The sequence below is a fragment of the Lolium rigidum genome, chromosome 6 (genome assembly GCF_022539505.1).
Source record: "Lolium rigidum isolate FL_2022 chromosome 6, APGP_CSIRO_Lrig_0.1, whole genome shotgun sequence".
NCBI lineage: Eukaryota > Viridiplantae > Streptophyta > Magnoliopsida > Poales > Poaceae > Lolium > Lolium rigidum.
Genome location: NC_061513.1, coordinates 53681219 through 53753307, shown reverse-complemented (window position 1 = coordinate 53753307; position 72089 = coordinate 53681219). Strand labels below are relative to the sequence as shown.

At 44.2% G+C, this 72089-nt stretch overlaps 1 protein-coding gene and 4 long non-coding RNA genes across 7 annotated transcripts; 3 read left to right on the top strand and 2 right to left on the bottom strand.

Annotated features, from left to right (window-relative positions):
• The first annotated feature begins 20331 nt into the window (after nt 1-20331).
• Nucleotides 20332-21602, top strand: LOC124668155. 2 transcript variants are annotated; one of them, XR_006991568.1, is made up of 4 exons: nt 20332-20417; nt 20548-20620; nt 20746-20912; nt 21553-21602. It is a non-coding gene; the product is annotated as an uncharacterized LOC124668155 (long non-coding RNA). The 2 variants fall into 2 exon arrangements; XR_006991567.1 differs by having other exon boundaries at nt 20357-20620.
• Nucleotides 21603-24922: 3320 nt separating this feature from the next.
• On the top strand, nt 24923-26198 carry LOC124668148. Of its 2 annotated transcripts, XR_006991566.1 has the most exons (4): nt 24923-25013; nt 25144-25216; nt 25342-25508; nt 26149-26198. It is a non-coding gene; the product is annotated as an uncharacterized LOC124668148 (long non-coding RNA). The 2 variants fall into 2 exon arrangements; XR_006991565.1 differs by having other exon boundaries at nt 24952-25216.
• A 23944-nt stretch (nt 26199-50142) lies between these two features.
• On the top strand, nt 50143-50735 carry LOC124668431. The gene is made up of 3 exons (XR_006991692.1): nt 50143-50274; nt 50354-50473; nt 50570-50735. It is a non-coding gene; the product is annotated as an uncharacterized LOC124668431 (long non-coding RNA).
• A 1305-nt stretch (nt 50736-52040) lies between these two features.
• On the bottom strand, nt 52041-52847 carry LOC124666558. The gene is made up of 2 exons (XM_047203898.1): nt 52788-52847; nt 52041-52708 (listed from the first exon to the last, which is right to left on the bottom strand). The coding sequence occupies exons 1-2, from the start codon at nt 52796-52798 to the stop codon at nt 52255-52257; spliced, it is 465 nt and encodes a 154-aa protein (XP_047059854.1). The 5' UTR covers nt 52799-52847; the 3' UTR covers nt 52041-52254.
• A 21-nt stretch (nt 52848-52868) lies between these two features.
• LOC124666557 lies at nt 52869-54768 on the bottom strand. The gene is made up of 6 exons (XR_006990930.1): nt 54524-54768; nt 54282-54341; nt 53951-54170; nt 53539-53631; nt 53324-53448; nt 52869-53058 (listed from the first exon to the last, which is right to left on the bottom strand). It is a non-coding gene; the product is annotated as an uncharacterized LOC124666557 (long non-coding RNA).
• Between the last annotated feature and the right edge of the window lie 17321 nt (nt 54769-72089).

Here is a 72089-nt window from a genome sequence, read left to right as displayed (position 1 = left end):
CTAGTGGACACTCTCAACATTGATCACATAACAGAATAGATAAATGCATACTCTACACTTTTGTTGGATGATGAACACATTGCGTAGGATTACACGAACCCTCAATGCCGGAGTTAACAAGCTCCACAATAATGCTCATGTTTTAGTAACCTTAAGTGTAAGATAGATCAACAGACTAAACCAAGTACTAGCATAGCATGCACACTCGTCACCTTCATGCATATGTAGGAGGAATAGATCACATCAATATTATCATAGCAATAGTTAACTTCATAATCTACAAGAGATCATAATCATAGCATAAACCAAGTACTAACACGGTGCACGCACCGTCACCTTTGCACACATGCAGGAGGAATAAACTACTTTAATAACACATCACTAGAGTAGCACATGGATAGTAGTGATACAAAACTCATATGAATCTCAATCATGTAAAGCAGCTCATGAGATTATTGTATTGAGGTACATGGGAGAGAGATGAACCACATAGCTACAGCGAAACCCTCAGCCTCGGGGGTGGATTACTCCCTCCTCATCATGGAGGCAGCGATGGCGGTGAAGATGGCGGTGAAGACGGCGGTGGAGATGGCTCCGGGGCAATTCCCCGTCCCGGCAGGGTGCCGAAACAGAGTTCCGTCCCCGAATTGGAGTTTCGCGATGGCGGCGGCGCCCCGGAGTCTTTCCGGAGTTTCGTCAATTGGTATCGGGTTTTCTGATCCAGGGGGCTTTATATAGGCGAAGAGGCGGCGCAGAGGGCTGACAGGGGGGCCACACCATAGGCGGCGCGGCCCCCTCCGGCCGCGCCAGCCTAGGGTTTGGTGGCCCCGTGGCCCCCCTCCGGTCCTTCCCGGTGTTCTGGATGCTTCGATGAAAATAGGAACTTTGGCGTTGATTTCGTCCGATTCCGAGAATATTTCGTTACTAGGATTTCTGAAACCAAAAACAGCAGAAAACGAGAACCGGCACTTCGGCATCTTGTTAATAGGTTAGTTCCAGAAAATGCACGAATATGACATAAAGTGTGCATAAAACATGTAGATAACATCAATAATGTGGCATGGAACACAAGAAATTATCGATACGTTGGAGACGTATCACCTACCTACTACATGGTATTTCTCCGCCATTCCAAAGTAAATTGCTTGAGTGCTACCTTTAAAATTTCCATTCTTTACCTTTGCAATATATAGCTCATGGGACAAATAGCTTAAAAACTATTGTGGTATTGAATATGTACTTATGCACTTTATCTCTTATTAAGTTGCTTGTTGTGCGATAACCATGTTCTCGGGGACGCCATCAACTACTCTTTGTTGAATATCATGTGAGTTGCTATGCATGTTCGTCTTGTCCGAAGTAAGGGAGATTTACCACTCATTTAATGGTTAGAGCATGCATAATGTTAGAGAAGAACATTGGGCCGCTAACTAAAGCCATGATCCATGGTGGAAGTTTCAGTTTTGGACATATATCCTCAATCTCATATGAGAACATTAATTGTTGCTACATGCTTATGCATTAAAGAGGAGTCCATTATCTGTTGTCTATGTTGTCCCGGTATGGATGTCTAAGTTGAGAATAATCAAAAGCGAGAAATCCAAATGCGAGCTTTCTCCTTAGACCTTTGTACAGGCGGCATAGAGGTACCCCTTTGTGACACTTGGTTAAAACATGTGTATTGCGATGATAATCCCGGTAATCCGAGCTAATTAGGACAAGGTGCGGGCACTATTAGTATACTATGCATGAGGCTTGCAACTTGTAAGATATAATTTACATGATACATATGCTTTATTACTACCGTTGACAAAATTGTTTCTTGTTTTCAAAACCAAAGCTCTAGCACAAATATAGCAATCAATGCTTCCTCTCGCGAAGGGCCTTTCTTTTACTTTTATGTTGAGTCAGTTCACCTATCTCTCTCCACCTCAAGAAGCAAACACTTGTGTGAACTTTGCATTGATTCCTACATACTTGCATATTGCACTTGTTATATTACTTTAGATTGACAATATCCATGAGATATACATGTTATAAGTTGAAAACAACCGCTGAAACTTAATCTTCCTTTGTGTTGCTTCAATACCTTTACTTTGATTTATTGCTTTATGAGTTAACTCTTATGCAAGACTTATTGATGCTTGTCTTGAAAGTACTATTCATGAAAAGTCTTTGCTTTATGATTCATTTGTTTACTCATGTCATTACCATTGTTTTGATCGCTGCATTCATTACATATGCTTACAATAGTATGATCAAGGTTATGATGGCATGTCACTCCGGAAATTATCTTCGTTATCGTTTACTCCGCTCGGGACGAGCAGAACTAAGCTTGGGGATGCCGATACGTCTCCGACGTATCGATAATTTCTTATGTTCCATGCCACATTATTGATGATATCTACATGTTTTATGCATACTTTATGTCATATTTATGCATTTTCCGGCACTAACCTATTAACGAGATGCCGAAGAGCCGCTTGTCTGTTCTCGTCGTTTTTGGTTTCGTAAATCCTAGTAAGGAAATATTCTCGGAATTGGACGAAATCAACGCCCAGGGGCCTATTTTTACACGAAGCTTCCAGAAGACCGAAGAGAAGACGAAGTGGGGCCACGAGGCGCCGCCACAACAGGGCGGCGCGGCCCAGGTCCTGGCCGCGCGGCCCTGGCGTGTGGGGCCCTCGTGTGGCCCCCTGACCTGCCCTTCCGCCTACATATAGTTTCCGTCGCGAAACCCCCAGTACCGAGAGCCACGATACGGAAAACCTTCCAGAGACGCCGCCGCCAATCCCATCTCGGGGGATTCAGGAGATCGCCTCCGGCACCTCGCCGGAGAGGGGAATCATCTCCCGGAGGACTCTTCACCGCCATGGTCGCCTCCGGAGTGATGAGTGAGTAGTTCACCCCTGGACTATGGGTCCATAGCAGTAGCTAGATGGTCGTCTTCTCCTCATGTGCTTCATTGTCGGATCTTGTGAGCTGCCTAACATGATCAAGATCATCTATCCGTAATGCTATATGTTGTGTTTGTTGGGATCCGATGGATAGAGAATACTATGTTATGTTGATTATCAATCTATTACCTATGTGTTGTTTATGATCTTGCATGCTCTCCGTTATTAGTAGAGGCTCGGCCAAGTTTTTACTCTTAACTCCAAGAGGGAGTATTTATGCTCGATAGTGGGTTCATGCCTCCATTAAATCTGGGACGATGTGACGAGAAAGTTCTAAGGTTTTGGATGTGTTGTTGCCACTAGGGATAAAACATTGATGCTATGTCCGAGGATGTAGTTATTGATTACATTACGCACCATACTTAATGCAATTGTCTCGTTGTTTACAACTTAATACCGGAAGGGGTTCGGATGATAACCTGAAGGTGGACTTTATAGGCATAGATGCATGCTGGATAGCGGTCTATGTACTTTGTCGTAATGCCCAATTAAATCTCACTATACTCATCATATCATGTATGTGCATGGTCATGCCCTCTCTATTTGTCAATTGCCCAACCGTAATTTGTTCACCCAACATGCTATTTATCTTATGGGAGAGACACCTCTAGTGAACTGTGGACTTCGGTCTATTCTTTTACATTGAATACAATCTACTGCAATACTTGTTCTACTGTTTTCTGCAAACAATCATCATCCACACTATACATCTAATCCTTTGTTACAGCAAGCCGATGAGATTGACAACCTCACTGTTTAGTTGGGGCAAAGTACTTTGGTTGTGTTGTGCGAGTTCCACGTTGGCGCCGGAATCCCTGGTGTTGCGCCGCACTACATCCCGCTGCCATCAACCTTCAACGTGCTTCTTGACTCCTACTGGTTCGATAAACCTTGGTTTCTTACTGAGGGAAACTTGCTGTTGTACGCATCACACCTTCCACTTGGGGTTCCCAACGGGCGTGTGCTTTACGCGTCATCAGTGACATAGGCTGTAAGTTAATTTTCTTGCCCTTGAACTCCAAGTGATATGTATTGGCACGGCCATTGTGTTGCACAGAACGGTCATAGAGCCATGGCCGACCCAATAGTAGGTGACACACCGTCATAGGAACCACATCAAAATCAATGGAATCCTTATACGGCCCAATCTCAAACTCAACACGCGCCATGTGGTTTACCTTCATCTCACCATTGTCGCTCAACCACTAAATATAGTATGGATGCGGGTGCGGTAGATACTTCAACTTCAGCATGGTACACAACTCCTTGCTTGCTAAATTGCGGCAACTCCCGCCATCAATAATGACCTTGCAAGCCTTGTCAGGACCAACTAAAGCCTTTGTTTGGAACAAATTGCAGCGCTCAGTAGATGCACTTGGCAACACAATAAGAGCACGCTGAGACACAACAATAGTGCGATCTTCAGACGGATAAGCATCTACACCATCACTGTCATATTCATCATCTTCTGGAGCATATGGATCAACATCATCTCCAGTCTCATACTCATTGTCCTCATTGATAATCATGACCTTGCGGTTAGGAAAATCTCTCTTGAAGTGACCCTTGCCACCACCTGTATGACAATTCATATCACGGTTGCGCGCAGTAGACATGCTAGAACCACTCGTACTTGCAGCAGGTTCGGGCTTCTTTGTGTTGGACACATCGGAGACCGGTTTGCTAGACGGAGTAGAATAAGGTGCGGAGTGCGACGATGGCGCCGACGCCGTAGATGGGGGCGCCCTAGGCGTGTAGCGCCCAGCTCCCATAGCGCGACCTTTAACTTGAGCTTCTTCAACCAAATGTGATTCAGCTTCTCTTGCATGATGTAGCAACTCATTCATAGTGGTGTAACTGTGATGACGAACAATGCCTTTGATATCAAATTTCAAACCATGTAGAAAACGATTCATTGTCATCTCAAGTGACTCACGGACACGGCCACGCTGCATAAGCATCTCCATCTCCATGAAATAAGTATCAACAGTCTTCACACCTTGTCTCAATAGGGTCAACTTATCATATATAGATTGCAAATAATTAGTGGGCACGAAACGAGCTTGCATAAGAGCCTTCATCTCTCGCCATGTACGAACTGGCAGCTCGTGATCTTCTTGACGAGTGCGTGTCACTCCATCCCACCAACGCAATGCATAACCATTAAATTCTTAGGAAGCAAGCTTGACCTTCCTATCTTCAGTATAAGTATGTAAGCGCCATAACTTCTCAATCTTCAGCTCCCAAGTGAGGTATTCTTCAACATCAACACCTCCTTCAAATTTGGGTATTGAGAACTTTGGCTTACCCGATCCGTCTTCTTCCTCAAACCCACGACCTTGACATCCGAGTTCAACAAACCCACGACCATGGTTACCACGCCCAGCACCACGACCAACACCAGGTGCTTCATCTTGAAGCTCAGCATCTTCATCCTCATGGTGTTGTTGTTGGGTCAAATTATCAACAGCGAGTGTCAAAGCTTGAATATTGCGCTGAATATCCGTCATTTGATCTTCCATAGCATTGACGGTCGCATTAGTAGTATCCAACTTTTTGGAAACCCCATCAATGGTCTCCTTTAGTTCTTCGTCCTGAACGCGGAATTCACGTCGCATCTCATTACGAAGAGCCTCATACTCCCTCCATGTCATCACATAGGCGGCATCCTTGTTTTTCTGGTTAACAATTTTCTCATCACTAGAAGACATGGTTAGTAGGTTAGTGCACTAAACCAAATATATATGGTGGTACTCTCACAACTCACTCAAAACTGATAAGAAAAGGAAATCTTACCGCTTCAAAGTGAATTAGTATTGCTTACCACCTGTAGTGATGACTAGTGCACGGATGTAGCGAAGCGAATATCAAGGGTATAAGAACAATCATACGACAAAGCAGGGTATATGTGGGGCTACCTATTTGCACCGATAACAAGCTCTAGCGCTGACCGTAGACAACCAATGATACTCACACAAGGCGATAAATGTGGCAATACAACTATATGGATGGAAGGTTGCAATACACTCGAGAGACGCTAGCAAAGCTCAACTGGACATGCACAATATTGCTCAACCACAGGTGCAGTAAAGAAAACTTAGGCCTTCACTTGATTCTACTAGCACTTCATTTTTTCTTTTTTGGAATTTTCTTTTTATACGCAGCTATGTAGCTCTTTTTGTTTCTTTTCGATTTTATCTTTTCTTTTTTTGATTTTTTTATGACTCAACTCCTTGATAACACGACCAACAGATAATGCAAAGCACCAAAACCCTAATGAGCAGCCTGTCGAGCGGTAAAACTAGTCTCTTCTGGGGAAGTTCCTAGTCACTTATATCGAAAGACCATGTCTATGGTTGGGAACTAGCAAACTGTATGATATGTGTACTCGGAGCAACAAAAACTGACTCTAAATGAAATGGAAACACAAACCCTAACAATACTAGATGGAAGAAAAAGATACGCAAAAACAACTACGAAAAGCAACTAAACTCGAAATTAGTGCAATCTAAGGCTATGGCAAACCCTAACCCTAATATTTTGGCTTTTTCTGGATAGGAAAACACTCACAACTCAACTATGGGGTGGATTGTGGATGGCTTACTGAGGAAACACTAAAATCTGATACCAAGATGATAAGGGGTGGCCCGATCTTCTCAGTAAGCAACGGTGGTGATGATGATCACGGGATGAACACAGCGGAGATAACTTAATGATGAAGTGGATGATAACTTGTATGACGCAACGAGATCTCTCGATTGGTCCCTGTCGCCAATGTAATAGCTCTCAACCCTGCAAGATATTCGCAACTCCACACACTTGTGCACGTAGCCGCCGACCACGAAGCGGTAAGTTACAACCGTCCAATTCCCAATGGAACAACATATCACACAAGACTTTTAGAGATTACACGAAATCAAGGCAATATGGTGTAGGGATTCAATAGAGTTGCAAAGCAATCAACTATGAACTAGGGTTTATCTTAAACGTGGTCTAAACCTAATTTGGGGGCGTCCTGGGCACTTATATAGGGGTTTAAGACGGCCTTAGGTCGAAAAGATACATAGGAAACTTACCCAGATCAGATCTGGTCGAGGCAGACTCGGAGTCGGCCGGTCATACGGCCAGTCGACCGGGCCTGGGACCGGGCCATCCGGTTTCAACCAGGTCTGGCGCCGGGTGGGAACCGGGGTAAGCGTCCGGGCTTACTGGACAGTGCCCGGCTGGCACAAGCGTGGCGTCCGGTCGGCGCCGGGCCGGACCGGTCTGGCGTCCGGTTGGACCGGGCCTGGGATCGGGCGTGCCGGCGTGGTGGCCGGTCTGGCCGGGCCTAGCGCCGGCCTGGATTTCTTCTTCTCCCCTCGCGCATGCCTCCCTCTCCTCCCTCGCGCTTCCATGGGATGTCTTCTTGTCCAGCTTCATGGCCACCTCCATGTCCAGCTTCACGTCCAGCTTCTTGTCCAGCTGTTCCTCCCCTCCTCGTGCGATGCTTGCTCCTTCCTCATACCTGATCATACATAAGTAATAGGACTTAGGCAGTATAAAGTTCTCATCGATCAAAGTATCACTTAGGAACAAGTTCACCTGTTGTTTGAGTAGTTTCGCACGAGCTCGTGTCATTGATCCAATCCTGACTTCATTGAACTTGAGCTTCACAACAGCATCGTCTTCATCTTGCAGTGACGGAGGTAGTAGTATAGTAGGGATGTCCTTATCATTAAGATTCGTGATTTCCTTTTCAGTTGTTCCATACGACGAGCTAGTAGCTGTAGGCCTGCCTAGCAACGGAATCACGTGAACCAGCTGACAGGAAAGAAGGAAGAAAAGGCACTAGCGTGGGAATTAAATTAGCGATCTGCATGCTTGCTGGCTGACCATACTAACCACGACGCGAGGTAGCTGCATGTGTACAAGCTTTTCCATCATTTTCTACAACATAAAATGTCGCACTTTCGATTTTCATTTTAAAATGTTTTTTCGTTTTAATTTTGTGCATAACCAACTATACATAAGATGTGCTGTTATATGGAGCAAACATGATAGTATCATGTTGTTGATTTTTTTTAACCTTGGCTTCCTTCCGACATTTTTTTTAATGTTATAATTAGTTTATTTTCACTCTACTAAAGTCCTTGTCGAGATTGTGCATAAAAGGAGCATCGTCGATAATTTTTAGGACTTTGTTATTCATAAAATTATATTCTTTATTAGTTTTGCAAATTCTAGGTTGAACCAAAATTTAAGCTAGAGCTTGGTTAACTCCTTGTGATTTTGTGTTAGCCGGGGAGTTGCAAGAGATTTTCTGAATATTGCTTTTCAGTTGTCAGTGTGGTTGTGACTGAGTAGTTGCAACTGAGTTTTTGTTCACTTGCAAGTGCGGCTGCAACTGCAACTGAGACTTAATTTTCACTTGCAATTGTGGTTGTAACTAAGATAGTTTTCCCGGTTGCAACGGGGGTTGCAACTGAGTTTTTCTCCAGTTGCAAGTGCGGCTGCAACCGAGACTTGTTTTTCACTTGCAATTGGGCAGTAACTAAGATGGTTTTCCTGGTTGCAACCGGGGTTGCAACCAAGTTTTTCTGTAGTTGCAAGTGCGGCTGCAACTGAGACTTGCTTTTTCACTTGCAATTGGGGTCGTAAATAAGATAGTTTTCCCGGTTGCAACTGGGGTTGCAACTGAGTTTTTCTCCGGTTGCAAGTGTGGTTGAAACTAAGACTTGTTTTTCACTTGTACATGGGGTCGTAACTAAGATAGTTTTCCCGATTGCAATCGGGATTGCAACTGAGTTTTTCTCCAGTTGCAAGTGCAGATGCAACTAAGACTTGTTTTTCACTTGTAATTGGGTTCGTAACTAAGCTAACTTTTCCGGTTGCAACCGGGGTTGCAACCGAGTTTTTCTCCAATTGCAAGTGCGGTTGCAACTGAGACTTGTTTTTCACTTGCAATTGGGGTTGTAACTAAGATAGTTTTTCCCGTTGCAATGGGGTTGCAACTAAGTTTTTCTCCAGTTGCAAGTGCGGTTGCAACCGAGATTTTTTTTCACTTGCAACTAGGGTTGTACATGAGATAGTTTCTCGGTTGCAACCGGGGTTGCAAATCTGATTTTTTAAGTTTGAATTCAGAATTTTCCCAGTTGTAAGTAGGGTTGTCATTGGGAGTGTTTTCCCGATTGCAACTGTAGTTACAACTAGGATTTTTCCAGTTGCAACTGTGGTTGCAATTGAGATTTTTCAGTTGCAAGTAGGGTTGCTACTAAGAGAACTTCTCTGGTGTTGAAACTGATATTTTTTCCAGTTGCAGGTAGAGTTATGACTGAGATTTTTTTTCTAGTTAGAAGTGGGATCGCAACCAAGATTCTATCTAGTTGCAAATGAGGTTTCAACTGAGTTTTTCTAGTGGCAACTGAGATATTTTTAGTTGTTTTAGTTGCAATTGGGATTGCAATTGCGCCTTTATTTTTAGGTCACAAGTGTCGTTGCAACTGAGATTATATCTAGTTAAAATTGCAAGGTTGCAACTGGAATTTTTAGTCAAAATTGAGGTTGTAACTGAGTATTTTTCTAATTACAGTTGGTTGGAAAAAATATTGTTGATCGTTTAATATGCTCGTGATTCTTCCTAAAGAAGTTTCATGTGGATTTTAACTGACATCTGGTTACATAAAGTAGTCCCTCCGTTCTAAATTAGTTGGGCATCTAGATACGTAGGAGTAATTTCAAACGCAAAAAAGTTTTGATTTTAATTTTTTTTGCGAAAAGTAATTTTGATTTTCTATTGTGTGTATATCATGTATTTGATGGTAGTCCATGCTCCCCGTCAAAGATAGTGGAAATAGTAAAAGGTAAAGACAATAGACGTCACCGCTCTACTACTAATGTGCATTCTTTATACTGGTGGTTGGGGCGCCCCTTGGGGCGCCTCCTCGCTGGTCCTCAGCACCCAAATCCATCTCAATATAGGTACTTCTAATGCAAAAGTGGCCCATATAAGGTTCACTCAGTAAAAAATGAAGGCAACTGACAACAACCAAACGTAGTAAAACAATACGCATGATCATTTCCACTCATCTGCAGTTCCATTTTCTCCACAATAAGGTGTTAAAAAATCCAAAACCAGTGAATATCATTATTTGGCAATGAACTCAGGTGGAAAACTTGATAGCTTGCATAGGATGTGTATACAACGCTCGAAATTGCTTATTCGGAAACATAACTGAAATGAAGAAATACCAAAGAGAAAGAGAACGAAACACACAATACTTCACGACAACATTATCACGAGTTGCAGACAAACATTCTTCGAGTACCATGTATTGGACTGAAATAAAGAAATACCAAAGAGAAAAGGAACGAAACACACAATACTTCACAACAACATTATCGCAAGTTGCAGACAAACATTCTTCGAGTACCAGGTATTGGAGGGCAGAAGCCAAAATGGCTATGAATGCTACTACTACTACATACTTCAAGTAGCAGGTCCATGTTGCGTTAACCGTGCCCTGACCAGCAGAGTCCCCAACTTATTGTCAATAGGTCTACATGTTTCTCCACTCGGGTAAAACATGGATAAACATTGCAAACATAGCAATCAAAGCAGTAGCAAGTACATATTTACCAGAATGTTAGCATAGTTGAAGTATGAATATTTGGAAGAAGGGGCACAAAAAAAAAACAAGCCGCAACAGCGCAAAAAAATACCAGCAATGCAAGAGTATGCATCAAGAATAGTGCAGTTCTTTACCACAAGGATCCAAGTTTGCATATGGGTTGCAAGTCAGAGTTACACTCATACCATGCGCTGCAACATCTTCCATTGTTAGCTAGTTACATTCAGAAAGTCAGATGGGTGGAGATACAACTATACAAATATAATGTTTGAAAGGGGAATGGTACATAAGTCATCCAAAAAAACAACTTAAGCAATACAGCTACAGAAAAGAAAAAAAGTCATTTATGAGGCCAAATAAAGAGTCAAGATCATGTAGATTGTACAAAATCACCAGTTGCAAGGCTTTAAAAAAATATTACAGAACCCAGAGAGATTGAATGGTAATTAAACCTAGCAAATATAATGAAGGGATTTGACAATCTTTTATGTTGTCCGTGCATCACCTATATCTGAAACAAAGACATTACAAGTTAAGACATCAACAATGGAAAGGAAAAGACACTACAATGTTGTTTGCCAAAGAATTTAGAACTCACCATTTCCTCGTTATAACAAGATCATTGTAATCATGTGCACAAAGATAGTCTACCGGTATGGGGCTAATATAGACTATCATTAAGTAAATAAAGAGTGCATACCACATAGCAACAGCCAGAACATTTTAACGTGGACAGATGGCAAATAATAAGCTGTGAGCTTCCTTTTGATGTGTGTAATCTATACCAACATAAAAAAAAGTGATGTTCTAATCATTAAGTAGTTGAGATAGTTGATGTCTACGGGTGCTTCTATTCTTGTAGACAGTGTTGGGCCTCCAAGAGCAGAGGTTTGCAGAACAGCAGCAAGTTTCCCTTAAGTGCATCACCCAAGGTTTATCGAACTCAGGGAGGAAGAGGTCAAAGATATCCCTCTCATGCAACCCTGCAACCACAAAGCAAGAAGTCTCTTGTGTCCCCAACACACCTAATAGGTGCACTAGTTCGGCGAAGAGATAGTGAAATACAGGTGGTATGAATGAATATGAGCAAGTAGTAACGGCACCGAAAAATAACTTATCGGCGTGTAGTTGATGGTGGTAATATGGTAGCAGTAGTAACGCAGATGAAACAAGTAAACAAGCAGCGATAGCGATATTTAGGAACAAGGCCTAGGGATTAGACTTTCACTAGTGGACACTCTCAACTTTGATCACATAACGGAATAGATAAATGCATACTCTACACTCTTGTTGGATGATGAACACATTGCGTAGGATTACACGAACCCTCAATGCCGGAGTTAACAAGCTCCACAATTCAATGTTCATATTTAAATAACCTTAGAGTGCATGAAAGATCGACACGACTAAACCAAGTACTAACACAAAGCATGCACACTCGTCACCTTCACGCTATGTAGGAGGAATAGATCACATCAATACAATCATAGCAATAGTTAACTTCATAATCTACAAGAGATCACAATCATAGCCTACGCCAAGTACTAACACGGATGCACACACTGTCACCATTACACCGTGCGGGAGGAATAAAACTACTTTAATAACATCACTAGAGTAGCACATAGATAAATTGTGATACAAAACACATTGCAATCATAAAGAGATATAAATAAGCACTTCACTACGCCATTCATAACAGTGAGTAAGTATTCTGTGAAATATAGCCTAAGAGACCCACACGGTGCACACACTGTCACCTTTACACACGTGGGACAAGGAGTCTCCGGAGATCACATAAGTAAAACTCACTTGACTAGCATAGTGACATCTAGATTACAAGCATCATCATATGAATCTCAATCATGTAAGGCAGCTCATGAGATTATTGTATTGAAGTACATAGGAGAGAGATGAACCACATAGCTACCGGTACAGCCCCGAGCCTCGATGGAGAACTACTCCCTCCTCATGGGAGCAACGAGCGGTGATGAAGATGGCGGTGGAGATGGCAGCGGTGTCGATGGAGAAGCCTTCCGGGGCACTTCCCCGCTCCGGCAGGTGCCGGAACAGAGACTCCTGTCCCCCGGATCTTGGCTTCGCGATGGCGGCGGCTCCGGAAGGTTTCGTGGGTTTCGTCCTTCGTAATAGGGTTTTCGCGACGGAGGCTTTAAATAGGCGGAAGGGCAGCCTCGGAGGGGGCCCGGGGCCACCACACCATAGGGCGGCGCGGCCCCCCTCCGGCCGCGCCGGGTGTGGTGTGGGGCCCCTGTGGCTTCCCTCTAGCGGCTCTCGGGTGTTCCGGATGGTTCCGGGAAAAATAGGAACCCGGGCGTTGATTTCGTCCGATTCCGAGAATATTTCGTTACTAGGATTTCCGAAACCAAAAACAGCGAGAAAACGAGAACCGGCACTTCGGCATCTTGTTAATAGGTTAGTTCCAGAAAATGCACGAATATGACATAAAGTGTGCATAAAACATGTAGGTATCATCAATAATATGGCATGGATCATAAGAAATTATCGATACGTCGGAGACGTATCAAGCATCCCCAAGCTTAGTTCTTCTCGTCCCGAGCAGGTAAAACGATAACAAAGATAATTTCTGAAGTGACATGCCATCATAACCTTGATCATACTATTTGTAAACATATGTAATGAATGCAGCGATCAAAACAATGGTAATGACATGAGTAAACAAGTGAATCATAAAGCAAAGACTTTTCATGAATAGTACTTCAAGACAAGCATCAATAAGTCTTGCATAAGAGTTAACTCATAAAGCAATAAATCAAAGTAAAGGCATTGAAACAACACAAAGGAAGATTAAGTTTCAGCGGTTGCTTTCAACTTGTAACATGTATATCTCATGGATAATTGTCAACATAGAGTAATATAACAAGTGCAATATGCAAGTATGTAGGAATCAATGCACATTTCACACAAGTGTTTGCTTCTTGAGGTGGAGAGAGATAGGTGAACTGACTCAACATAAAAGTAAAAAGAATGGTCCTTCAAAGAGGAAAGCATCGATTGCTATATTTGTGCTAGAGCTTTTATTTTGAAAACATGAAACAATTTTGTCAACGGTAGTAGTAGTAATAAAGCATATGAGTTATGTAAATTATATCTTACAAGTTGCAAGCCTCATGCATAGTATACTAATAGTGCCCGCACCTTGTCCTAATTAGCTTGGACTACCGGATCTTTGCAATGCACATGTTTTAACCAAGTGTCACAATGGGGTATCTCCATGCCGCCTCGTACAAAGGTCTAAGGAGAAAGCTCGCATTTTGGATTTCTCGCTTTTGATTATTCTCAACTTAGACATCCATACCGGGACAACATGGACAACAGATAATGGACTCCTCTTTAATGCATAAGCATGTGGCAACAATTATTATTCTCATATGAGATTGAGGATATGTGTCCAAAACTGAAACTTCCACCATGATTCATGGCTTTAGTTAGCGGCCCAATGTTCTTCTCTAACAATATGCATGCTCCAACCATTAAGGTGGTAGATCTCTCTTACTTCGTACAAGACGGACATGCATAGCAACTCACATGATATTCAACAAAGAATAGTTGATGGCGTCCCCGTAAACATGGTTATCGCACAACAAGCAACTTAATAAGAGATAAAGTGCATAAGTACATATTCAATACCACAATAGTTTTTAAGCTATTTGTCCCATGAGCTATATATTGCAAAGGTGAATGATGGAATTTTAAAGGTAGCACTCAAGCAATTTACTTTGGAATGGCGGATAAATACCATGTAGTAGGTAGGTATGGTGGACACAAATGGCATAGTGGTTGGCTCAAGTATTTTGGATGCATGAGAAGTATTCCCTCTCGATACAAGGTTTAGGCTAGCAAGGTTATTTGAAACAAACACAAGGATGAACTAGATACAGCAAAACTCACATAAAAGACATATTGAAAACATTATAAGACTCTACACCGTCTTCCTTGTTGTTCAAAATTCAATACTAGATATTATCTAGACTCTAGAGAAACCAAATATGCAAACCAAATTAGCAAGCTCTAAGTGTTTCTTCATTAATGGGTGCAAAGTATATGATGCAAGAGCTTAAACATGAGCACAACAATTGCCAAGTATCAAATTATCCAAGACATTTTTAGAGTTACTACATGTAGCATTTTCCAATTCCAACCATATAACAAATTAACGAAGAAGAAACTTCGCCATGAATACTATGAGTAGAGCCTAAGGACATACTTGTCCATATGCTACAGCGGAGCGTGTCTCTCTCCCATATAGTGAATGCTAGAATCCATTTTATTCAAACAAAACAAAAAACAAAAACAAACCGACGCTCCAAGCAAAGTGCATAAGATGTGACGGGATAAAAATATAGTTTCAGGGGAGGAACCTGATAATGTTGTTGATGAAGAAGGGGATGCCTTGGGCATCCCCAAGCTTAAACGCTTGAGCCTTCTTAGAATATGCAGGGGTGAACCACCGGGGCATCCCCAAGCTTAGAGCTTTCACTCTCCTTGATCATATTGTATCATACTCCTCTCTTGATCCTTGAAAACTTCCTCCACACCAAACTCGAAACAACTCATTAGAGAGTTAGTGCACAATAAAAATTAACATGTTCAGAGGTGACACAATCATTCTTAACACTTCTGGACATTGCATAAAGCTACTGGACATTAATGGATCAAAGAAATTCATCCAACATAGCAAAAGAGGCAATGCGAAATAAAAATGCAGAATCTGTCAAAACAGAACAGTCCGTAAAGATGGATTTTATTAGGGCACCAGACTTGCTCAAATGAAAATGCCCAAATTGAATGAAAGTTGCGTACATATCTGAGGATCATGCACGTAAATTGGCTTAATTTTCTGAGCTACCTACAGGGAGGTAGACCCAGATTCGTGACAAGCAAAGAAATCTGGAACTGCGCAGTAATCCAAATCTAGTACTTACTTTACTATCAAAGACTTTACTTGGCACAACAAAACATAAAACTAAGATAAGGAGAGGTTGCTACAGTAGTAAACAACTTCCAAGACACAAATATAAAACAAAGTACTGTAGCAAAATAACACATGGGTTATCTCCCAAGAAGTTCTTTCTTTATAGCCATTAAGATGGGCTCAGCAGTTTTAATGATGCACTCACAAGAAATAGTTGTTGAAGCAAAAGAGAGCATCAAAAGGCAAATTCAAAACACATTTAAGTCTAATATGCTTCCTATGCATAGGAATCTTGTAAATAAACAAGTTCAAGAAGCATAATGCAACAAGCATAGGAAGATAAAACAAGTGTAGCTTCAAAAATTTCAGCACATAGAGAGGCATTTTAGTAACATGAAAATTTCTACAACCATATTTTCCTCTCTCATAATAATATTCAGTAGCATCATAAGCAAACTCAACAATATAACTATCACATAAAGCATTCTTATCATGAGTCTCATGCATAAAATTATTACTCTCCACATAGGCATAATCAATTTTATTAGTTGTAGTGGGAGCAAATTCAACAAAGTAGCTATCATTATTATTCTCATCGAGTGTAGGAGGCATAGTATAATCACAACAAAATTTACTCTCCATAGTAGGTGGCACCAAAATACCACTATCATTATCATCATAAATAGGAGGCAAAGTATCATCAAAGAAAATTTTCTCCTCAATGCTTGGGGGACTAAAAAGATCATGAAAACCAGCTTCCCCAAGCTTAGAACTTTCTATATTATTGTCAACAATGTCGTGTTCAAAGCGTTCATACTAATATTACTACCAAGCATGCAAATAAGATTTCATAGGTTTTTTAATTTTCGCATCAAACCATCCATGTCTTAAATCAGGAAATAGAATAAGAAGCTCATTGTTGTCCATTATGCCAAACTAGTGTAAACAAGAAACAAAAAGATGCAATTGCAGGATCTAAAGGAAATAGCTTCGAGCACAAACACAATGGCGCCGTAGAAAGTACCGTTACCCGGAACCGGAGTATGAGTGCCTTTTACCTTTCCTCCCTAGCAACGGCGCCTTAGAAAGTGCTTGTTGTCTACGGGTGCTTCTATTCTTGTAGACAAGTGTTGGGCCTCCAAGAGCGAGAGGTTTGTAGAACAGCAGCAAGTTTCCCTTAAGTGGATCACCCAAGGTTTATCGAACTCGAGGAGGAAGAGGTCAAAGATATCCCTCTCATGCAACCCCGCAATCACAAAGCAAGAAGTCTCTTGTGTCCCCAACACACCTAATAGGTGCACTAGTTCGGCGAAGAGATAGTGAAATACAGGTGGTATGAATGAATATGAGCAGTAGTAACGGCACCGTGAAAATAGCTTACCGGCGTGTAGTTGATGGTGGTAATATGGTAGCAGATAGTAACGCAATGAAAACAAGTAAACAAGCGAGCGATAACAGTATTTAGGAACAAGGCCTAGGGATTAGACTTTCACTAGTGGACACTCTCAACTTTGATCACATAACAGAATAGATAAATGCATACTCTACACTCTTGTTGGATGATGAACACATTGCGTAGGATTACACGAAACTTCAATGCCGGAGTTAACAAGCTCCACAATTCAATGTTCATATTTAAATAACCTTAGAGTGCATGAAAGATCGACACGACTAAACCAAGTACTAACACAGCATGCACACTGTCACCTTCACGCTATGTAGGAGGAATAGATCACATCAATACAATCATAGCAATAGTTAACTTCATAATCTACAAGAGATCACAATCATAGCCTACGCCAAGTACTAACACGGATGCACACACTGTCACCATTACACCGTGCAGGAGGAATAAAACTACTTTAATAACATCACTAGAGTAGCACATAGATAAATTGTGATACAAAACACATTGCAATCATAAAGAGATATAAATAAGCACTTCACTACGCCATTCATAACAGTGAGTAAGTATTCTCTGAAATATAGCCTAAGAGACCCACACGGTGCACACACTGTCACCTTTACACACGTGGGACAAGGAGTCTCCGGAGATCACATAAGTAAAACTCACTTGACTAGCATAGTGACATCTAGATTACAAGCATCATCATATGAATCTCAATCATGTAAGGCAGCTCATGAGATTATTGTATTGAAGTACATAGGAGAGAGATGAACCACATAGCTACCGGTACAGCCCCGAGCCTCGATGGAGAACTACTCCTCCTCATGGGAGCAAGCAGCGGTGATGAAGATGGCGGTGGAGATGGCAGCGGTGTCGATGGAGAAGCCTTCCGGGGGCACTTCCCCGCTCCGGCAGGGTGCCGGAACGAGAGACTCCTGTCCCCCGCATCTTGGCTTCGCGATGGCGGCGGCTCTGGAAGGTTTCTGTGGGTTTCGTCCTTCGTAATAGGGTTTTCGCGATGGAGGCTTTAAATAGGCGGAAGGGCAGCCTCGGAGGGGCTCGGGGCCACCACACCATAGGGCGGCGCGCCCCCCTCCGGCCGCGCCGCGGGTGTGGTGTGGGGCCCCCGTGGGCTTCCTCCGGCGGCTCTCGGGTGTTCTGGATGGTTCCGGGAAAAATAGGAACCTCGGGCGTTGATTTCGTCCGATTCCGAGAATATTTCGTTACTAGGATTTCGAAACCAAAAATAGCAAGAAAACGAGAACCGGCACTTCGGCATCTTGTTAATAGGTTAGTTCCAGAAAATGCATGAATATGACATAAAGTGTGCATAAAACATGTAGGTATCATCAATAATATGGCATGGATCATAAGAAATTATCGATACGTCGGAGACGTATCAATAGTGCAAGACAAACATGCAATCGAATTATTCTGTGGCTTATATAACCGAGCACATCAGAATAAAACAACAGACTTACTACTGTCAAGTCCCATGCAGCTCACCATGTTGATACACTCATTGAAGCTGTTCGATGTTGCCCTTATTTATAAACGGAGTTTTTTTGTTACTCTGCATCAAGACACGACCAGTCATGCACATATGAGTTCCAGCATGATAAACAGTATGTATGTACTCCCTTCATCCTAGTGGTATTCATGCATTAAACACCGAAAATAGTGAGTGATGGGCTACATAATTACACTATATATGTGGCTGGAATCTCTCAAGAATGTGTGTTCATGCATATATACACACACGCATGCGTATAGCAATACGAAAGGTACACATACTTGAACCAGAGCAGCAGTTACTGGTCTGTCTTATGACAAACTAGATAGACATAATAGTTGTATCATTTGCAGTGTAGTAAAAGCAAACCAACATGTTCAGTTACTTACAAATTGATATGAACAACTACATAATAGAAGGCACTTACTTTTGTAACAAAGAATGAACCAGATAGTAGTTATAATGTCAACAACTATAGAGCAGGTAATGCAAACCAACATGCTCAATTACTTAAATTAGCATGAACTAAATAATAGCAGCATTTTACTGTCATAGCTAGTAATAAACTGTAAAGGAATTATAATCCGAACTTTGTTGTGCAGGGAATGCTAATCAACGCGTTCAGGGACTTAAAATACGTAACATGCAACAAATAGAGGGTAGTGAATGAACTGATAGCAGGCATTTAATTTTGTAGCTCACGACGAACCAGATACAAATAATAATGGTATTACTTGTACATGGAATGCAGAGTAACATGTTCAGTGACTTCAATTTGGCACGAACTACGTAATAGGAGGCTGTTACTTTTGTAACAAACAATGAGCCAAATAGAAGTTAAGATGACAAAAGCTATAGAGCAGGAAATGTGAACCAATATGTGCATTACATAAAATTAGCCATGAACTAAATAATTGCATGATGTTACTGTAATAGATAGGAATGTACCAGATAGGAATTATAACAACATCATTCCTGAAAGTGTAGTGAGGGGAATGAAAATCAATTTGTTTTGGGACATAAATTTGTAATGAGCAACATGCAGAGGATAGTTAATGCTGGAGCTAAGGATGGACCAGATACAAAATATAGTGAGATCACCTGTGAACTTGTAGAAGAGCTGAAGAGGGAATGCAAACCAATATGTTCATTATTCCATGTGTGAGTGTCATCCAAAGTAAGAGAAGCGAGTTAATGTTGCAGCTTTTGGAGAACCCGATGGCACATAAAATTATTATTGAAGTACCTAGCGTGACGAGTTTAAATAAATTTGTACTGTAGGATAGCAGAGCGATAGCATGCAGGAACTAATAGTAGTCAGTTACTTTGTCACATCCCAAAATTTTCCAAATTTTGGAATGTGAAATAAAAATAAAATTTAAGCTTGGTTGGTTGTCTTGATTTAAAATTTACAATGAAATAAAATTTTGGTGTTACTTAATACTATTTCCCAAAAATGGAGTTTTCAAAACATGCATTGCATTCATAAGCATCATGGCATCTTTGCATTTCTTAGGAAAAATTTGAGTGAAATTTAAATTTATAAAGAAACCTTAAACCCAAAGAAATACAAATAAATCCATATAGGCCTTTGTGCCAATTTCAATTTTTTTAAATGTTTTAAAAGTGATTCCATAATATTCTTAATTGAATAAGGAATCCGCTGATATTTTATTTGTATTTTTCTGACTTAGTTTGAGTCACTTTTGATCAAATTCTGTTTTCAAATTATTTCCAAATTCTATTTCAGAAAGCTAAATAGAAGAGAAGAAAAAAAATAAAAAAAAACAAGAGCGGAGCCAGGCTACACAAACGTGCAAGCCAGCCAGGCCAGACTCGCGCACGCTCACGCGATGCGATCGAGCGACGCAGCCTACCGTACGCCTGGTCCGCGTTTATCTTTTTTGTGTGTTCCTGATCTGCGGGCCCATCGCCTCGTCAGCTCATCTTCAATCTCCAGCCGGAAAAGAATCCCGTGAGTGCGCGTCCGTTTCTGCCGTTTATTTCCCAAATTAATTGCCGGTGATTTAAACCACCATTTGACGCACCGTTTCTTCCTACTTAAGCTCCATTCTCTCCTCTTCATTTCCCCTCACTCACCACAGACCGAGAGTCCCCAGGCTGCTCGAATTCGGCCTCGCAAGTCCGCTGTACCATCACAGTAAATCGTCAATTCCGGTGAGCACAGTCTATCTTTTGACCTCTAGTTTTCGCCAAACTCTTTCTTTCTTCATTCCGCATCTCTCAGATTTTGATTCGCAATTTTTGGTGCACCGCACCGACGACGCTGTATTCAACTGCAGTCTCCGGCGAGCGATTTCTGGCGAACTACTGCACCTTAACGTCCGCTACCTCGTCATAGAGTTCGCCTTGTCAAGCCGAACGCCGCTTCACCGTCGCCAGGGATCATTGAGGATTGTCGACGCCATCAACCACCGAAGCCACATGACCAGCGACGTTCTGTTCCATCGTGAGCAACCTCATTCTTTTCTTCATTTTATTTCTCTTTCCTTGCTACCACATGATTTAGATCCTAAGGCTGACACTAGATCACTTAGATGAAGGGGTACTGTCCAATCAGAATCAGCCACTTGTCACGTCTGTTTACATTTTCGGATATTTTGGACAGAGAAACATAGAAACTTCGAAAAATCATATCTTTAGTTCCGTTTATCGGAATTTAACAAATGAGATGTCCCTGGATTCATAAAAACGTGTAGAATACAGTAGACACATAATATTGCACTTTTGCATCATATTTGTACACAGTTTTTGCAGAAACTCAAATAGAGTATTTTGGCTTATAAGTAATTCCTTTTGCTTTTAGCAGAGATTTAAACCCTCCGTACAGTAGCATTAGAAAATAAAAATGTTACCTATACATTTCTCTTGTAGTATTTGTTTAGTGTTGTAGATATTTTCTAATGATAGGAAATGTTTTTAATTATTAATTCAACACTAAAATTCTGCCATGACGTCATGCATATAGTTGAAAACCAAAGAACATGTTAAGTGTGTCGTTCATGTTTAATCCACATATTGCATACATATTTTATTTGTGGTTGTCTATATGTTGCTATGTGTTTATGGAGTGAAAATTTTGTTTGTAGATTGTGGTTGTGCTGATTGCAACGAGTGTTTCTGCGAAGAGTGTACCAACACGTCCTCTCACCAAGGCAAGTGACACACACCAAAAGTCCCAGTTTTAACTCTTGCACCGTAGTGTTTTTATAGTAGACATGTCTAGGGTTTATGCTTTGCTTGCTATTAAATCCTAGTAGTTTAGCTACACCACTCCTAGACTCCCTTAGCCGCCATTAAATTTAGTTGTTACCTGCTATGTCATGGAAAAGGTTTTGATAGAGGTTAAGGAAAAACAACTAAGTTTAATGAATTACCTGGGTGAATGGTGGAGTTATGGAGAGGGTGGCTGTATCAGGGGGCAAGACCCTGGTGCTAGTGCACACTTGCGGAAAGTCACCCAGGCTTAAAGAGATTGTAGACAAACCTTGATCATTAGCTTCACGTACAACCACATGCTACTATGGCTCGGCTTGACAAAGTATGTTGTATGAACCCGGATCCTAGGGGCCAGGTGGTGGTAGAGGGATACTCGTAGGTGGGGGCGTGGCCCTTAGGGAATGGTTCGGTGATTACACACAGAAGGTCTCGGCCACGGTCCGCACTCGTCCTTTGAGCAAAATGTGCATCGAGGTAGAAGGATTGACCTGGCCATGTGGGTAAAGGTGTACAACCTCTCGAGAGTGTAAATCTAAGTACTTAGCCGTGTCCCCGGTTATGGACAACTTGAGCGAACTGACAAGTCCTTGTTCGAAGATCTCCTCATCCCAATTTCTTAAATAAAATTTGAATGGGTGAACAAGGGTAGGAAGGTACATTGGGGCTTTACCAATGCTACTGTTAATTTGGTACATTGGGGTTTTACCAATGTTACTGCTAATTAGATTGAAAGAAAATGTTTTGATAAATGATAGGGAAAAATTGGCTTTATGCAAAATGTACTTGAGCTCTACCGCGCAGATGTGCACGTAGGTGTAGGATGCCATTTGAGTCCACCATAGTGTCATCTTGCCAATACAATTCAAATGTATTGACCATTCGTGGTCGTAACTTTTCATGTTGCAGTATGTTTTGAAAGACGAGTGAGTTACGATGGTTAGGGTTACGAGTCTATCCTCAACATGCTCGCTCGTGGCACATGAAGACGAAGGACTCCATGTCTGTCTATGTTGTTCATACTCCGATGATATGCTAGCCTTGTGCTATGCAAATTGTAATGCTTTATGTAAATTCTGGATCATACGATGTAATAAAGACCTTTGTTTCTTGGTATTACATCTTGTACTGTGTGTGCTAGCGATTGATCCAGGGACTAGCACAGATACGCACAGAGATCGGCACCCTACCGGGTGAGGTCGCTACAGATGGTATCAGAGCATTGTGTTGACCGTAGGATCGTGACCCTAGGTTTGGATTAGAAAATAGGAAGACCCTAGGATGAAAAATCTATCTAATCCTAGTTCTATTAAAAGGACGGTTGATTTGTGAACTTCTAGTATTCTCACCTACTCCATCTTCAAAAATGTTTTCCTCTTACCTTAGATGACCTACCTTATGAAACCATCAAGAAAGTAGAGATGAAGACCTTGTGCCTGAAGTGAGGGACTACTGCTTCATGTGACATTCTTCGACTTTGCTAGCAGTGTTGCATGGGAGACCAATGAAGAACTTCAATAAAGACTTCGATGTAGACTTCACAACACACGAGGATACACTAATGGAGTAGAATAGAAACTTGAAACATCCAAACTAGAAATAGAACAGACCACCATTTTTCTCTTTTATTGAACCAGCGATATCCTAATAAAGTATTGATCTTACCAAATTGTGGTATGACCATACTAGTTTGTTTGTGTTTGAACCATGTTTCTTGATGTTTGTTAGATGATTGTTGTTTACTGAATTGTTTTGATCTGCTGTGTTTGGGTAGGAATTCTCCCTTAGAATCTTTCTATCTATTCTCATCTATATCCAACCCAGCAAGTGTCTTCTCGATAAACCGTCATGAAGACAACCTTAGCAAAACCAAACCTGATGTTTCCTATCAAGATGAAGAACGAAGAGTGAGAGATACACAAAACCCTAGTTAGGGATCGATAGAAATGTTTTCAAAACAATTTTATAATGGGATTGAAACATTGATTCAATTTTCCATGGAAGTTTTTGTCAAACTTGTGAGGTTGACCAAGTGTTAGAATACGAGATTCAATAAATCAAATACGGAGTAATAATCTGGGTGCAGGATGGATTGATCACCATTCCTACTACTCTTATTATTTGCTTTCGTAATATTGACTTTACGAATCTAGAGAGACATACCTACAAAAGAGATGTTGGCGATTAAGCCTGAACCCTAGGGTGAATAAATATTATACCCTTATAGTATGGCAAGTGTTGCCAAACGTAGGACTACAGTGAGTTTGAAGACCCAGCCACTAGATAGTGGAAGACCTTCAAGTAAGAACAAGGATACCATGAAGTACTCTCACCTTTGTTTTCCGTTTGACCCAAAGAGTAACCCTCCGTGTTAAAAGTAGTCAACAGCCAGCCCATATGAATTAGAAACCCAATGATGAGGAAACCTGCTCAGGTCACCTTGAAAGGATATGTTATTCACTATAAATGAACAACCCCTATTGGAGGTCAGAAGCCATAGATATTTGAAGAGACGATCCAATGCCAAGTCATACCTAGGATCAACCTAGCATGAACCCAAGACCTAAGACTACTTACAAAAGTTTCTTTTAAGGGTGGTAGCCCACCCCAACATATCCCAAACCCACATTTCTTTCTAGCCTTTCTCCAATCTCGAGGACGAGATTCCTTTTAAGGGTGGTAGTCTGTCACATCCCAAAATTTTCCAAATTTTGGAATGTGAAATAAAAATAAAATTTAAGCTTGGTTGGTTGTCTTGATTTAAAATTTACAATGAAATAAAATTTTGGTGTTACTTAATACTATTTCCCAAAAATGGAGTTTTCAAAACATGCATTGCATTCATAAGCATCATGGCATCTTTGCATTTCTTAGGAAAAATTTGAGTGAAATTTAAATTTATAAAGAAACCTTAAACCCAAAGAAATACAAATAAATCCATATAGGCCTTTGTGCCAATTTCAATTTTTTTTAAATGTTTTAAAAGTGATTCCATAATATTCTTAATTGAATAAGGAATCCGCTGATATTTTATTTGTATTTTTCTGACTTAGTTTGAGTCACTTTTGATCAAATTCTGTTTTCAAATTATTTCCAAATTCTATTTCAGAAAGCTAAATAGAAGAGAAGAAAAAAAATAAAAAAAAACAAGAGCGGAGCCAGGCTACACAAACGTGCAAGCCAGCCAGGCCAGACTCGCGCACGCTCACGCGATGCGATCGAGCGACGCAGCCTACCGTACGCCTGGTCCGCGTTTATCTTTTTTGTGTGTTCCTGATCTGCGGGCCCATCGCCTCGTCAGCTCATCTTCAATCTCCAGCCGGAAAAGAATCCCGTGAGTGCGCGTCCGTTTCTGCCGTTTATTTCCCAAATTAATTGCCGGTGATTTAAACCACCATTTGACGCACCGTTTCTTCCTACTTAAGCTCCATTCTCTCCTCTTCATTTCCCCTCACTCACCACAGACCGAGAGTCCCCAGGCTGCTCGAATTCGGCCTCGCAAGTCCGCTGTACCATCACAGTAAATCGTCAATTCCGGTGAGCACAGTCTATCTTTTGACCTCTAGTTTTCGCCAAACTCTTTCTTTCTTCATTCCGCATCTCTCAGATTTTGATTCGCAATTTTTGGTGCACCACACCGACGACGCTGTATTCAACTGCAGTCTCCGGCGAGCGATTTCTGGCGAACTACTGCACCTTAACGTCCGCTACCTCGTCATAGAGTTCGCCTTGTCAAGCCGAACGCCGCTTCACCGTCGCCAGGGATCATTGAGGATTGTCGACGCCATCAACCACCGAAGCCACATGACCAGCGACGTTCTGTTCCATCGTGAGCAACCTCATTCTTTTCTTCATTTTATTTCTCTTTCCTTGCTACCACATGATTTAGATCCTAAGGCTGACACTAGATCACTTAGATGAAGGGGTACTGTCCAATCAGAATCAGCCACTTGTCACGTCTGTTTACATTTTCGGATATTTTGGACAGAGAAACATAGAAACTTCGAAAAATCATATCTTTAGTTCCGTTTATCGGAATTTAACAAATGAGATGTCCCTGGATTCATAAAAACGTGTAGAATACAGTAGACACATAATATTGCACTTTTGCATCATATTTGTACACAGTTTTTGCAGAAACTCAAATAGAGTATTTTGGCTTATAAGTAATTCCTTTTGCTTTTAGCAGAGATTTAAACCCTCCGTACAGTAGCATTAGAAAATAAAAATGTTACCTATACATTTCTCTTGTAGTATTTGTTTAGTGTTGTAGATATTTTCTAATGATAGGAAATGTTTTTAATTATTAATTCAACACTAAAATTCTGCCATGACGTCATGCATATAGTTGAAAACCAAAGAACATGTTAAGTGTGTCGTTCATGTTTAATCCACATATTGCATACATATTTTATTTGTGGTTGTCTATATGTTGCTATGTGTTTATGGAGTGAAAATTTTGTTTGTAGATTGTGGTTGTGCTGATTGCAACGAGTGTTTCTGCGAAGAGTGTACCAACACGTCCTCTCACCAAGGCAAGTGACACACACCAAAAGTCCCAGTTTTAACTCTTGCACCGTAGTGTTTTTATAGTAGACATGTCTAGGGTTTATGCTTTGCTTGCTATTAAATCCTAGTAGTTTAGCTACACCACTCCTAGACTCCCTTAGCCGCCATTAAATTTAGTTGTTACCTGCTATGTCATGGAAAAGGTTTTGATAGAGGTTAAGGAAAAACAACTAAGTTTAATGAATTACCCGGGTGAATGGTGGAGTTATGGAGAGGGTGGCTGTATCGAGGGGCAAGACCCCGGTGCTAGTGCACACTTGCGGAAAGTCACCCGGGCTTAAAGAGATTGTAGACAAACCTTGATCATTAGCTTCACGTACAACCACATGCTACTATGGCTCGGCTTGACAAAGTATGTTGTATGAACCCGGATCCTAGGGGCCAGGTGGTGGTAGAGGGATACTCGTAGGTGGGGGCGTGGCCCTTAGGGAATGGTTCTGGTGATTACACACAGAAGGTCTCGGCCACGGTCCGCACTCGTCCTTTGAGCAAAATGTGCATCGAGGTAGAAGGATTGACCTGGCCATGTGGGTAAAGGTGTACAACCTCTCGAGAGTGTAAATCTAAGTACTTAGCCGTGTCCCTGGTTATGGACAACTTGAGCGAACCGACAAGTCCTTGTTCGAAGATCTCCTCATCCCAATTTCTTAAATAAAATTTGAATGGGTGAACAAGGGTAGGAAGGTACATTGGGGCTTTACCAATGCTACTGTTAATTTGGTACATTGGGGTTTTACCAATGTTACTGCTAATTAGATTGAAAGAAAATGTTTTGATAAATGATAGGGAAAAATTGGCTTTATGCAAAATGTACTTGAGCTCTACCTGCCAGATGTGCACGTAGGTGTAGGATGCCATTTGAGTCCACCATAGTGTCATCTTGCCAATACAATTCAAATGTATTGACCATTCGTGGCTGTAACTTTTCATGTTGCAGATGTTTTGAAAGACGAGTGAGTTACGATGGTTAGGGTTACGAGTCTATCCTCAACATGCTCGCTTCGTGGCACATGAAGACGAAGGACTCCATGCTGTCTATGTTGTTCATACTCCGATGATATGCTAGCCTTGTGCTATGCAAATTGTAATGCTTTATGTAAATTCTGGATCATACGATGTAATAAAGACCTTTGTTTCTTGGTATTACATCTTGTACTGTGTGTGCTAGCGATTGATCCAGGGACTAGCACAGATACGCACAGAGATCGGCACCCTACCGGGTGAGGTCGCTACATACTTTGTTAGCTTAGGACGAAGTAGATAGAAATAACAATGGCATCACCTATAGTACAGGGAATGCAAACCAACATGTTCAGGGAGAACAAGATTGGTATGAACAAAATAGTTATAGGCTATAATTTTTTTAACAATGACTAAGAAAGATAGAAGTTATGATGGCTACATCTACAGAGTAGGGAATGCAAACCAAAATGTTCAATTGCTTAAAGTTAGAAATGAACTAGAAAATAGCAGGGTGTTACTGTCATAGCTAAGAATGAACTTAAAGAGCTTCAGACAAACAAGCATCTGAACCCAGAACATGACGCTAAAACAAGGGACTTACATTAGGAGAAGCACTTTGTGGGAGTCACTGCAGATCTTCCTGGGGTTGATAGATCCGGTGATGAAGTACACTACATGTGCTACTTGGGGTTGGAGAGATGTCCATTACACTTCATGGTTACTCATCTCATCTGCAAAAACGTAACAACGCGTCGTTAGCACAAACAAGTTCCCCCATGATTAAACAAGAACTTGCATGCAGCAATATAAAAGCAACAGTAGAAGAGTTTAGATAGGTGTGGATCATGCACGGCGCCGGTGAAGCAGATCCGATTCATGCACATCGGTGTCGATGAGCAAGATCCTATGTGGTTGACGACAGATCCGGCGAAGTGGCTCCGGTGGGGTGGACGATACCGCAGCTGAAGCGACTGCGCTAGACTGTTGGATGAGTATATGGTTTCGATGTTCGATGGGGATGATCTCGTCCGGTTGATGACTGCGTCGATGAAGCGGCTTCGGAAGACAACCGGATAAAGAGGATCGCGCTGCCTCGGGTAGGCCAGGGAAGTCTGGCTGGGATGTTCCGGTGTGGTGGTCGTGGAGGTGGGAGAGAGAGGGACTTGGTAAGTTCCGGTGGGTGGTCTCAGAGGAGAGACTGAGCGAAATGAATTTTTTTCGGGGAGTTTCCGGGGCTAGGGAGGTGGTGATAGAAAAAAATGGCGGGTAGACCCCCACCAACCGACTTATGCATGGACATTGCTGTCATCTTTACGAGGGTAGAATGGGAAGTTAGAAGCGTGTGAAATATTTGTATTTTCTGAGCGGGAAGTTTTGCCGCTGGAATGAGATTTCGAATTTGGCTACGGTCCAAGTAATACAAAATATTTGATAAACCTCTTCTTCCTCTTTTCATCCGAGTCACCTCCTCGGGTGCATTCCTTGATAGTCTATTGAAGTCACGAACATACTGCATAATTGGTGCAGTGTTCTGTTGTAGTTCATCAAGCTCTCTCTTCTTTAAATCCACCATGCTTTCCGGAACATGAGCATCCCAGAACTTTTTTTTTAAATTCCTCCCATGTGAATACCCTGTCTGGAGGATGTACGGCAATGACATTTTCCCACCATGATGCCGCTGGTCCTGACAGCAGATAAGTGGCATACCTAATATTCTCCTCATCGTTGCATCCAACAGCTCTTAACTTCCTTTCTCGTATCCATCAACCAATCTTCTGCATCCATTGGTTCTGGAGCCGATGCAAAAGGTAATGGCCTTGCATTCTAAAAATCTGATAGAGTCATGCCCCTTCCTTCGTTACCCTTGTCATTGATAACTTGAGCGAGTAAATCTTGCATATTCTTTTTTTGACTCTCCTGATACCTCCTCCTATCTTCTTCCATAGACCTCATGTACTGTTGAAAGTCTGGGTGTAACATCAGATGTGGTGGTGGTGCATTTTCCATTTTTGCTGCTGCATCTGCTTCTTCCTTTTCCTTCGCCTCCCGCTCTCTTCGAGCATCTTCGGTCTCAACTAACGCCATATCCCCCTAGTCATGTAACAAAGAGCGATACTCATAATTACACCATACAAATGTTTTATGAGCTCAACTTATTGCCCAGAACTAGTCACAGAATGAAATCAAGAAGCAAATCCAAAGCAAACATTTATTATGTATATACACCGTATATAACATAACATTACACACATATATTACATGTGGCGTATCTAACCACTTATTTTGGCTCCAAGCCCAAGCCAACGGGAAATTTAAAATACGTCTTAGTACAATACCATCTATACTACATTATTCCTCTCGCGAGCACTACTCCTCATCATCTTCGTTTGTCTCCGTGTACATACCTGGAGTCCATCCGGTACAACAGTTGGTCTTCTGAACACCGTCCAGAACATAAGTCCTTCCAGTTGAAATGTTGTCTGAATCGGACAAAGTGCCGAGACAGAGATCTGTCATGCCGAAATAGCTGGACAACTGACTCATATGTATCCCGAGCAGGATACACACCTCCCTCATTCGCCATCCATGATGGGTTTCTATCAACTTGCCCCATCATCTTCTTCTTTTTCTTCTTCTTTACTCCGGAACTCTCACCTACCTCATATTGAGATGTGTTTGATACCCCCATCTCCAAATCAAGAGAAATGGAGTTGGTATCCTTCTCACCCTCCCCGTAGTGTCGTGTACGATACTGGTTAACCTCTCCTCCTTCATCTTCCGTATCACACAAAATAGGTTCTTCTTCATCTCCAAAGGGTTCCCTGAAACGCCAACCAGTCGAGTTCTCGATTGGTGACTCCGAGTAAACCGGGTTTCCTGAATCGTCTCCCACAGATCCTGCATCATATGACTTTGACACATGTGGATAGTGTGGAACGATGTTGGGTGTAGGTGGTTCTGGTTTTGGCACCTGGTCACTCAAATCTATGAAGCTGTTTAGGCTGAAGTAAGGTGTTGTATGTTGGGGTTGTTCCCTAAGATCATGCATTCGAGTCTAGACTTTGTCAGGGTCCGTGAACTCAGAAAGCATGTGCGTGATTTCCTCCACCATCTTCATGTGAAGTAAATACAGCGTAGTCAGCAAGGACTTGTAGTTGTCCATATGTTGTGCTGCTACTTCAGGATGTTTATGTGCCATGAGTAGATGATTCAGAGAAGGATCCTCATCTTCCTTGACATGAGGCACATGAGAATACTCTGAACACAAGAATTCTAAGGTTTTGTGTTGCCTGAGTTCAAGAATTGCTTAAAGATAGCCATGTGGTACGCCGTTGTGAGTGTTTTGGCTTCTCCATACGACATAATGCGACTCATCTTCAGTTTCCTAGGTAGTTGTACTGAAACTCTGCACTTGGCTACTATCTCGTCATCATAGTAGATGTACTTGAGAACATGAATCTTAGTTTTGCAACCAAGTTCTTTCAGCATCCCACGCAGGAGATCTGTAAGACTTCCCACATAATCGCCAAGTCAGCCTTCAAACTTCCTTAACGTCTTCTTTGGAAAAGTGTCCGCCATTCTGGCTGTATACATGAGTAAAATATTAGTAGTGATGATGCATCATAATAATTATAATAAATAATTATCGCACTAAAAGATATGATTCTGCTATTCTCAAGTGAATAAACGCCATATTTCTAGAGAATTCTTTACTATTCATACTTGACTCCTACAGGTTTTTCCCTTTACTAGGTTTTTCCAACCTAAGGTCGCAACATTTGCTCTGATACCAACTGCGGTGACCCAGCATACCATTGCATATTGTAGTATACAAGTCGTTGATATGACTTCATGAAGGGACTTCTTCACAAATATCACATCCCTCAGAGTGGTACAACAGAAACATTGCAGGTCATAACACTCTAGATAAAATTACAAACATAGTCTTAACAAGTTGGTATTCTCACAGGTCCGATGAGAACACCCTAAGATCAAACTGAGCTCAGCAGCTTATTTAGGTAAGCTACTACGCTGCTCGGCTCTAAGATGTCTAGGGTAAGACTCTACTCTTCCGCCTCATTGTTGTCAGCTCCGTAGATTATTCCGTAGTCCACGCCTTCTACTCCTCCGGACAGATCAGGTTCCTCGTAGACCAGCTCGTAGTCTCCTTTCGGTGCTCCGTCGTTGGCCTCCACTTCATTGTCACGGCCTAGCAAGGGTGTCGAAAGAAAGTGAGTACGAGAGGTACTCAGCAAGTTCAAAAGAGAAAAGTTGTTTGATGCACTAGCTGCGACCATTGATCAGAAAATCTCAGATCAATGCATGTTTCGAAAACATTTTTTCAAAAGGTTTATTTTATTTTGAAAACTATGCCCACGAGTCTTCACAGGTTGACCAGAACTTCACGGAGTTCCTTTCCTGCCGCGTTTGTAGTTCCCTTCCCGGAACAGGGAGTGACAGCCACAATTTGTTACACTCTGCAGAGGTGCGTTACTTTTCCCATAAGAGAACTTATCCCTTATGCCAACCGAGACGCGTTTCTCGTCCACACTTCCTTGGTGTGGGGCCAGGTGTAAGATCCAAGTCAATCACTGCCTTCTCCGCGACTCTGCATACCCACCCTTTTGTCCATCCGCACATCCCTGGTAGACATCTCCCGTTCATATGGCTTTACACTCGATGTGCTACAGACAATCCATCATAGATGGTAGAGCGCTCTCTTCCACTTGGATGGGGATTTAAAAGGATTTCCCAACCTACTGCGATGTTATCACAACACCCAGCCAGGCCCTATAAAGTCCGTTGATATGAAGAAGGGAAAAGATACAGCTGACTTCCTAGAGCCATTATAGATCTCATGGTTAACGTGAATGTACGACGCTAGAATCACTAGACGACATTGTTGATTATCCTATATGAGTAGAACCCTTGCAATGGAACCTCCACCATAACAACACATACCATGGTTCCATTGCCCACCACATAGTCATATTCATAATTGGAAAAGTAACATTTTATTTTCAATGCAGGAATGGTAAGTATAGTACTTTTGCGGGTAATTTGATACTCCCTCCGTTTCAATCTATAATGCCTATAGATTTTCTGCATTTGTTTCATAATATAAGAGTAGATCTGTGTATATTTGCAAAGAAACTTCCACCGATTAGCTGAATAGCAGAAAATAAGGAAACCGATCTGATTCCGTGCATAAAATCTGGGAACTGATTTACGGTACAACCTCTTATAGGCATTATAGAATGAAAATAAGGGGGTTTTGTGTTAAAAAATGACTTGCGCTAATTACCGTGCAGAAAATCTATAGGCATTATATATTGAAACGGAGGGAGTAGTAAATAATCAATATGACATGAGCAAGGGTGAACTTGCCTGGTGACTGCGAGATATTGCAGTTCGATGTGTTGGATGGAACCTGGACCTCAGGTTCTGTAAAGAAGCATCATTGTCCGGTAAGGACAATGTTATAAAATCCAAATAATGCATGCTTAAACTTTAAGTAAAATATATAAATTTAGCATAAATAGATATATTTAATGAATTTTTCAGAGAGGGGGGCCATTGCCCCCTGCCCTAGAAAAGCTTAGTCACTATGAACAAGGGGTCCCTTGTGTCGTTTCACCCTAGGCCCCCCGAAATCTATGGACCGGCCCTGAGCTGGCGGATGTCTACTTCGAGGGGCACATGATTGGTACACAGCTGGTGTCGACGGCACCAGTGCGCAAGCCACCCGGCGGCTTCGTGCTCGGGTTGTTATCACCAGAATTTGACCGAGTCAGAGGTGGGCCGCGATCAAGATGGACTTAAAGAATATATATAGAAGAATACGTGAATCGGCCTTTTATACCAAGTTGGGCTTGTTTGCCCACGTATCTGTAACATATTAGATCGCATCTTAGTTTAGAAGTTAGAATTTATCTTGTGCACGGTTTGGTGCACGCCCACATTAGAAAGTCCGCTGGACTATAAATATGTATCTAGGGTTTATGGAATAAACAACAACCAACGTTCAACCACAAACAAATCTCGGCGCATCGCCAACTCCTTCGTCTCGAGGGTTTCTACCGGTAAGCACCATGCTGCCTAGATCGCATCTTGCGATCTAGGCAGCACAAGCCTGCCCACGTTGTTCATGCGTTGCTCGTACTGAAGCCTTTTTGATGGCGAGCAACGTAGTTATCTTAGACATGATAGGGTTAGCATTGTTCTTCATATTATATGCTATCGTAGTGCAACCCTTGCATGTCTAGCCGCCCTTACACCTATCTTAGGTGTAGGGGCGGCACCCCGCTTGATCATAGTTTAGTAGATCTGATCCGTTACGGTTGCTCCTTGTTTCATCAAGGATTAGTTTAACATCCGCAATAGTTAGGCCTTACAAAGGGTTGGAGGATCCAGCGGCGTGTAGGGTGGCGTTTGCTAGCCCTAGAAAGGATGTTCCGGGGATCAACCTCGTGTTGGTTTTTAGGCCCTGTCTAGGATCGGCTTACGGTCACCATGCGCGAGCGCGAGGCCCAATCGTGAGTAGGATGATCCGATTATGCGGTGAAAACCCCAAATCGTCGTAGATCTAATCAGCTTTACCTTGATCAAGCAGGACCACCATATATTCGGACACCCCGTCCGGATCATGGGTGGATCGGCTCTTTGAGCCGATTCACAGGATAACCTGAGAGCCGATCGAGGCTCGTATTTAATGTTTACGTGTGTGCCCTGCAGGAAACTAAGCGAGGCATCATCCACACCTTCCCGACCGGGTATAGGTCGGGTGGCACGCCCTTGTGATAAACATCGGACGTGCGACCGGGAGGCTTTGCGGGCCGTCGCTCCGAGGGACCGGGGCCAGCCGCAGCCCTAGTTGTTCCCGGCTCTACCGTGTTGCCCGTCTCTCGCCCGCCGGGGGGTTTCGACGTCAACACATTCCGGCACGCCCGGTGGGACCGCCTTCGACATCCACAACATCGCCATCTACATCCGAGATGGCGGAAGACACTCCGGTCACGTACGAGGATCCGCCTGATGAGCTCAAGAAGAAACATGACGAGATCAAGGCAACCCTCGAAGCCGAACTCATCGGCTCCTTCCACCGAACCCGCTCCCATGGCGTCAGGTGGAAGGGTTTCACACCTGAAGGCGCGCTTGATGGAGTGGACCTGTCCGCCCCGTCAGAAGAACGCACCAGGTCACTGCGGCAGGAGATCAACTACATGGTCGCTCATTCGCTGCACCGCCACTCTGAGAGCCTGGTGAACACCTTGGAGCGTGTCGCTCTGCGCGTCGTCAAGGAAATCATGAGCCACCGGTACTCTCCGTCGGGACCGGCTCTGGGGACTTTCAAGGGAGAGATGCCACTCCGGCCCGGCCGTTCGCATGGGCAGCACCGGAACTGCCGAACTCATCGGCATACGTCGTCTACAAGATTGGTGGTGATCCTAGTGACTACCAATTCCTACCCGAGGCACCCAAGGAGATCCCGCACGGATACGTGTGCGCATACGTACCGGACCGCAACGCCCGGGCACTCTCGAACCAGGCTGCAATATCGGGGGCCTCCGGAACGGCGGGAGGAACGTCGGGAGCCGATCCTGAGAAGCAATCGTGGCTAGCTAAGTACGCCACCCCGACAAACCTCCAAAGCCCAGCTCCTGCAGTTGGCTTAGAACCGGAAAAGCAAGCATGGCTGGTTAAGTATGCCACTCCGGCGAATCTTCAGGGTTCGACACCTCCAGCCATCACAGCGGATCAGATTTGTGCAATTCTGAAAGATCAGTTCGGTATGATGCCGAAAAGGAAGGCGTTCGGCTACACCAAGCCGTACCCCAACAGCTACGAACTGATCCCGCTGCCACCCAAATATCGTCTCCCGGACTTCACGAAGTTTAGTGGATCAGATGGTTCCAGCTCCATCGAGCATGTTAGCCGATATTTGGCACAGCTGGGCACGATCTCAGCGTCAGACGAGTTGCGTGTGAGGTTCTTCGCACGATCCCTCACGGATCGGCTTTCGGGTGGTACACATCGCTGCCACCGAACTCCATTCAGACTTGGAAGCAGTTGGAAGAACAGTTCCATGAGCGAGTATCACTCGCGAGGCTTCCGACGTTGGTATTGCCGATCTAGCGCAAGTACGACGAAGCGCGGGAAACGAGTGTCGGAATACGTCCGGCGCTTCAGGACCATTAGGAACCGATGCTTTTCGGCTCATATAAGTGAAAAAGAAGCGATCGAGTTGGCGGTGGTGGGTCTCTCATCATCGATTAAGGACGTGGCCTCCCAAGCAGACTACCCTTCATTGGCGCACATGGTGCAGAAGCTGTCAGCATATGAACAGCGCCACCCAGATGTTTACCAGGACAAATTCAAGCGCCCGGTGATCCTGGTTGAGGCAGACGAGGACGAAGGTGCTGCGGGAGATCGAGAGGTAGCAGTGGCTGAATGGACTCGAGCGACAGGCCCCGTGACCTGCAAATGGGTGAAGCCACAAGGCCCTCCGAAAGGGTTCGACTTCGACGTGACCAAAGCCGAGCAAATTTTTGATCTCTTACTCACGGAGAAGCATATAAAGGTACCCGAAGGCCACAAGATCCCCACGGTGCAAGAGCTGAACGGGAAGCCATACTCGCAAGTGGCATAACACGTTCACCCACACCACCAACGACTGCAGGGTGTGGCGGCAGCAGATCCAAATGGCGATAGAAAACGGACGGTTGATTTTTAACCAGTACGCCATGAACGTCGACACACACCCTTTCCCCGCCGTTAACATGGTGGAGTATTCTTACCACGAAGGTTGCCAGCCAGGATCTTCGTTCAGCATCAACATGGTAGGATCTGGACACCACACTGGCAAGGATGGAGATGAGGGCAGCTGCGTTCATAGCAAAGATACAGAGGAAGCCGCTCCACGCGATCGGCTCCGCCAAGATGGCAAGCACTACATAACAGAGGGAGAAGTGAAGAACATAAGATATCAGCGACCTCTCTCTGATCACCTCCTCAACAAGTATGTGAGTCAGTACGACCAACGCCGACGGTCCAGCGATGATGATGAAAGAGATCGTCTGGCTAGAGAAGCCAGAAGACACCGTCGGCATAATCGCGACGAGGAGGAGCACGAGCGTTGTGCCAAGGAAAAGGCAAGGGAGCAAAACGACGAGGACAAGCACTGGGGATTGTCCCTTCTTCGAGCACTCGCTGGGATTCGAGAATGAGCCGATTGCCAACAATCGGCAATTGCCCGGAATGCAACCGGAAGAAGAAGGAGGCAGCCAACGTGTCCGTGTTCGAGCGCTTGGGACCTCTCCCGCCACAGAGCAAACGAGCTGAGTCCCCTCGGTTGACAGATCTCGAAGATTCAGAAGACGAGGGAGAAGAAGAAGACGGTATCACCGGCCAAGGTGGTGCCCCGATGGACTCAGCCGTTCTCGGAAACGCAGGGTTCAGCGATTGCGCGGCCCGGAGGAAGCCGAGAGGTTATACTTGCACACGTTGAGAAAAGCAAGGCCTGATCTGGCTGCGAAGGTTCAGCGAACCCTGGATGAAGAGGGTCGTCCACGGAAAATGGAGTGGCGCCCCAAGCAAAGGAAAGCCGATGATGAAACATCGGCTGGCACAAACATGGTGCTCGTTCTTCCGACGAAGCTTAGTGCTCCACGATTATACGATGCACTCAAGGTGGACGACAGCGAGCGCACCAACAGGGTAAAATCAGAGATTGGGCTGGTCTTATCTACCGGCCTGAGCGAGTAGCAAGAGCTCGTCAGTAAGCTAACGTGGCGAGGCTGATCCTTGTGATCGGCCCCAAAAAATTGATGAAGGGACATCACAAAACCTTCACCGAGCAAGCAACGTGGAGGCCGATTCCAGCAATCGGCCGAAATTATCCTCACCATCCATTCTACCTGGCTAAAATTTCAACATGTTATCCAACAGAGCCGATACCATCAATTCTCTTGACAGAATCGGCTCGGGGGGGCACCCAGGTGGATAAAACACGAGGATATGCAGTAGAAGTAGCTCATCCTTTGGTGATGGATATTGAAATATGGGGGCCGATACAGAAATCGGCCAAAAAATTCGAAAATTTTTAAGCACGGCTCGATGCGCGAGTCATCGACTTGAGGATATGAAAGCCGATGCATGGCCATCGACTCAAGAGGAATAAGCTGGTACGTTCAGAGGATCAATGGAGCACGAAGGGAGATTTTAATGGAAGAACTCCTCAATGGAGTGGTTTAAGGGCTCGGATCCTCTCTTCAAGAACAACGCCAAGAGCAACTTGGACGTGCAGATCAGGTCAAGGGCGGATTGTGTTATATCCGCCAAAGGAAAGGAGCCGATCTGGCAGGCAAGGGGCAGGAAGAACTGAATAAGCTCGGGGGGCAGCTCACCCTGAAGGTTCTCTGCTCTGGAGAGCCGATTTTAATGGGAATCGGCTGGATCTGCATGATAGTTCTCTCGGGCACGGCCTAGCCCGAGCCCATCCGTCCGAATGGTATGCCCTCGTATCCGTTCGCCTTGATTGAGACTCGGGGGCAGCTGGCCCGATGGAGGCCCCGTTTTGAAAGCCGATTAGGTGGCCGTCGGTTAGTCTCGCGCAGCGATTTCCGTCAAAGGTGATGATCTGGCGGAACTCAAGTTTATTATTATTCGAGAAGATGAAGGGTAATTCGTGAAGACTTGATGCGTTGACATCGGCTTATTGAGTTTTGACCAAGATTCCGGTCACCCTGTGGTCGAAGGAAGAAAGGGCGGATTACGAGAGACCGATGCGTTGCCATCGGCTCATTGAGAATCGGTTCAAGAGAAATTGGCAAAATCAAATTGGGGAAATTTCTTCATTAATAAACAGGATTTCTTACAAAGGAAGAGCTGATTGCTCAAAGAAGGAAGAACAAAAGAAGGGCCTATTGGCCAATCTACTACGACTAGGCCTATGCTGGTAGATCCTACTCTACGGGCCATCACTGCCCTCGTCGTCGTCCTCAGAACTCTCATCGGCACTGCTGCCGATAGGCTCCTCGTCGCTACTCCCGTAGCCCTCTACGGGAGCTTCATCCCCGTCTTCATCGTCGCTGCTGTCGTCATCCCACCACATGCGGAGGCGTTTCGCCGGCGGGTAGCCCTCGAGGGAGTCGTCGTCGTCGTCGTCTTCCTCCTCTTCGTCCTCTTCCTCTTCGGAGGAAGTGAAGTCTGCCCAGGAGTAGCGATCGTCATCGCTCTCCTCCTCCGATTCCCCGTCGGCGAGGAAGCGGAGGTCACTCTCCCCATCAGTTAAGGACTTGTCATCCTCGGACCAGATGGAGGAGTCATGGTCTTCTTTGTCCCACGCCGTTGGGGCAAGGATGTCATACGCCGCCTGCGTACCCCACTCGGGTGTCGACTCTCGGATGGGAGAGGACACGTAGGAAAGACCCGATGAAGAGGAAGAAGAAGAAGAAGACATGGTGGCGGAGGAGGGTCTTTCGGAATGTTAATGCGAGGAAGATACAGGAATAAACTGTGCGGAGCGGTTAAATAAAAGGGGATATAGTGGGAATTCAATGCCACAGCAGTTTCCGAGGAGGTGGTGCACGAAAGAAAGAGAAAGAAACTGCCAGGTCACACGGAGAAGTTGAGAAGGCAAGGCATCATGATGACGGATACTGCGATGGTTCTGCCACGACATGACCCGACGAAAGAAAGGCATAATGATTTTGGAAATGTCATTTCCAAAACCAGGGGGCATGTGTTATCACCGGAATTTGACCGAGTCGAGAGGTGGGCCGCGATCAAGATGGACTTAAAGAATATATATAGAAGAATACGTGAATCGGCCTTTTATACCAAGTTGGGCTTGTTTGCCCACGTATACGTAACATATTAGATCGCATCTTAGTTTAGAAGTTAGAATTTATCTTGTGCACGGTTTGGTGCACGCCCACATTAGAAAGTCCGCTTGGACTATAAATATGTATCTAGGGTTTATGGAATAAACAACAACCAACGTTCAACCACAAACAAATCTCGGCGCATCGCCAACTCCTTCGTCTCGAGGGTTTCTACCGGTAAGCACCATGCTGCCTAGATCGCATCTTGCGATCTAGGCAGCACAAGCCTGCCCACGTTGTTCATTGCTCGTACTGAAGCCTTTTTGATGGCGAGCAACGTAGTTATCTTAGACATGATAGGGTTAGCATTGTTCTTCATATTATATGCTATCGTAGTGCAACCCTTGCATGTCTAGCCGCCCTTACACCTATCTTAGGTGTAGGGCGGCACCCCGCTTGATCATAGTTTAGTAGATCTGATCCGTTACGGTTGCTCCTTGTTTCATCAAGGATTAGTTTAACATCCGCAATAGTTAGGCCTTACAAAGGGTTGGAGGATCCAGCGGCGTGTAGGGTGGCGTTTGCTAGCCCTAGAAAGGATGTTCCGGGGATCAACCTCGTGTTGGTTTTTAGGCCCTGTCTAGGATCGGCTTACGGTCACCGTGCGCGAGCGCGAGGCCCAATCGTGAGTAGGATGATCCGATTATGCGGTGAAAACCCCAAATCGTCGTAGATCTAATCAGCTTTACCTTGATCAAGCAGGACCACCATATATTCGGACACCCCGTCCGGATCATGGGTGGATCGGCTCTTTGAGCCGATTCACGGGATAACCCGAGAGCCGATCGAGGCTCGTATTTAATGTTTACGTGTGTGCCCTGCGAGGAAACTAAGCGAGGCATCATCCACACCTTCCCGACCGGTTATAGGTCGGGTGGCACGCCCTTGTGATAAACATCGGACGTGCGACCAGGAGGCTTTGCGGGCCGTCGCTCTGAGGGACTGGGGCCAGCCGCAGCCCTAGTTGTTCCCTGCTCTACCGTGTTGCCCGTCTCTGCCCGCCAGGGGGTTTCTGACGTCAACACGGGTACGTGCACTTCATCGCCAACGGGGTGGAGCTTCCACGGGAGGACGCCGAGGTGTGGAAGAAGGCCACGGTGCAGGGTAGGCCCGTGGTGCTGAAGCTCAATGGCCGGTTACACACCAATCTCTACATGACTACATCGGCAAATGGTTCAGGTTCACGTACTGGGTGTACCCGCACTGCACGCTGTGGCTCGACCCGCCGCCCCGCGGCCACTTGCTCAAGTCGACCTGCGACTGATCATTTGCCAAACGCAAGTATGATCAGTGGGCGGTGCAATTAATAAGACTAGTTACAGTGGGAAGTAAAATAAAATAGTCACATGTTACTCTATTTTACATCTTCATAGTGGTTACTACCTCCATACCGGATTAATGGGCAATTACGCATTTCGAGAAACAAGTTTAACTATAAATTTGGTCAACAAAATATGAGATATATGCCACAAAAATTATACCGTTGGATTCGTATTCAAAAAATGTTTTCAATAATATAATTTTTGTGATATATATATTATATTTTATTGACTAAATTAGTAGTCAAACTTGTTTCTCGAAGTGCGTAATTGCCCATTAATCTGGTATGGAGGTAGTACTAACATCAAAGTAGTATCATAGATGTATGAATTAATTAGCTTGTAGACTCACTGTATCTTTTTTTTTTTGCGTAACACAGTACAATCAAAGACGCTCATACATACGCGCACACACTCACCCCTATGAACGCACACACGCACACCCTACCCCTATGAGCACCTCCAAGAGACTGCGTTGAAGAATTGATCCGGCGGGTCTTGAGATTGATGAAGTCACCACAGGCGCCTCGCTGTCGACGGGAACGTCGCCTCCCACTGAAGAATATTCCGCCTTTATGAGACACCAAAGTATCAAATCTGGGATTTGAACTCTGGTGGGCTGGGGGTGCCACTGCCCTCCTAACCATCCAACCACAGGTTGGTTCTCAGACTCACTGTATCTTGAGAAGTGTGATGTTACAGTAACTACTAGCTATGTTACTCAATACTCTTCTCTCCTCATTAACTCACTGCACATAAGTAATTTTGCTGAGTTGAACACTTAATTACTAGTGAAGCACTATGAGTAGTCGTACAAAGGGCCAGCCATGTGTTGTTTATGTGGTTCCTCAACTTCCGTTTGTGTAATTGTGTCACGTCCGTTCATTAACATCTGGTCTCCTAGCCTGCGTGAGCCGGACGGACAGTCCTGTAGCTGTAAGGCTGCTCATAGTGGAGAGTAACTTAGACTAGTAACATACTCCCTCCGTTCTGAAATAGTCTACATTCTAGCTCCAAAATTTGTTCTGAAATACTCTACATTCTAGCTTTTAGTCAACAACAACACTGAAAACGAGATGGTTTTACTCTTTTTATTGGATGTTGTTATTTTCAATGTAGCTTGGATTGGTTGTTCAAATATCTAAGTAGTACTAATAAATGCACTACTAATTTGTCTTATTTTTTCTAGAATGTAGACTAAATCAGAACGGAGGGAGTATGTTATGTTACTAGTCTAAGTTACTACCTTCATAGTGGGTAGTAACTTAGATGTGGTGTCATGCAATGTATTATTAATTATGTTGTAGACTCATATTGCTTTGAGATGTGTGATGTTATGGTAACATAGCTAGTTACCACCTCACTCTCTTTCTTCATTTATTAGTATGCCATGTCATCAAAATGCATTGATATGTGTGATGTTACTACCTATGTTACTCCCACTATGAGCAGTCTAAGCCAGAAAGTAGAAACGTGCACTAGTTCACGTTACGGCATTGTAGTGTTGTGTGATCGTGGGCGATCTTTGTCCTTTGCTGATTGAAAGAAAGAACGATGGAAAAGACGCAGCTAAGGCGTCGCAAATCGCTCTGCTTTCGACGTGTTGATTGTTTCTGACTCTGTTCGTGTTGTGTGTTTATGCCACATGTATTTATGTCAATACAGTTAATGGCTTAATTAATGTGTTATGCTCTAATTCTATGAATCGTCTTTACAACAAGTACAATAAATTTTAGTCAGCTAGCTATGAGGATTAAAATAATATATTGTTGCCTAGTTGGAGGAGAGAGAAGAGGAGTGGGCTCTTATGCAAGAGCCAGCTCTAGCACGTGTTCCTAGGCACTATGTAAGTGTAAATGGTGGGCAATGCACTAATAAAATAGTACAATTTTATAGCTCACTATTGTACATGTTGGCTCTAAGATGACTATAGATGACATGACACTTGGCTTATAGCCAATAGTTAGCTCTACTATTGAACTTGCTCTACTCCGATGCTTCTATTTTAACTTTTGTAAACCCACCAATAGAATTTTACTTTAGAGCTTTATAATTTTTTCACAAGTGTACTTGTCACTTTTTAATGCTCTTTAAAGTAAATAAATTGTTTCTCTCATTGCACGGGAACCAAGCCCAAGAGCGTCTATCACATGACCTTCTCTTTTTCTACTCCTACTTTATTGGAGGTGAAGAAACTAAGGAGAGAATAAATGATGAGTTGCACCTTTCCAATGCAAAATGCTAAATCTCTATTGAAAAACCAAAACGCCCGCCCTTTCGAGGACAAAGGGAGTATATAAACCTTATTTGGTAGACACATAGACCACAAGTCTACTTTTTTTTTGAAACGTGGAGGCAAAACATTTGCCTCCATTTGTTGATTAAGGAGAAATGTCATGACAAGATAATTGCGAAAGTGGAAGGATAATACGAAGGTTTACCCTCCCAAAAATACATGACCCAAACAAGTGTGCCGCCGCCTTTTGAGTTTGCTTGCAATACGGCCAAAGACTGCAATTATTCCATTCTCTTTTCTTGATGGGTGACCTCCCGAAAGGACGCGAGAATGGTGGATATGTTTTGGATATCATTCTTGTTGGGGGCCACAAAAATCGTCGCAGCGTCCCATCGGGCGGCGGCGGGATCGGGATGCTGCCCGCGCTCAGTCGCCAGCCTCCGGGCGCGCGGAAGTCCAGCGGCGCGGGGTAGCCCGCCGCGTGCAGGAGCCGCCCCTCCCATTGGTGGAGAGAGCGGCGGCCGAAGCCGTTGTTCGCCGCACCATCGTTCGCCATTGATCGCAACTCTCGCTCGATGAGATTGGGGAAGAGAGGAGGTGTGAGAACAGGGAGATGGCGTGATGAATGCGGCCAGACACGGTAGTTCTGCGATAAATAGAGGGCGGCGCGCGTGAAACCGATGCGACGACATTAACTCGCCGCGTGGAAGCTACGCGTCCGGCGAAGAGTGACCGGTGGCAGGCTTTTACAGCGCGCGGAAAACGATGCGATGAGGATGACGATCGGACTTTCTCGCCGGCCGCGGGATGTTTTCTCGGCGTTTCCCGCGGTTTCGTTTCGTCCGGACTCCCCGAGCGTTCCCCGGGGGTCGGGGATGACCTGGGCTTCTCGGATGGATGAAAGCCCAAATCCAAACGAAAACGAGGATCCGGGGACGTGACTGAGCCGTTTTCGTCCATCTAAATAAGAAAATGGCACTCGGGGACCTTTCCGGGAAGACGGCTGAAGATGCTCTGAGAGGGCGGTGTCACAGTGTAGGACGACCGAGGTGATTGATGGACGCTGAAGAGGTGGAAAGGTAAGACATACGAAGCTACTGCTGCTCCAATCATGTACAACCGACTATTGTGTGCGATCAGGGAATGCGGGCACGAGGCCGAAATGCATTATCGCAATGCGAGGACGCTAGGCAGAGGCCGAGTGAAGCGAGAGCTCCCCATTTTCCTGAACGCTCAGAGCTCTTTAGATATGACACCTAGCCTAGGACGCCATACTTACTCGCAGTGGGGCTAACCTAACAACGGACCACGCAAGAAATTATGCATATGGTGCCGTAGACAAGGGCGCCATGCAATGTAGTCATGATGCCATACACCGACCTTTAGTGGTTGTTTGGCTAGCGTAGATTAGAGATAAGTTTTAAGAAAACGAGTTTTGATAGGATTTTTAGGAAAACCAGTTTTATTTACTTTTCTGTTAAGAACTAGCAAGGTGGCCCTTGCAAATGCGAGGGCAACATCTTTTCACTCGTTAATTATTTTTGCCAACTATCTCATTCATTATTTTTTAATCATGTATATGCATATTATGTCAATATAAGGTATGATATGATTTTGTAATCACCAAAGATATCTTGCAAATAAAAATTACAATTGCACGGAAGATACACACTCATGTATGCATAGCCCACACTATAGCCTGGTGTGCGTATATTGGGACCATGTTTTGTTATTTTGTTCAAAATTTGACTATCAATTATTAGATTTCAAATTTTAATTAACAACATTAATGTACTTCGAGTCTTTGTATATACACGCTCATGTACGTGTAGCAGGTGGTATATAGTGGCAGAAATATATTCAAACCATGTCCTAGTATTTTATATAGTTTTCAAAATCTAGGTATTAATTTTAAATTTATAAATTTTACTTATCAATATTGATGTATTTGGTATCAAATTTTATATTTAAAATTTAATTAGCAATATAGATGTACTTCAAATATTTTTATATACAGGCTCATCTTGGCGCGAATATATACCGACCGTGTCCTATTATTTTGTACAGTTTTCATAATTTGCGTATCAATTTTTAGATTTTAAATTTTAATTAACAATATAGATATATTTGGAGTATTTGTATAAGCATCCTCATGTACACGTAGCAGGTAACATAGCCTTTCCTAAATATATTCAGACGGTGTCCTTGTATTTTGTACCGTGTTAAAATTTTGGTATCATTTTTAGATTTCAAATTTTATTTAGCAAGATTAGTGTATTCTGAGGATTTGTATATAGACACTCATGTAGGCCTTGACGGCTTGAAGTGAATATATTCGGACCTCATTTAGCTATTAAAATAATTTTAACTCTATATCTAGATAAAATTGAGTCAATTAATTTGGATCCAATTGAGTATATAATAGATAGGTTTCCACTATGAATATTGCATTTTGAATATCTTGCAATTGAGTGCAACTTCCATATATAAATTTTGTGATCCAAATTGTATATCAGTCCAAACTATATGTATTTGAAAATAATTTGAACATGTATTCTAGACATAAAGGCTATATTTTTATATTTTAAAATTTAATTATAAATATAGATGTACTTCAAATATTTTTATATACATGCTCCGCTTGGCGCGAACATATTCAGACTGTGTCCTATTATTTTGTATAGTTTTCATAATTTGCGTATCAACTTTTATATTTTAAATTTTAATTGAAATATAGATATATTTGGAGTATTTGTATAAGAATGCTCATGTACACATAGCCGACAGTATAGCCTTTCCTAAATATATTTAAACGGTGTCCTTGTATTTTGTATATCTGTTACTTCGAATTTTTGTATATACACGCTCATGTACGTGTAGTAGGTGGTATGTAGTCGCAGAAATATATTCGAACCATGTCCTAGTATTTTATACAGTTTTCAAAATCTAGGTATTAATTTTAAATTTTTAAATTTTACTTGGCAATATTGATGTATTTGGAGCATTTGTATATACATGCTCATGTACGTGTAGCCGCTAGTGTAGGCTGGCATTAATATATTCGGGCCATGTCTTTTAATTTTAATATAGATGTACCTAGCATGGATATATCGACTGTGTATTTTAATTAGAAATCTAGATGTATTTTGAGTATTTCTATATACACGCTCATGTATGCGCAGATGGCAATATACCCTGGTGTGAATATATTCAAACCATGTCCTACTACTTTTTACTGTTTTCAAAATTTGGTATCAAATTTTATATTTTAAAATTTAATTAGCAATATAGATGTACTTCAAATATTTTTATATACAGGCTCATCTTGGCGCCAATATATTCGGACCGTGTCCTATTATTTTGTATAGTTTTCATAATTTCGTATCAATTTTTAGATTTTAAATTTTAATTAGCAATATAGATATATTTGGAGTATTTGTATAAGCATCCTCATGTACACATGGCCGGCAGCATAGCCTTTCCTAAATATATTTAGACGGTGTACTTGTATTTTGTACTGTGTTAAAATTTTGGTATCATTTTTAGATTTCAAATTTTATTTAGCAAGATTAATGTATTTTGAGGATTTATATATAGACACTCATGTAGGCCTAGCCGGCTTGGAGTGAATATATTCGGACCGCATTTAGATATTAAAATAATTTTAAGTCTATATCTAGATAAAGTTGAGTCAATTAATTTGGATCCAATTGAGTATATAATAGATAGGTTTCCACTATGAATATTGCATTTTGAATATCTTGCAATTGAGTGCAACTTCCATATATAAATTTTGTGATCCAAATTGTATATCAGTCCAAACTATATGTATTTTAAAATAATTTGAACATGTATGCTAGACATAAAGGCTATATTTTATATTTTAAAATTTAATTAGAAATATAAATGTACTTCAAATATTTTTATATACATGCTCCGCTTGGCGCGAACATATTCGGACCGTTTCCTATTGTTTTGTATAGTTTTCATAATTTGCGTATCAACTTTTAGATTTTAGATTTTAATTAGAAATATAGATATATTTGGAGTATTTGTGTAAGCATGCTCATGTACACGTAGCTGATAGTATATCCTTTTCGACGATGTCCTCGTATTTTGTACCTGTGTTAAAATTTTGGTATCATTTTTAGATTTTATAGTTTATTTAGCAAGATTAATGTATTCTGAGCATTTGTATATACACACTCATGTACGCATAGCCGGCTTGGAGTGAATATATTCGAACCGCATTTTGCTATTAAAATAATTTTAAGTCTTTATCTAAATAAAGTTGAGTCAATTAATTTTGAATCAATGGAGTATATAATAAATAGGTTTCCATTATGAATATTGCATTTTGAATATCTTGCAACTGAGTGCAACTTCCATATATAAATTTGATGATCCAAATTGTATATCAGTCCAAACTATATGTATTTGAAAATAATTTGAACATGCATGATAGACATAAAGGCTATATTTTCTGGTTTTGTAATCATGCTAGATATGCACATAGAAACTTATGGCAGATTTTAGTAAAACGTGTTGTAAAAAAAGAGTAAAACGTGTTGTTTTGTTAAAGTTTAGCCAGACTCCACGCCATCAATAAATATGCAAACTAATCCTGGTAGAACATGCCATCTATTGGATTTATTGGAAGGCACCTAACAAACTTAAGTTGTTTCAGGTTTCAGGCAAATCAACGTGATGACGTCAGCTATGACGTTATTTTTGTTTGCTTGAACTATTGAACCGAATGTTGTCTTGCACTTTGTTTGGCCGCACATGACGGGATACATCGTCCAGATTCGGGAGTCCTTTGTGCGGTCGTACCAACTCCATCGTGCCGGTGCATATATTTTGTACGTTTTATTTTAAATCTCCACCGTTGATATCTACTGTTAACATTAATTTAAGGGATTAGATTATTTAGTATATGTGGATTAACGTGGTGTCTCTATTTTAGACCTCTGTATTATGCTTTTAGTATATAACTCTTTCACGGACTGGGAGAAATCGTCTTGCATACGAGGATAGGAAATTAGAAATACGGACGGCGGGGACGGGGACAAGATGGGGACGGCGGCCGGGAACTCGTCGTCACCCTCGACAGCTCGACAACCGCCATGTTCCCTGATGTCAGCGCAAGCTCTGCGCCCATGCCTCATCCTCCCTTCTGGCTGGTGTACAGGGAAGTCTTCCCAAGTTCCCATCCGGCAGCGGCGCGTCCGGCAAGACGACGGCCGAACTCGTTCCTTGAGCGCCGCCATGTTTCACGGCGACAGCGTCAACTTCGTATCCATTCTCCCTCCTCCCTCCTGGAGAGGTATGGCGAGGTGTTTCCATCCGGCAAGAAGATGTCACAACTCGTCCTCCTCCTTGAGCGCCGCCATGGCTATGTTTTACGGCGACAACGTCAGTTGGGTATTCAATTTGCCTCCTACCTCCTTGACCAGGTGCGGCGAGGTGTTCCCGTCCGGCTAGACGGTATCCCAACTTGTCTTCCTCCTTGAGCACGGCCATGTTCCTGGCGACAACGTCGCCTCCGAGTCCATGATCCATCCTTGCCGGGGTACACTCGTACGCCGGTGGCGCGTCCGACGCTTCCGGCGAGATGGCGGCCTAGAGGTCGGCATCCTCCTCGAGCGGGCGGCCGGGATGATAGCCTGCCATTGCAGCATCGTCTCCTCGGGGAAATCGAGTTTAGCTAAAACGAGCTTTTACAAAACGGTTTCGCTAAGTCTCGTGTGACCGAGATTTGTTTATGTCTCGGTTGACACGACAACCGTTGGATCTCGCCTTTAAGATTCGTGCAATCCGTGTACGGAAACAAAAACATATTCGCGGCGCGCGAAACTCCGAACCTTTACGGTCACCACGTGAGGTCACAACCACCACGGCAACAATTCATTACGACCTAGTTTTGCTACTGTGTATATGTATATCTACTGAACTTATTTTGTTTCATTTTGTCCAAATAGCAAAGTGGACAACTTTTGTGGTTATAATGTTTTCATATGTATTCTTTATCATTATTTATATTATTTGTACACCTTTTATTTGATGTTCAATATGAGTTACTCTTTCTCTCAAGAAATGTGCAACCAGCAAAGTTTTCCGTACGAGTTTCAAATTTATTTATGAAACATGCAACTAGCAACCGAGACTATTGGTACGAATTATAATTTTGTAATAAATGTGCAACTAAATTCCTTTTTAGATGAGTCGCTTTTTTCACAAGATATGTACAACTTGAAACCTACTTTTAATATGAGTTGCACTTTTTCTCAAGAAATATGCAACTTGACAACCTATATTGAATGTGAGTTGCACTTTTTAAAGAAATATGCAACTCCATCTTATTTTAATATGGTTTGCATATTTTATCAAGAAATGTGGAACTCCAACTTGTTTTAATATGAGTTGCATTTTTCTCACGAAATGTGCAAATAGCAACCGGTTATTGATAGAGTTACACTTTTCTAAAGAAATGTGCAACTAGAAGCTGTTTTATATGGGTTGCACTTTTCTTTAAAAAATATGCAACTAGGAACCAAACTTTAATTTAAGTTACACTTTTCTCAAGAAATGTGCAACTTTTTGGTTCGATATTTTTGTCTTTTTTTTTGCCTGTTCTTCGGTTTTAAATGACTCAAAGTCTTCAATTAAATTTGTGAAAAGGTCCGAAACACATTCACTTTTTTTTTATTTTCGATGAAGTGTCTTTAAACTCTTAAGAAGCAGCAATAATATTAGGCTAAGTGAAATCTAGGGCACGACTTGTATGGGATCTGGGCATCACATGCGATGGAAGGATCCAGTATTCTAGACCATTAGATGTGGAACTTGTGGTACAGATCGGATTTGCTAGAGCAGGTGGGACATTTTTGCAAACAAGACCCCGTTCTCCTCTATATTTTTGTACCTTCCCATTCGCATCAGGTTCTAATCGACCCTAGTTCCCACATCGGCGAAGCCGGCGGCGATGGCGGCTGCTCCAGATGCTGTACCAGTCCATCCCCACCTGCTGCAGACGTGTATGGAGGGACACAGTGAAGCTCCTTTCCTCACCCCTTCTCTTATGGGGCGACAATGGAGTCCTAGCCATCATGGCTACAGCTCGTCAAGCCAACTTGGTCCGTCCCCAGATCTTGCCGCTGCATCAAGATCCCGATCCACATCAGAGCCGGAAGCGCGATAGGATTTTCAGGTACTTTCACTTCGGATTGCATGTTCTGTAGTATTGTTTCTACAATTAGTGCTGAACTTTTCATATGTCTCATTGCACTTTGCTTTGAACTTACCCTACAGGTCAAGCACACCGTCGATCTGTTTCGACACAACATTCTGCAGCATCTGTGTGTGGCCATACAGCTACCTACCAACTCCATCCATACCATTGAGCATAACTCTACTGTCCTACTGAGGTGGTTGAAAGTTTGTGATGGATGCAAATCCCGTGTGAACATGGAAAAACACTGGAAGGTGGAGCAGCCTCCAGAAGTTCTGGTGATCCAGCTCAACCGTTTTGAAAATTTGGGCAGTTATACTTCCAAGATTCAAGAGATGGTGAAATATCAGTTAGAGTTGGATTTAAAACCCTTCATGAGCTCTGTGGATACTGTGAGTTTCATTTTCTTCTCATTTTATCATATTCCCCACGCACTCATTTACATGGCTGATGCACACTTTGTTGTTGCAGAGCCCTCAAAAGTATGATCTGTATGGAATTGTAGAATACTTGGGTAATTCATCCAAGGGTCACTATGTTTGTTACATCCGTTCGTCAGAAACAGATTGACATCTCTTCAGTGATGATAAGGTAATATATGTACTGCTAGTAATATTTTTTTAATCTTGTTTTATTCAGTTGCATGGTCCTAACCATTCCTGGCGCTGGTTATGAAATTGAGTCAAGACACAGTTTTGGACAGTAAAGCATATCTTCTGTTATATGTCATCGTGGTTCTCTACCTTACTCGAGGAAAAGAACACTTTGTTGTTGGGTTATTTGCAAGAATTGGCACAAAAAGGTTTGAATGAGGATGGTGTTTCCATTGAAAGTGACAAGGATAGTTACAGCGGCAGGGGAGTTGCAGTGGCAGTGACAATGACAGTGATGAACAAGATGGTGCGGAATATTTCTCTAGTGGACCAGCAACGAGAAATGAAGCCGATCCTAGTTTGGTCGGCTTGTCGCAAGGAAATGCAAATGGCAGTATAGATATACCTGATAGAAACGGAGCGAGTTGCAGACTGGATGGAGGACCATCTGGGGAAACAACGAAAACCCACCTCCCCTCCCAGATCAAGCTGTAAAATGGAAATGTCCCTGGGTTTGCTTTGCCATTCAATAAAATGAAAATGTCAGCCCAGGGATCACACGATGACAAGGAAATGAGCCATGCAGACTCCCAGGGAGGGTCATCCCAAGAAAATAAGGAAAGCTGCAGCTTACTTCAATTGTCATCACTTTAACATGAAGAAGACTGTTGTCCTGAAAACTTAACATTGCATAGTAAGTGTGATCTTCCTTGGCTAACATAAAACCTGAAATTTGCTCACACAAAGCTTCCTGCATCGGTCTACGAGGTTGTACATTGTTACATTGTGCTGGTGGTTGTGGTATCTCAGCTTATCTTTGTGTCTTCGTGTTTTATAGAAGATGATGGGAAAAGATGATGAGATGCGGGGGTCCTGTGATTAACCTGATGGAGAGGCGCGCGCACGTGCTGCAACTTGCAGATTATGGGGTCGAGACTAGAGAAAGGAAGCAGATGAGGCAACAGTCCGCAGCTGGGACGTCAGCAAAGCGGAAGAAGGGTGGCGCTTAAAGTAAACTCTAAAGAGGAGCGTGCCGCAGTCGCGTCTCTAATGTATCATGACATTTTGTTTATCCAGATGTATGTCATCCTGTATAAGACAATTGCTATGCTGAAATTTAGCTATATATGCAAACAATAATATCTTCTTGTGGGCAAAAGCGAGTTGTGTACTCATGTCACTGATTGTAGTTACAACTTCTGAGAAGTATACGTTCAGTTTACTAGCATGTGAGCTGGACCTAGGCAGCTGAGATGGGCATTTCACATTTCATTTCATTTCATTTTGAACATTCAGATACTGAACCTTGAATGTGCTTAAACACTAAGCTGTATGAGAGATTGCTTGATCGCTGTTTTTCATGTACAACTGAATGTATGTAATGCTTCTAAAATCTAAACAGGAACTGCATGTTCCATCTCTGGAAATAAAACAATGAACATTCAGGAAATTGGTGCCCAAGAAGATGCGGTTTATTCAACATATTAAGTGGCTAATCTATGTACTCTTTTCTCTCTCCACAATTAACTTTTAATTCCATACAAGCTAATAAATCAACGGAGAAATGCATAACTGAATTTACAACTTGAAGAGTTATAGGAGAATCCATAGGCGAAATAAAAATCACATAAAATGCTAGATTGGTTACTATGTCCATTGAATCAGTTTTTCAGCTCACTACATAGTACAGAGCTGCCAACAACATGAGATGTCCAGGGACGAACAATCCAATACTAGATTATATACAGTGATTTAAGGACCTCGAAAAGTCAAACATTTTCATTTTTTCTTCGGACATTTACGACTGTCATGTAGCACAAGTTCCTTGCATGTGCCACAAATGCGTGGCACCCGTACAGTAACACCTAATTTTTTCTTTGGTTGTGCCTTATTTTCCTTGTCTCTATGGCCCTTAATTCTCGAGCATGTGCCCCTCGCGTCGATATTTGTAGGTGTTAGGATATCAACTTGGGTAGGGAAGGAGCTACCAACAAATGATTCTTGTTCTTCTTGTGAAGTACGAGCTACATCAAGTGCAGACTGGAAAATAGTTGATTCCAGATCACACAGACCCGAATTGAGCAAGTCTAGTCCTCCACTTGAGTTTTTCGCATGCCGGATGAGATCTTCTAATTTGTTCCGTGCAACAGAGATCTTTCTTCTTGTATCCATGTCAATACAGTCAATGGGGTTATCTTCAAGTGGATTTCCATCTCCATCATAGACAATATCTCTACAGAAAAAATACAAGTTAAAATTCAGAACATACTTAAATCAATCAATATTCAATATACAAATGGAATTAAAATTACCTTTTGCACATCTTCTCCCATCTTTTGAGTACATAGAAGTTTGGAAGTTCATTTATCTTTGCTCCCACGTGGAACGGTATCCCTCCCTTGTGCATAAGAAACGTTTCCAGTGAACTACATTGTTCACCATCCTTTGTGGCCCAAGACGGACACCAAATCCCACGTGGTGTGCATAGTTCTTGTAAAATGTCTCTACAGACGCAATGTCATCAAATCTCATGCCTACTGTTGGTTTCATTGACTCGTCGCACACTGGTATATGCAATGAACCCTGGAAAGATGAACAGGTAAACACAACTTTCATAGTTAGGAAGATCGAGCACACATATGCATGTAAGCTCTTGGTATCGAACATGCCAAACGGTCAATACATTTATATTCATGGTTTTTTGGTTAACAGAACTTGTTCAGTTTGAGAAAATATATTTATGAGATATCATGTGCGCATGCGAAAGGTAAACACATGAAATCCAGTGACCATTATAAAGTGTATTTGAATTGTGCAAAAAAAAACATACAATCTTCAATACACTTACATCTTGAGAAAAACATTGTCTCTTCTTGGGTGTAGAGAATTCACTAAGAGGAAGCATCCTGGAACTAATCTCTGAAAAAGAGTTGGCATCACCTAATTCTGTCATTCCCAAGCTACTGACTGATTCTGCAAAAAATAAATAAAAGATCGAGCTGAAGTACACATGTTTTCCATGAAGAACCAGAAATATTAGCACTATTGACACCAAAACATCACCTGAGATAGTTGGTACAGTACACGGATTGGCGGGGCATGCAAGGATTGGTGATGGTGAGGTTGCACTAGTCCCCTCCATTTGGAAGAACAGTTCTGTATTCACATTCATATTAGTAACATGACATTAAAATCGAAATTGAATTTTTCTCTTTTCCTATCATGAGTTCAAAATGTGCCACATGCCAAGAACTGGATCCAGTCTAAAGGTAATGTAGCTCATATTAGAGAAGGTTAGTGAACCACTTGATTGTATTACTCCTATATGTTATAAAGCATCAAACTCATATGAAGTTAATTTCGCTAGGTGGTAACTAGTAGCAGGGGCCTAAATTAGAGATATACATTGTGCACAACTCAAGTGCGACGCCAAACGCAAACAATAGTTCAGCCTATAATACAATCTGGCACATACCTACGAAGTTGTCCGATGAATTACGTACCACACTCCTGGAATCACAACATCTATTTTCTTTCTATGAAAGTAACAAGTGCAATCATATTCCTTCCATGCGGCCAGGCCCACACATAGCAAAATCAAGCTGCTTCAGAAAGTTCAGGAACCCACAACACGAGCAGGTTCTACACTATTTATCAGTTGATGTTCATGTCCTCTGAGCCAGCGATGTCTCCATCTGCATGTTGCGAGTTTAATTGTTTAGCTACATTATTCTGAGCAGTATACAGGGAATTCACTGGTACATCGTTGCACAAAAAATAATCATGAAGCACTATCAATAACATACCTCGTTTTCTGATGCAGTGTAGATGTAGCTCCTTGAACGTTGTTGGTGTTGTCGTGTGGGCTGAAATAAGAGCAGTGCACTGGATTGAGTTTATGGTGCACATTATTCAGACGTTTAGAACTCAAAGAGCTGACCTTAATTAGGCAGAGATAATGAACTCGATAGATTCCAGTAAAAAGCACAACGAAATGTGGATGTATAACGACTAGGCAGTTGAAAAAAAAAGTACGTTCGCCACTAACCTGTCCCGTAGTATTATACTTGCGATTTTGTGGCGCCGTCCCAAGAATGTCTTGGCGAGATGTAGGCATGTAGCTACAGTCGCTAGGCCTCCATTGTCGCCGCACGAGAGAGGGGAAGAGTGAAGGTATATCGTCTCTCTCGATACACGGCGGCACAGGATGGAGACGGACTGGTACAGGATGGGACCGCCGCCGGCGCAGTCGGCTTCGCCTGGAGTGAGGGGGATTTGGGAACTAGGGTTAGAATAGACCTGGTGCGGATGGAAGGATAGAGAACATCAATACATAATAGAACTGGGTGTTATTTGCAAAAGTGTTCCACCGGGTCTAGAATCCGATCTGTGCCACCAGTTTTACATCCAATGGTCCATAACACCTAATCCTTCGATCGCACTTGATGTGCAGATCTCATACAAGTCGTGCCCTGAAATCTAAACTGCCGTGCACATGTTAGCTAGCACAAGTGCACAACATGCGTGCACGTGCTACTGTACCTGCGCTGTCTGCGCATGCCCATCATTTGTCAAATGGCGTGATGATGCTAGAGCGTCGACTGAGACACTGCTACCTAGTCGCTCCCTTTACAAAAACGTCTCAGACTCGTTTTTCCAAAAATGCAGATTATGGGTATTACGGAAACTAAGTTTTCTTTATCCACGAATTAGTTAGACCGTCCAAACAATGTTTTAGTTTGTTACGCCTTATAATGCGTTTGTACATAACCAATTCTCTACAAACTAGCTATCCAAACAACCTCTTAATGTCAGTTTGTGACTGTTTTAAATGCGGTTTATTTTGTGCTGAAGTCTCAAATTTGGATCAGCTTTGTCGGTTTACACTCTTTACGCTGCCTTTTTTCTCTCACGCTTCGGTTTTGCTACCTGTTTCTCGCGCGTATAGAGAGCAGCGACAAAAAGACAGGCCAACGTTGAGCCCCCCTTTGCTACCTGTGACCGCGACCTTCGTCCCGGCCCTGTCACTCTCCGTTTCATACTCAGGTGAGCACTGTTGGCTTGTGAACTCTGGGAAGATGTAAAGCACTGTATTATTGCTATTCAGACTGTCCCCACGTAGCCACACACATGGCAATGTTCAGCTTTGTGTCCCGAGTCTTTTCTTCCCTTGTCCTAAGTCCTAGCTGACTCAATACCGAATTTTAGCGACTTCGACAGTTAATTGATTTCACTTTTTTTTTAGCTGTTGTAGGGAGAGCACATATATATCGAAACAGAATAATGAAGGATATAGTTACTGAACTAACAACCGCTGGCCAGTTTACTTGCACGTATGTTGTTCTCTCTTTTAGTATGACTTGTGTTGCGTGAAACTTTTTTTTTTCGATGAAGTAGTGCATGAAACTATGAGCTGGGCGTCCCTAGACAAGAATTGACCGGCGCATCTTTGACTGCTTGAATGCAAAGGCTCCAATGCAACGGGCCTGAACCAGCCCCCGAACTAGCTAAACATCCTACGTGATTCCCTGAATCAGCTAGCTACAATTTTTACTAAAAAAGAAGTAGCAACACTTGATGGATTGATCGGTTGATTTAACGTTGATATTTGGTCGACTGATTGATGGTATTGACCAAACACCCGTACAAGTAGAAGGCCTTTGCTACAGTTCATGATGATTGATTGATGCTGTCAGATGTAACGTTCCTTCCTTATTAGGAAAATCTGAACATGCAGCGTTTGCAAGCTTGTCTTGAGGTACGGTGCGTTCGGGATAGATCCCGCTTAATTGTTTCTTCTCTTTATCCTGCACCTCCACGGCTCCACCTGCCTGCGATGGCGCAGCGGAGCTCGACATGCACACTTAAACTGAGCACACATACACTTGTCTGGCGTAACAGCAAATGACATCAGCTAGCCAATCAGTCCGAAGTCTAAGCCAACGGCTATTTTGCATAAATATTGGACCAACCCTATCACACATTCATACTGTTAAGCTTCATGCACTAGCCACTTGAACCAAAAGTCCGAACTGATGGAAAGGGCTAGGCAATCTACTTATACACTTCACAACACCCCCACTCGCGTGTGACGGGAGAAGAGAAAGTCAACACGTGAAAGAAGAAGAGCACACCGAAACAGGGCATCGGCGGTGGCTAAAGAGGGGACAACAACAATTTTTAGGTTTAATTGCGAAAACCATGTGAAAGTCGGAATTTGAACTCGAGACACAGGGCTCGATACCATGTTAAGGTTCATGCACTAGCCACTTGAACCAAAAGTCCGAACTGATGGAAAGGGCTAGGCAATCTACTTGTACACTTCACAACACCATACCTCATGGTTTCTTATTATAAAGTCGTCGTTCCGTATGCATTGATTGATGTAGAGACTGGGTCTTTTTTGTTAAACTTCATGCACTAGCCACTTGAACCAAAAGTCCGAACTGATGGAAATGGCTAGGTAATCCACATATACATTTCACAACATCCCCACTCGCGTGTGACGGGAGAAGAGAAAGTAAACACGTGAAAGAAGAAGAGCACACCGAAACAGGGCATCAGCGGTGGCTAAAGAGGGGGGCAACAACAATTTTTAGGCTTAATTGCGAAAACCATGTGAAAGCCAGGATTTGAACTCGAGACCTGGGGCTCTGATACCATGTTAAGCTTCATGCACTAGCCACTTGAACCAAAAGTCCGAACTGATGGAAAGGGCTAGGCAATCCACATATACATTTCACAACATTTTTTACTTTTCGAAGCGCTCTCGGCGTAATCATGAATGAAGTAAGGCTTTTGCTTCGGTGTCACTCCTCTCAAAAATTTAGTTTTCTATGAACGACTAGGATCTTTTGATGCTCCTTTGGGGAAAGCACACCTCAAACAGTAATCCTAGCTCAAGGACAGCAAAGCGATGCCTTCCGGCCTCTAGCAGAAGTATCACTACACCACAACACTTGATCACCGACAGACAGGTTGGTCAGAAAAGTAGGCTTTAGTGACAGAAAGTCGGTCGAGAAAGGGTTTTGCCGACCAATCTTGTTGGTCACCGTAAGTCCGCTCGGTAAAAGTCTTTCCCGACCAACACTTCTTTACCGACCGGAACTCCACCGGCACATTACATAGGCACATTAGTAGGCCACTGGAACTCCACCGGCAAGGAAGAACCCTCTGGACGCGTATCGTCGTTGGCGTGAAGATCGATCGAAGGGATGATGCACGAGTTCTAACATAAGAAAAAAATGACATCTGCCAGTCATTTCGAGTCTGAGCCTAAACCCTGTTAGTTCCGACAAAGCAGAGAGTTATCTAACCCAAAACGCCCTCAGCACAGTCATGAACAAATAATCTTTTCTTTGCTGATGAACTGACAGGAAAGCAAAGTGGCGTCCTCCTATCGCAAACGTCTCAGATGATACATGCCATTCAATCCTATGAACCTTTATCAGCCTGAAACCACTGGCGGGGGACGGTCTACAAGTTTGGTATGGAGAACTCATTGGGGGGGGGGGGTAGGAAAGCTATTGTACGTTGCCCTAAGAGGAGCTCCACCCCTGCCTTAAATCACATAGGTATACCACCACAACGTCACTTTTCTGCGTTAGAGCAACTAGGCAACACTAGAATTCACTACAGGAATGGCTCGAAACGTCGACGGCCAAAAGTCGGGGTCATCGGGCCAAAAGGGCCATCGGCGTAGCGGTGCTCTCGGCGTAGGAAACGCTACGCCGACTGCTTCCCTCGGCACATCGTAGGCCTGTGCATGCGGCCCACCAAAGTTAGGCCGTGACGACGCTGTCACAACGTCAAGGCTACACCGACGGCTGCCCTCTGCATAGCCTTCTCCCCTTTTTTTATCTACGTCGACGGCCACCCTCGGCATAGAGGTTGAACTTTTTTCCCTCCACACACACACCCCCCACCCGTGCATCGCCTTTTTAAGTTTCAACTGAATGGCAGAAAATGAAAAAAAAAAGTCAAAAAATCTTCGCTCTGAATGATCCTGTTGTGCATGATCACACATGCGTTCATCACCTTCCACATCTGAGACTCAGACCAAGAGAGAGCAGGGTACCTAACAACGGCGAAATGATGTTGAAGCACCCCAAAAGCACGCTCAACATCCTTACGGGCTGCTTCCTAGCATGTTGCAAAATAAACGTCCATCTCCGAAGCTGGAGCCGGGATTGTCTTCACAAATGTAACATACGTCGGGTAGATACCATCAGCTAGATAGTACCTCTTATTGTATGCATGGCCGTTTACCTCAAAGTTCACGGCAGGAGTTTGTCCCTCAGCTAGCTTGGAAAACACCGCAGAGCGCTGTAACACGTTGATATCATTGTTTGTTCCTGCCATGCCAAAAAAGCATGCCAAATCCAGAGGTCATAGTCTGCCACCGCCTCGAGATTTACAATGCACTCACCAGTATGCCCCTTGTAGATCCCTTGCCAAGAAAAAGGGCAATTCTTCCAGTCCCAATGCATACAGTCAGTGCTTCCGAACATCTCAGGAAACCCTCGTGCTACATTTTGTTCCAGGATCCGGGCTGTATCATCCGCACTTGGTGCTCTCAAATAGTCTTTACCAAACACCGCTATGAAGGCTCGGCAAAACCTGTAGAGAGTATGTGAACATGTCGACTCCGACATCCGCAGGTAGTTATTGGTTGTATCTGGAGGAGCTCCGTATGCAAGACAGCGCATTGCAGCAGTGCACTTCTGGATTGAGGTGAAGCCCCACAAACATGTGCAATCTTGCTTGATCATGAAATAGTCGTCGTACTCCCTGACACCGAAGATAATCTTCATGAACAGATCCTCATTCATCCTAAACCGGCGCCGAAATTCCTTCTGCGAATGAGTCACGTCGTCGACGAAGTAGTCGGCACCAAGCAGGATGGCGCCGACTTGACGATACCGGTTGATGTTCCTCCTCTTGCCTGGCTTTGAGCCGCCGCGTCGAGGCACGCCGAACAAAGGCTAGAGAACGTGGAGGAAGCTCGTCCGAATCATTTGTTGTTGTTGCCGCCGGACAGACGCAGCGTTCTGCGCTCCGCTGTGAACAGCTTTACCATCATCGCATCGTCGCTTTCCATCGTGGCAATCCGACGAACACCTTGCAGGCGGGGCAGTTGTGCGGCGGTGGCGTCGACCTCTGTTCCGGTCGAAACAGTAGCCGCCGGTCGAGGGATAGGTGCAGTGTAGATGTACGGCGGTTCCTGGACAGGCGACGGTGTCTATTGCAAGATGGGGCGTGACGGCGACGGTGGCGATGGAAATCTAAAAGGGTGGGAGTCGGCTCGGGCGTGGGTGGGAGATGGGAAAAGTAGTGTGTCTAGCTGCCAGGCAGAGCGCACGCGCGGTTTCGAACGTGCCGCAAGGTGTCGGTGCGCCCGATCCGCGCCCTCGACGAAGGGGCTGTCACGGGATTTCCGACGCATCTATTGGGTTCGAAAACTCGCCGCGCTTTTTGGTGCACGCCTATGTGAGCCCATTTTCGATACCTCCCCAAAATACTATCGGGCCGCTATGGAGCGCCGTGGTGGTTAGTTATGCGGGAAAGACCATATGGTCCGAGGCCAAGTTCTCCACCTATGCTGGCTATGATATTCGAGACCGTGACCTGTGCCGATACTGCTTAAATCTCTAACCGATCCATAGCACGAGTAGTAATGTTAGCTCGTGGGAGAAATTTGTTTGTTTGGTGCTCGAATTTTTCAAATTCAAATTTTGTTTGAATAAACTCGTTTGAGAAATTGCCGAGCGCATTTACCGGTGTCCTCTCGTAAAATTTAGTCACCTGTGGTAGGGTAGTGCCCTAGCTAGGTAGTCCTAGCTTGAACAGTTGTATTGCACGGGTTACTGACTTGCTCCCTTTTCCAAGACCAAAACCATCCATCAATTCGTCCATCCATCCATCAAGCTCGTGTCAACCATGTCCCTGTATTTCTCCCTTTGCACGCATGCATGCACGGTCGTCCACGGACGCCACACTACTCGGTCCTCACCAAAATCCAGTGCAAGAAATCGCAATACGCGTCCTCGTGGCTGCACGCAACGAACACGCGGCCGGTGTCTCTGTGCGAGCGTGACGAACTTGATTTTCATAAACCAGAGCGAGAGCGCGTAAGAAACTTGACTTTGATAACTCCAAATGTGAGCGTGAGAAACTCAACTTTGATAAATCCAGAGTTTACTTGACTTCGATAAACCCACGTACGAGAATGAGACACTAGTAGAAACAAGGGCTTTGGTTTTTTGCCCCAGATGTCATTTGCACCGGATTTGGCACGAACCGGTGCTAAAAGGGGTCATTAGCACCGGTTTGTGGGGAGCAGCCGGCCGAGGGACCTTTTGCACCGGTTTGTGTTACGAACCGGTGCAAATGATCTATCTTTTGCACCGGTTCGTAACACGAACCGGTGCTAAAGGTTTGTCGCCAGGCACGTGTCAGCCGAGGAACCTTTAGCACCGGTTCGTGTTACGAACCGGTGCAAAATATAGACCATTTGCACCGGTTCGTAACACGAACCGGTGCTAAAGGTCCCCAGCCCTATTTCAGCTCAGCTACCCGGCCAAACAGCCCACTCACTTCATTTTTGCTAGGAGAAGGTGTGTGTGTTGAGTGCTAAGTTGCTTCTCTTTGGCATGCACATAAGGTGCTCGATAAAATGTGTGAGAGAGTGATGCCGCTTGATTTTACACCCAACAAAAATGAGATGAGGTGCCGGAGCGACACTTAAGCTTTCTCCTCTTTCTTTCCTCCTCGATCAAGGTTTAAGGAACAACTTAACCCTTTCATTTGTACGGTGCTAATTTCCACTATTTATAAATATTATGATGTTTTGTAATTGTTTATTGATAAACTTATTTAATTATTTGATGTAGATGAACCGGCGGCAATGGATGTACGTTGACCGACGTCTACCCGAGTTCAGATCGGGCCTGGAAGAATTTATCCGTGTGGCTCGGGAAAACCCACGAGCGGATGGTTTTATGTGTTGTCCATGTGTTGATTGCCATAACTTGAAGCAATACCCTGAATGGCAAGTCATTCACTCACACCTGCTTTGGAAAGGTTTCATGCCCAGCTATAATTGTTGGACCAAGCATGGAGAAAGAGGGGTTATGATGGAAGACGACGAAGAAGAAGAAGAGGATGATCATATGTACCCTAACTACGGTGATATCGCAATGTGGCATGATGAAGATGAAGATGCAGGAGGAGGTGATCAAGATGAAGAGGCATCAGATGAGCCCGTTGATGATGATCTTCGTCGGGCATCGCCGATGCACACAGAGATGCAGAAACAGAAAACGAGAAGCAAAAGTTAAAGGGCATGTTAGATGATCACAAAAAGAAGTTATACCCAAATTGCGAAGATGGCAGCACAAAGCTCGGTGCCACCCTGGAGTTGCCGCAATGGAAGGCGAGCAGGCTGGTATATGTGACAAGCCATTTGAGAAGTTACTCGAAAATAATGAAGAGGAGGTTTCCAAAGAATAACGAATTGCCTCGACGATGACGTACGAAGCAAAGAAGGTTCTCTCGCCCTCTAGGATTAGAGGTGCTGAAGATACATGCATGCATTAATGACTGCATCCTCTACCGCGCTGAGTATGAAAATTTGGAAAATGTCCGGTATGCACTCGCACTTCGGTATAAGATCGGGCGAGATGACCCTGGTGATGTTGAGGGCGAGCCCCTAGGAAGAGGGTTCCTGCCAAGGTTATGTGGTATGCTCCTATAATACCACGGTTGAAACGTCTGTTCAGAAATAATGAGCATGCCAGGTTGTTGCGATGGCACAAAGAAGACCGTAAGAAAGACGAGATGCTCGAGACACCCCGCCGATGGGTCGCGAGTGGAGGACAATCGATAGAGAGTTCCCGGATTTTGCGGATGACGCGAGGAACTTAAGGTTTGGCCTAAGTACAGATGGAATGAATCCTTTTGGGGAGCAGAGCTGCAGTCATAGCACTTGGCCTGTAACTCTATGCATCTATAACCTTCCGCCTTGGTTGTGCATGAAGCGAAAGTTCATTATGATGCCAGTGCTCATCCAAGGCCCAAAGCAACCCGGCAACGACATTGATGTGTACCTACAGCCATTATTTGAAGAACTCTTACGAGTTGTGGAGCAAACCAGGTGTACTTGCATGGGATGAGTACAAACAGGAGTCATTTAACCTACGAGCGTTGCTTTTCGTGACCATCAATGATTGGCCTCGCTCTTAGTAACCTTTCGGGACGAGACAAACAAGGGATACAATGCATGCACGCACTTGTTTAGATGAGACCGAAGGTGCCTATTTGCATAAATGTAAGAAGGTTGTGTACCTGGGGCATCGTCGATTTCTTCCAAAGAGGCACCCCGTCAGAAAGAAAGGCAATCATTTCGGAGGTGAGGCAGATCGCCGGGTGAAGCCTGAACTCCGTACCGGTGATGCTTTACTTGATATGGTCAAGGACCTAAAAGTAATCTTTGGAAAGGGTCCCGGCGGTCAATCTGTTCCGAATGACGACGTTACCGGACACGCACCCATGTGGAAGAAAAAATCTATATTTTGGGATCTACCCTATTGGAAAGTCCTAGAGGTCCGCTCTTCAATCGACGTGATGCACGTGACGAAGAATCTTTGCGTGAACCCGCTAGGTTTCTTAGGCGTGTATGGTAAGACAAAACATACACCAGAAGCACGGGAGGACCAGTATCGTATGACAGTCCCAAAAGACAAGCAAGAACAGGATTACAAGGATACAGGGAGTCGCTTAAGTCCCGCGCACTACGCTCTTACCAAAGCGAGAGAAGGATATCTTTTTTGAAGTCCTTTACAGTATCAAGGTCCCGTCTGGCTTCTCCTCCAATATAAAGGGAATTATAAATATGGAGAAGAAAACATTCCAGAACCTGAAGTCGCATGACTGCCACATTATTATGACGCAGTTGCTTCCGGTTGCACTGAGGGGGCTTCTGCCGGAAAATGTTCGAATACCAATTGTGAAGCTATGTGCATTCCTTAATGCGATATCTCAGAAGGTAATCGATCCAGCTAGTCTTCCAAGGTTACAGAAGGATGTGGTGCAATGTCTTGTTAGCTTTGAGTTGGTGTTTCCACCATCTTTCTTCAATATTATGACACATCTCCTGGTTCACCTTGTCGAAGAGATTGCCATCCTCGGTCCTGTCTTTTTACACAATATGTTCCCCTTCGAGAGGTTCATGGGGGTCTTAAAGAAATATGTTCATAACCGTGCTAGGCCAGAAGGAAGCATCTCCAAGGGCTATGGAACAGAGGAGGTCATCGAGTTCTGTGTTGACTTCATTCCTGACCTTAAGTCGATTGGTGTTCCGGAATCGCGACATGAGGGGCGACTAAGTGGAAAAGGCACGCTAGGAAGGAAATCAATGATATGTAGGGACGGCATTTCTTTCACTCAAGCACACTACACAGTTCTACAAAGTTCCACCTTGGTGGCCCCGTATATCACCGATCACAAGAATATTGTGCGCTCGGAACATCCGGGGCGGTCCGAAGACCGGATTACGCATAAACATATGCAGACATTCGGCGGTTGGCTCCGAGAACATCTCATTAATAACAACAATATTGTAGATCAGTTGTACATGTTGGCTGGGTCACCATCTTCGACTATAGTGACTTTCCAGGGGTACGAGATAAATGGAAATACCTTCTACACGTTCGCCCAAGATAAAAAGAGCACCAACCAAAACAGTGGTGTCCGCATTGATGCAACAAACACTAGCAGTGGGAAAAGGACACATATTATGGTTACATAGAGGAGATATGGGAACTTGACTATGGACCTTCTTTTAAGGTCCCTTTATTTCGGTGCAAATGGTTCAAGCTGGATGGAAAAGGGGTAAAGGTAGACCAGTTGTACGGAATGACAACAGTGGATCTCAACAATCTTGGTTACAGAGACGAACCATTCGTCATAGCCAATGATGTGGCTCAGGTTTTCTATGTGAAGGACATGTCCTCTAGACCGAAGAAAAGAAAACATAAGGAAACGAGCTCATCCGATGAGCCAAAGCGTCACATAGTTCTTTCAGGGAAAAGAACCATCGTGGGAGTCGAGGACAAGACGGACATGTCAGAAGATTATAATAAGTTTGCTGAAATTCCGCCCTTCACAGTGAACATTGATCCAACCATCGCGTTAAATGCTGAAGATACTCCATGGTTACGGTTGAAGCGATCATAATGTATTAATTATTATCATGTACCTTGAGCTCATATTGTGAAGCGTTTGTTGTGATATGTATCAGTAACATTGGTCGTTTGAACTAAATGCAATTATCCAAGTTTATTATTTTTGTAGATACACATGTTTGGAAATTTATCCTCACCTACTGGTTGTTGGGTGTATAGTAGCAGCTTCCGAGCGGGACTTGCGGGAAGAGTTACTCGGGCGGAGCTTCCGAAGATGTCTAAGACGGCCGTCCATCTAAGACATCTTCGAGAAACTCCGCCGGAGAGGCTCTTTCCTTCGAGGTCGCCGTCGTCGGGTTATATACCAGCTCCCTGGAAGATCTCTATGCTCTCCCCTCCTTACCCTGAGCTACTGTTTGTTGGGTGTATACTAGCAGCTTGCGGGAAGAGTTCTCGGGCGAAGTTTCCGAAGATGTCTAAGACGGCCAGCCATCTAAGACATCTTCGAGAAACTTCGCCGGAGAGGCTCTTTCCTTCTTGGTCGTTGCATCTTCTCTCTTTGTTCTCTCTACTCTCCCCGGAGGGGCTATATATAGCGGTGTGTGCCTCCAGATAATCCCCTCCCCCCAGATGAAACCACCCCAGATAAGGCAAATAAATAACGAGATAAGCCTCCCCGCATTTAGCCCCCCCATCTTTAGCACCGGTTCCGGCCAGGAACCGAGATAAAAGGATATATAAACTAATCCACCATCTTTATCACCGGTTCCAGCCACTAACCGGGATAAAAGGGGTATATAAACTAATCAACCGTCTTTAGCACCGGTTCCAGCCATTAACCGGGATAAAACGACAACGACTTTATTGAAATTTAACAAGATACGTTAACTAAACTTAAACTAAAACAACGACAACTTCTACTAGTTCTTCCGCGCATCCGCTGCTTCCCTCCTGGCTGCCGCCTCCTGCCGCAGCTCCTCCTCACGACGACGCTTATGCATCTCCTCACTATCCAGATCCGTCACACGCGGCCGCTTATGCAGCTCCTGGAGACTCTGCCTCTCAAATGCTTCTATGGTAGCCGCTAGCGCCGCCTCCTCCCACTCCTCTATCTCTGCGAGCTGCGGGTCCACCTCATCCGCTGCTGCCCTCCTGGTTGCCGCCTCTTGCCGCAGCAGCTCCTCCCACTCCTCTATCTCCGCGAGCTGCGGGTCCACTTCCACCGGCGGAGGGTGCGGCTTTGGGGGCATTGTGCAATGGGCTAGGGTTTGGTGATGAGTGAAATGGGAGAGACGGGGGCGTACTATTTATAAAGGGTGTTTAGGCGGGAACGTATCCCGCGCGGCGTCGTGGCGGGAACGTATCCCGCGCGGCGTCGTGGCGGGAAAATGTCCAGCGCGGCATCGTGGCGGGAATATATCCCGCGCGGCGTCGTGGCGGAAACCCGCGCAGCGTCGTGGCGGGAACTTGATCCCGCGCGAAACATATAAAAAAGGCGGGAAGATAAACAAAGTAGCAGCAAAATTTTCAAAAAATTTCAGTCCAACTGGGGACCTTTTGCACCGGTTCGTGGCTGGAACCGGTGCAAAAGACGCCACGAACCGGTGCAAAAGGTCCCCAGTATAAACTGGGGCGCGCGCCCACCTTCTTCTCCATCGCGCGAGGAGAAGTTTCCAGGGGAAACTCTGCCAAAATTTCCCCCCGCGCCGCCGCTCGCCTCCGCCTGCGCGCGCCGCCGCCGTCCGCGCCGCCGCTCGCCTCCGCGCCCCGTCCGCGCCGCCGCCTCCTCCCGGGCCCTCCGCCCGCGCGCCGCCCGCGCGCCTCCTCCTCCGCCGGCCTCGTCCGCGCCGCCTCCTCCTCCCGCGCCCTCCGCCCCCGTCCGCGCCGCCGCCTCCTCCTCGCGCCGCCCCCGTCCGCGCCGCCGCCGCCTCCTCCCGCGCCCTCCGCCCGCGCGCGCCGCCGACTCTGCCGGCCTCGTCCGCGCGCGGAGCCCCGCGCCGCCGCGCGCCCGGCCACCTCCGCCCGCCGCCGTCCGGCGCCCTCCGCCCAGCCGCCTCCTCCTCTCCGACGCCCCGCCCGCGCCGCCACGCCGGCCGCCGAGTCGAGGTAGGCGCCGCGCGTGCCACCCCTGCCTCCTTTTTTTTGTTTTAGTTTTTAGGAAATTTTAGTGTTAGGAAAATTTTAGTTAGTATGTGTTAGTTTAGGAAAATTTTAGTTAGTATGTGTTAGTTTAGGAAAATAGTATGTGTTAGTTTTGTTAGTTTAGGAAATTGGATGTGTTAGTTTAGGAAATTAGGAAAATTTTAGTTAGTTTAGCTAATTTTAGTTAGTTTAGCTAATTTTAGTTAGTTTAGCTAATTTTAGTTAGTTTAGGAAATTAGGAAAAAATTAGATGGAATATGTCAGTACTATATTAGTATGTGTTAGAAAATTTTTAATTACTTTGATTCATATTCATAAGCACTTTATTCAAATTCAATATTATATTTGTTAGTTTGCATACGATGCCGCGGCCTCCGCGTCCTGGAGCTAGGACAGTTTTAGAGGAGATGCAGCAGATGGGGAAGTCTGGGACTGGGCTCCGCCGGGGTGGCACTGGGAGGTGTTATCTTCCGGGCGCGCACCTTGGTGCGGAATCCGGGTCCCGTCGTCGACCCGGATATTCTCCGGTGGAGGTCTTATGGGCCACGTTCGTTTCGAGAGGAGCCGGCCCCGCCGGAGGAGGTAGCTCAGCGCATTGAAGCGGAGGACCAGCACGTTCGCCGTTACATGTATGCGTTAGACAACATGTATAGGACCGGATGGAGCGTTATGCAGGGATCTCATGTTAGCTATGCTCCCGTTGTTGTTCCGTGGCTTTGGGGGTACACCCAGCGCGGCTCGGGACCCGGTCGGCGCCCTCTAGGACCCGGTCCGCGCGGTTGAGTGTTTGTAGTAGTGATTGATGTATTATCGATCTATGTATGCATGTAATCGCACTATCTCGCTTTCAGCACTATTATCGATCCTTAGTTAAGAACTATATATGTATTGAGCATTATCCTTAATTAGTACCTATATATATGTATAACTCTAATATTTTGATCATTTATTGAGCATTATTCTTAATTACTTGTGAGTCTTTGCAGAAACTTGTAAGTCTTTGCAGAATCTAGCTTCGTTGCGTTTATAGCATTAGAATAACTTTTAAGTCTTTGCAGAAACTATGGAAAGAGACCTAGAACAAGAATACCTCGTCGAGGAGATTATCCGTGATGATGACGATATCACCTCTCTTTACCTAAACCAATCCGGCGAGGGAGACGAGCGAACCCGAGGAGACGGCTCCGATGAGGAAGATGAGCAAGACCACCGTGGAGACGGCTCCGGTGAGGCAGAAGGTGACGACTGCGAGGGAGAAGCTCACCACGCCGAGGTGTATATATATTAATTAACCAAGCCTACAGATATGTGCATATACATATATTAACGTTGTTTCTTCTTTTAGACCTCCCAATCAACACACTCTACTGGCAGAACTAAACGAGGCGCGGCCAGAAAGATGGAAGAGCATGAAAGGTGCATCATCACGGAAATCGCTATAGACGGTGAACCGATTTCTCCCAAGGATCACGCAAAAAAGTTTGTAAGTCAATGCGGAGTTATTGTTAGGGACACCATCCCGATCACCACTCAAGAATGGAAGAAACCTGCAAAGGCGGACGAAGGAGTTACTTACGTCGATACGAGATCCAAAAATCTGATGTTTAGGAAACTCATGGTAAATTTCACATTTCCGGAGCCGGCTGACTACGATAGTGATAATAAAAGGCCGGACCCTGAGGATCCCGAGCTGAATAGCATACAACGAAGAGTCAAGAAGTGGGCTCTTAAGAAGATGGCAACGCAGTTCAACGACTACAAGAAGAAATTGGACAACTCCTTTGTCAAGAAAAAGAAGACTCCAGATTTCAAGGGCCCCTATGAGAAGATAAAAGACCATTGGGAGGCATTTGTGAAGTACAAGACATCGGAGAGGGCAAAGACAAGGTCAGACACCAACAAGAAAAATGCTGCTAATAAGATGTACTTCCATACCATGGGGCGAGGAGGCTACAAGGTCGGCGAGACCTAAGTGGGAGAAATGGGAGAATGACCTAATTAAGAACGGGATCCAGCCGGAGGTACGGAAATGGAACCAGCGGTCAAGGGATTGGTTTTACGCGCATGGGGGCACGTTGGACGCACAAGGGTTCCGCATATATACACAAAGACATCGGGAAAACCCACTTCCCATCGAAGCCTTTAGAAATGCTGCAAAGGAAGTTGAAGAGGGGAAGTTCCGTCCCGAAAGAGAGAAGGACCAGCTCACACGCGCCCTTGGGAATCCCGAACACCCGGGACGAACACGAACCATACCAGGTGGCAAGCCGTGGTGTATTGGGTTTCCTGCGGAAACGAAGAAATATCCCGATAGAAGCCGTCGGAGGCAAAAGGATGTGGTTCAAGAACGCGTTGCTAAGCTAGAGGAGCAAGTGAGGATGATAATGTCGGGCTCAGCTCACGCGTCACCCAACCTCAACCTAATCCGCGGATAGAAGAAGTTGCATTCGATGCTACCGGCCGGGGATCTCAGCGGAAGAGCGGCGTGGCTTCCACGGAGCTGCTCGGTGATGATGCGGATGTGGATCCGCGGATGGCTCCTCCCTCCCCCGTGGATCCGCAGATGCCTTCTGATCTCTACCCCGTGGACTTTATCACGGAGTCGACACCTTGTGAGCTACATTTCCAAACGATGGGCTACTTAACGCTCAAGGCGGCGATCGGCTATGTCTTACCGCCGGCACTCGATCAAAGATATCACTTCAAGCCGGTTCCACCTGGATACGCTGTTGCCGGGGTGGATCAAGTTATGGATGGGTATGGGCCGCCGAGGCTTGACCACCCTGCCGGTGAAGGGGATTTGCTAGAGCTGGGAGAGGCCAAGAACAAGTGCAGTTCTATGGCGAAAGGAATTCATTGTGATTCCGGGTTGGAAGGCGCCAACAAGGTCTCCACCGAGCCAGCATTCTCCACCGATGCAGCCGTCTCCAGTGCGTGAGCCTTCCCCGCCGGCGCGTGAGCCTTCCCCGCCGGCGCGTGAGCCTTCCCCGCCGGCGCGTGAGCCATCTCCGCCGCCGCGTGAGCCTTCCCCGCCGCCGCGTGAGCCTTCCCCGCCGGCGCGTGAGCCTTCTCCGCCGCCCAAGTATAAGAGGAAAATTAGCCGGACCGCTATGACACAGCTGAGTCGTAACAAATCACCGAGACGCAAACAAGAGCCCCTCCCAAGAGTGCCTAAGGTTGCTCCCAAGAGACCTTATGACTATACAGTTGAGGAAAATGCCAAGATCGTAGCTGAACAGCACAAGCAACAAATGTTGAAACTTAAAAAGCCCCGGCTTGAGCCGGAGCCAGCTATATCTCCGGAAAAGAAGTTGAAACTCGCCGAAGAACCTTCATCAACCCGAGCCAAGTCTTTCATCGAACTATGACCGGTCTATTCGCAAGTCAAATGTGTTAGCAAGAGAGCGGTGGGAAAAAAGTAAGGTAGATGGGAAACCGAGTTCCACAGCTTGGAGCCCGGAAAAACTCGTGCCCCCGCTCCAAGTGTATCCCGATGTCCTAGCGTGCCTTGATCCAACGATGGTAAAACTATACAAAGATGAGGCAGATGCGGCCGGTATGAGTATTCCCGAGTACTTAAGCCGCATCGAATTCATGGACACGGACGATGTCCAATTAGCATACCATTACACATACGGGGAACCTCTTGTCGGAGCTGCGGAGTTGCCTAATCTATCAACACAGACTGCGAAGACTACATAATTGGTACTTGGATGCATGTAAGGACGGCCGGAACCGGATCATGGTGGCAATAAGAGATGAGCACTACGGGCGAACCGACGTGATGAACATCGAATTTTGTGAATTATTTCAGTTATTCAACCAAGACGCCCTCGACAAATCTCTCGCTGAGTGCATACCGTCCGTAAGTATTATTTATGTAATTAAGTCTCTACCGCGGCTCGTCCATTATTGCATGCATATAACCATACTCTCACCGTATTATGCGGAATGAAGATTCGCGAATGCCGCAAGGGGCAAATCTATGATCTTGGGTTCGTTGACCCATATACCGTGAATGGGTATACTTTCGACAACTCTCCCAAGGACACGGAGAATAACTTGGTACATGTCTTAAGGAAAAACTCATACAAAAGGGCAATACTATTTCCTTACAACTTCGCGTGAGTGTTACTCTCTTCACACATTAAATCTTTTTCGCTTAATCCATGTGTTAAGTGTAATTGATGAGTTATGCATATATATATATATATGTGTGTGTCCGCAGGTTTCACTATATCCTGCTAGTCATTGAACCCGACACCGGGATAGTAGAAGTCATGGACTCGAAGAGTAAACCCCTTGAGGCGTGGGGGGACATGGCTGATATCCTCCACAAGGCTTGGAAACGGTTCACCAACAAAGCTCCGGGTTTAAAGAATAAAGAACTTTGAATAAAACATGTACCGGTAAGTACTACTGGCTAGGCCGCGCATCTCTTTGATTCTAGTTTCAATACAATTATTATCATCCTTGATTATATATATATTATTTTGATTGAACTTTGTTCTCGTAAAGTGCTTGAGGCAAGAGGACGGGAATAATTTATGCGGGTTCTACGTTTGCGAGTTCATCCGCCGGAATACCCATCATGTGAGGGACATTTTGGAACAACTTGATGTAAGTAATTAAACAACATTCATGGCTTTATTTTATCACCTTGTGTTTCATTCACATACACACATATATATATATCGACCATCGTACCTTCTTCAAATTATTAGATCCAACGGTTGCGGGACGGTCTTCTAGCAACAGAGCGTGTACGAGCAATTCAAGAAGAACTGGCGGGGTTCTTACTTGAGCAAGTCATAGCTCCAGATGGAGAACACTATGTGGACAACCGCCAATATCAAAGTTGATGTAGACATATATATATATGCATGAATGTGTGTCACTTTGATCGATATATGTAATACAATGGTTTCCTATATATATATTTGAATTGTTTGCATTAATATTATACCGTGTTTCGAATGGAGGCAGAGTCTGCCGCGGCAGCGTTTTAGTGAAAATTCCTGCCGCGGCAGAGTCTACCGCGGCAGGGAATGGCACCAAAATCTTGCCGCGGCACAACCCTTTTGCACCGGTTCGTATTACGAACCGGTGCAAAAGGTCCCCCGCCAGGCGCTCCACAGACGGCCACGTGGTGCCCCCTTTAGCACCGGTTTGTAACAGAACCGGTGCAAAAGGGGGGGGGGGGCCTTTTGCACCGGATGGTTTGCACCGGTTGGCCATCCGGTGCATATGGGCCTTTTGAACCGGTGCAAAAGAGCAGTTTTCCACTAG